At 53.4% G+C, this 69315-nt stretch overlaps 3 protein-coding genes across 4 annotated transcripts; 1 reads left to right on the forward strand and 2 right to left on the reverse strand.

Moving 5' to 3' along the window:
* Positions 1-12754: 12754 nt before the first annotated feature.
* On the forward strand, positions 12755-19812 carry VGF (VGF nerve growth factor inducible). Its single transcript, XM_088655997.1, has 2 exons — positions 12755-12886; positions 15727-19812. Exon 2 carries the CDS (start codon positions 15748-15750, stop codon positions 17467-17469), a length of 1722 nt encoding a protein of 573 aa, XP_088512123.1. The 5' UTR covers positions 12755-12886; positions 15727-15747; the 3' UTR covers positions 17470-19812.
* Positions 19813-27872: 8060 nt separating this feature from the next.
* AP1S1 (adaptor related protein complex 1 subunit sigma 1) lies at positions 27873-35550 on the reverse strand. Of its 2 annotated transcripts, none has more exons than XM_060281986.2 (5): positions 35446-35550; positions 32952-33130; positions 31382-31490; positions 29429-29566; positions 27873-28651 (listed from the first exon to the last, which is right to left on the reverse strand). In XM_060281986.2, exons 1-5 carry the CDS (start codon positions 35446-35448, stop codon positions 28604-28606), a joined length of 477 nt encoding a protein of 158 aa, XP_060137969.2. In that variant the 5' UTR covers positions 35449-35550; the 3' UTR covers positions 27873-28603. The 2 variants fall into 2 exon arrangements, with proteins under 2 accessions (XP_060137969.2, XP_060137968.2); XM_060281985.2 differs by having other exon boundaries at positions 29423-29566.
* A 1277-nt stretch (positions 35551-36827) lies between these two features.
* SERPINE1 (serpin family E member 1) lies at positions 36828-51131 on the reverse strand. Its single transcript, XM_035135414.3, has 9 exons — positions 51068-51131; positions 50339-50646; positions 46573-46806; positions 45581-45775; positions 44749-44947; positions 42692-42792; positions 40974-41060; positions 40116-40199; positions 36828-39180 (listed from the first exon to the last, which is right to left on the reverse strand). Exons 1-9 carry the CDS (start codon positions 51121-51123, stop codon positions 39143-39145), a joined length of 1302 nt encoding a protein of 433 aa, XP_034991305.2. The 5' UTR covers positions 51124-51131; the 3' UTR covers positions 36828-39142.
* Positions 51132-69315: the final 18184 nt, after the last annotated feature.

Below are 69315 nucleotides of genomic sequence, written 5' to 3' on the forward strand. Positions count from 1 at the left end.
TGCCACAGCCGCCCACTCGCCCACCGGGACACAACCACACACACACACACACACACACACACACACACACACACACACACACGGCCCGCGCTGGACCCCCCATCTCGGGCTATTTCCAGCTCCCTGTTTTGCCATCACGTGCCCCACCAGCTGGAAGGAGAGTGATGGGGAGGAGAAACGGCCAGGATGACTCTCCGTGCAGTGTGTGTGTGTGTGGGGGGGTCTTTTTGCCTTTCACCTTGACAAGGATGGAGAGGGGGGGAGGGAGGTGCTTCGCCGCTTTATTTCGAGGCATCCTCCTCACTCCTGGAATTTCTGCCACGGGAGAGGCAAGTTGGCAAGAGTTGCCCTTTCCGTGCGCATCAGCCTTTTCATACGACTCAGCCAACACTCTGGCCCCGGTGAAACTCACAAGGCCTGAAGCAGAGGGGGGGTAGGGGTAAGGGGAGGGAGAGAGCCACTCTCTCCCCCACGCCTGTCAATATATGGAGGTTCTATTGAGCTAGCAGGACTAAAAGCCCCGGACAGAGCTCTCCTCCTCCCCTTCCTCCATGGATCTGTCCCTTTTCAAGCCCCCTTCGCCCGATGGCAGTGAGCCAAACCCTGGCCCGCACGAAGCAGGCGCCTCCTTTGCCCCACCCTGAACCCGATTCCGCTCCGTCCCAGTGGGAAGCCTGCAGAATCCTAGAATGGTAGAGTTGGAAGGGATCCTCAAAGATCATCTAGCCCAGCCCCTCTGCCGTGCAGGAACCACCGCGAAACCGCAGCCTGTGTGGTTTGGGGGCTCTAACAAAGAGAGTGGGGGGGAACTCTCCCAGTCCACAACATCCCTGCTTCCTAATATATAAAATCCCCCACCCCGCCATAGCCTGCTCTTCCTGAGGGAGGCGCCTCCTCGTCAGTCAAGTCCGTTGCCTCTTACAGGAAGTTTCCCGGAGCCTTTCCCTCTCGCTCGCCCTTAGAAGGTGCCCCAGGGTCATTCTAGTCCAACCCGGGAAGAAGCTCCACTCATTCCCCCCAATTTCTTTTCACCAACCCCCCCCCCCAACGCCCCCTCCCTCACATCCCTTCCATTCCCGCTCCTGCCAGAGGCCCCAGGAGCCCCTCTCTCCCCTTTCCTGCCCCATCCTCGCTCTCCTGAGCTGGGCAAAGGGCGAAGCCCCTCCACCGTGCCTCGGAGCTCCCCCTGGAGCCCAGGAGGGCGACGCGAGAGGGAAGCGCCAGCCGAGGGTGAGTCTCCCTCTCAGCCCCCCCCCCTGCGCTCTTTTCGCTGTTGGCAGCAGCAGGCACTCGCAACACGCGCAACACGCGCAGACACACACAACTAGCTCCGGCCTCCGGCAGCTGCCTCCCCCCTCCTCCTCCCTACAAATCCCCCTGAGTCGAGGCAGTGGGGAGGGGGGAGTCGCCTCCCTCCTGCCCCTCCCACCCCAGAGCTATAAACTGTGCCTAATTAACCAGAAAGGATGTCTCATCATCATCACCACCGCCATCATCATCATCTCCTCCTCAATGGCTTGGCTCGGCTGCTGCCCGCCTGTGAGTCACAGGCTCAGCCTCCCACGGGGGGGGGGGGAGAGAGAGGCTCCAGAAGCAACAGCAACGCAAGAACATCAGGAGGGCCTGGCTGCTGCTGGATGAGGCCAAAGAGGGCCCATCTAGTCCATCATCCTGTCTTTACAGTGGCCAATGTGTGGTGCCCCAAAGGGAAAGCAGGAAGCAGAGCCAGAGCACAAGCCAACACTCCTCCTTCCTGCCATTTCCAGCAGCCGGTATTCAGAACCATTGCTGCCCCCAGCTGTGGAGGCAGAGCAGAGCCAGCCTGGCTAACAGCCATTGATAGCCTCCTCCTGCCACCCAGGCTGCTGGCCGTCCCTGCCTCCAGTGGGAGGGAGTTCCTCAGTTCAACCCCCACCTCAGGCATTGTTAAAGCAAGAGCATTAAAAGCCTCACACTGGGCTAAACTGGAGCCTCCTGGCCCAGCAATGCCTATCTCAGGAGCCAGCCCTGACCTGGAGCCAGCCTCCTGAGCCCACTTGCTCCACATGCTAGCTAGACAGTTCCTCCCACCGTGACAAAGACGTGTGCTGCCAATCAGTGCAGGCAGTACTGAACTGGGTGGACCATTGCTCTGCTCGACATACGTTGCAGGGGTTGCCCTAGATGACCCTTGTGGGCCCCTTCCAAATCCACAATTCTATGATTCTATACATGGTGGGTGTGGGAGGATCTGCAGCCAAATCACAGGCGGGACTCTGTGAGGTCATATCCTCTAAACGTTTGTGGCTGGAAGGGGAGCAATAGAAAACTTAATATTTTTTTCTGCCACCGCACTCTTTCCTCTGACCTACAGTGGGGTAGCATCTCTGCATTTTGAACTGGACTATGGACTTTTGTAACTTTTCAGGATTATTGCCTGCCTGCTTTTCATCACTGTCATTGTTGAAACATGGCAAGGCTTTTATTGTGAGCAAACCATATATTTTTCTTGTTTACTTTAACAGTCTGAGGGTGGTTTCTTTGTTAAGAGGGAAACATCAAGGGAGAACATAATCCAGCCTGCCTAAGGTATCCTTGGATATCGTGATTGGTTCCCAGAAGCTTGTACAACCTTGTCCTAAAAGTTCCCAGAGATGAGCTTTGCACAGATGGCGATATCACTCAGCTGAAATAGGTATTTGCATTCTCTCACAAAGTGAGAAAGAGGGAGGATAATAAATGAATAAAATATCCTCTCCTCAAAATCCACCCAACAGTGCGAAAGAGACCTCTTGGCCTTGAGAAGCCAGAGAGATGATGCCGGCCAGGTGCAGAAACACAAGAGGGCTGCCAGGTGGGTGGGAAGTCTCTGCCCTGGCAAGGCAACTCCCTTAGTTGCGCCTGGGAAAGAGTAGGAGGGTTTGCCCTGAACCCATGGCACTCCACACATCAAGAGGGCGTCCCCCACCACAGCTCTGAGGATGATGCAAACATCTGCACATGGCAAGCTGCAGTGGGGCAGGGGGTCCTGGTCCAGATCTGCCCCCTCAGTCATCTGTGGGTGGGAGAAGGGTTCCCAGATATGCAGCAGACCCACACGCCTCTCTTCCTCCCTCCCTGGCAACCTGGTGAGGCTCCAACTCTTTGTAGAGATGGATAAGAAGCAGGCACCTTCCCACCCTGCAAATTACCAGACCAAAATATTGCTGCAAGGCTGGGTCAGTGGGGTATATGCTTGTGAATCATGGACCACTTATCAACGCCATCTCCAACTCATCGAAAGATTCCATCAACCGTGTCTCCGAAAAATTTTACACATCACTTGGGAAGACAGGCAAACTAATATCAGTGTCCTGGAAGAAGCAAAGATCACCAGTGTTGAAGCAATGATTCTTCAACATCCACTTCGTTGGACTGGTCATGTTGTGCGGATGCCTGATGATCGTCTTCCAGCGACTACTCTATTCCGAACTTAAAAATGGAAAGCGTAATGCTGGTGGTCAACAAAAGAGGTTTAAAGACTTGTCTCAAGGCAAATCTTTAAAAATGTAGTATAAACACTGACAACTGGGAAACACTGGCCTGTGAGCGCTCCAGTTGGAGAACAGCCTTTACCAAAGGTGTCATGGGGTTTGAAGACACTCGAACTCAGGACGTATGGGAGAAACGTGCTAAGAGGAAGGCACGCTTGGCAAATCCACACCGTGATCAGCTCTCGCCCAGAAACCAAGTCCCCACTTTGGAAGGATGCGTGGATCCAGAATTGGCCTCCACAGTCACTTAGGGACTCATAGTTAAAACCGTGTTTATGGAAGACAATCTTACTGGGCTATGAGGGATCGCCAAAGAGAAAGAAAGAAGACTTGCACTCAGGATTCGGCTCTGCAACCTGTTTTGAATCAGTGGGGCAATCACCTGCAGCCTCTCTCTCTTGCCCCCACCCTCTGCTTATGCTGCACAGTAACAGAGAATCAGCCCCAAACCTGGGATCAGGGCAAGGGGGCATAAGCCCCAGCACCTCTCCTGCTATAAACTGGGCTGGGGGGCTGGGGGTTCTGCGGCACTGAATCACTGCTTGTGTCTCTGCCTTCTCTTTCCTCTCTGCTTAACAAATGGAGGAGCACCCAGGCCTCTGACTCATGACTTTGGATTTTTCACAGAGTGTTTAGTGCCATAAATAATCTTCACAGGAGTCTGTTATTCTTGATTGGTGCAAAAATCACAGCTTATTTGTTTACCCATTTTTATTTTTAAATTCCTGGGGAGGCTGGAAATCTGCTACCACCCCCATCGCCCAAGTCCGTCCACTCTGGGGACGGGCAGAAGAGGTCAAAGGTTCAGAGGGAGGCAGGCAGGCAGAGGCCACGATGTGTATGAGGGGGGGGATTCAGGGCAGCTGGGGGGTGAGTGGATGAGACACGGAGGGATGTGAGGGGAGGGCAAGCAGGGCCTCTGAGAGAGGGAGAGCTGTTTCTTAGAATTGTAGGGTTGGAAGGGAACCCTAAGGTCATTTTGCCCATTGCAGGGATCGCAAACAGGAAGAGAAGAGGGTGGAAGAGAAAGGGGGGCGAATGGATGAACAAATGGGGAGAAACAGGAAGGGCTTTTCCAGGCATGGGGGAGGCAGGCAAGAGAGTCCCCGGAGCAAAATAATGGAGAAGAAAAGGAGGCAGGTGTTCTTCAGCTGGGGCTGGGGGTGAGGCAGTCCCCACTTCACATCATGCCTGTTGAGGATTGATCTGCTAGCGAGTCACTGTATGATGTCATATCCTCTAAACTTTTGTGGCAAGAAGGGGAAGGATAGAAAACGTCTTCTTCCTCTCACACTCTTCTACTACTGTGATTGGGGGGGGGAGATTCCTGTGAGCTCTCCTCAAGGAACACACAGTTTTTGGACTATGTGCTTTCGTAATTGTTCAAGATTACTGCCTGCCTGATTTTCATCACTGGAGCTGTTGAATCCTGGCAAGACATATAGGTGAGTAAACTTTGTATTCTTATTGTTTACTTAAACAGTCTGAGAGTGTTAAGAGGGGATCAGAAGGGAGAAGACTGATCCAAATCTGCATTGCACATGTTTGGATATCTTAATTGTTCTAGGTCACACATTTTTGGAATTAATTTTGTATTTTGTAACTAAGAAGTACTGTACTTACTATTTTGATGTATTTGCTGTCTGCGTTGAATTGTAAGTAAACTTTTTTGTTTTTGCTGAAAGGTGCAGTTCATTCTTGGCAATGGGGACAAAGAGGGGCAGGTCAGCAGACCACAAATAAACAAGGATAAAAAAGTGTAGTTTCCTAATTCCTAGCTTCCAGTAAGCTTCAAAATCACATAAGTGTTTTTTTACTTTGCCAAAAGGCAAAGTTCACAGCTTGTTCACTCTCACCATTTCCCCACACACACGGGACAGGAGGTTTAAATTTTAATTTACAAATTTAAACCTCAGTCCATTTCCATCATGAAGGTTGCAGTGTTTTGGATTTCCAGCTTAGAGAAAAGGTGAGTAAGAGGCAAAGTGATAGAAGTTTGTAAAATTATGGACAGCATGAAGAAAGTGGAAAGAGAAAAATTTGCTCCCTTCCTCCTATCCCAAAGACTCGTGGGCATCCAGTGGAGCTGAACACTGGAAGATTCAGGGCAGAGAGCAGAAAGTCCTCCTTCATGCAGCGCAGAGCTAACCTGTGGAACTCCCTGCCACAGGAGGCAGTGGTGGCCCCCACCTGGATGGCTTCCAAAGAGAACTGGCCAAATTCACAGAGAAGGAGAGGGCGATCAGGGACTACTAGCTGTGAAGGTTCTGCTCTGCCTCACAGCTGGAGTCTGTGACGCTTCTGAATCCCAGTTGTTGGAAGCCACAGGAGGGGATAACTTTGCTCTTGTGCTCTAGTCCCCCTTGAGAGTTTCCCAGAAGAGACATGTGTTTGGCCACTGTGAGAACTGGATGCTGGACTAGATGGGCCCACTTTGGCCTGATCCAGCCGGGCTCTCCTTGAGTCCTTGTGCTCTTCTGTAACTTCATGGAAATACTGGCCCCGACTATGAAACCTAATTTAGCCCAATCGGGGAAGGGGCTCACCCACAGGGGGGCATTGAAGGGAAAGAGAGAGGCCATGGGGGGGGGAGCATTTCCGCCTCAAGTCTTACCTCCAAGCCCCTCAGCAGCCAAACTTCTCGGGAAGATTGTCTGGGTGTGTGGCCTTTGCAACCTCTGTAAGGGATCTGGGGGGGGGGGCACGGCCTGGAGTTTGCCTTTGCAAACCTGCCAGATTTTATTCCCCGGTGAATTGCTGGTGGGACCCCCCTTTGTCTGCCTTTGCACTTCTCTGGATTTTCACTTTGTGTGGATGTTTTTTTGGGGGGGGGGGCGCGCTGAGGTATTGCAGAGCAGTGGGCCGCATAGGAGGAAGGGGGTGTAGCTGACAGAGCAGCCAAAAGACCTGCCAGAAAGCGAGCGAAGTGGTCCTAAGCGGACCACTCATTTCCTCCCCCTCCCATCTGTCCACCCACCTCCTGGATCTGGCCAAGCATGAAATTGAATCCCGGAGCCTCTGCTGAATTGGGCTGCCCTCTGTTCCACAGGTCCAGCACCCCCACCCTATAATTTCTCTTAACCTGTGGCATTGGTGGGGGGGGGGCTCCTCTCTTTGGGCCAGCCCCTCTCCCCTCCTGTTGCAGTCGAGGAAGAGAGGCAGAGAGCCAGGGGGGAGCAGCCCTGCTTTACACCAGGCAGGCAGGCAGGCAGGCAGGGATCCAGCCCCTTTGATTCATTCACACAATCAGAGGCTCCTGCTGCAAGAGTGACTCACTCACCAGGCATCAATCTAAGCTCTGACAGCCCGGAAATCCGGCATTAGCCCCGGGAGGGAGCTGATAATTTACCAGGAGAAAGGATGGGAAATGGCCGAGGAGGAGGAGGAGGAGGAGGTAGGAGTGATTGTGTGAGTGAGTCAATGTGGGCACTGGAGGAGGTAGCCTATGGCATGAAAAGGGACCAAGGGTCACCAGTGGGAAAGCTGCTCCCATCCCCCCACCCTCTGAGCCCAGGCTCTGTTCCCTATTGCCCACCTGCAGGCGCACAGCTTCTAGACCTCACTGCTCACCCCAAGCCCATGCCCAGCCTCCTGCTTCTCACCTCACCCTTTATGGAATACTATCTGGGCAACTCAGGGGACCCAGGTGGCGCTGTGGGTTAAACCACTGAGCCTAGGGCTTGCTGATCAGAAGGTCAGCGGTTCGAATCCCTGTGACGGGGTGAGCTCGCGTTGCTCGGTCCCAGCTCCTGCCAACCTAGCAGTTCGAAAGCACGTCAAAATGCAAGTAGATAAACAGGAACCGCTACAGCTGGAAGGTAAAGGGCGTTTCCATGTGCTGCTCTGGTTTGCCAGAAGCGGCTTAGTCATGCTGGCCACATGACCTGGAAGCTATCCGCCAGCTCCCTCGGCCAATAATGCGAGATGAGCGTGCAACCCCAGAGTCGGTCACGACTGGACCTAATGGTCAGGGGTCCCTTTACCTTTCTGGGCAACTCAACCAACAAGGGACCCCTCCTCTGGTCTTCGCTGTCTTTCCAACCCTATTTCTCCTCCTTCTCTGGAGGAGAGCAAAGAAACATCTCCCTCCCCCCCCCAACGCAGGTAAGAAAAAGAGTGTGTAGTGGAAGGAAGAAACAGAGGGAAAGTTTCGATTGTTCCACAAAAGTTCAGAGGATAGGATATCCTGGAGTCCCCTGCCTGTGATCGGGCTGCAGGTCCTCCCAGAGAAGAAGAAGAAGAAGAAGAAGAAGAAGAAGAAGAAGAAGAAGAAGAAGAAGAAGAAGAAGAAGAAGAAGAAGAAGAAGAAGAAGAAGAAGAAGGAGGGAAGGGGGGGTCAGAGCTCAGTGGCAGAGCATCTGTTTGCCATGCAGAAGGTCTCAAACTCACACATTTCCACATAGGGCTGGAAGAGAAGGGTCCTGCTTGTGGGCCTCTCCACTTTGGTGCACCTGATAGAGGACGGGGTGCTGTGAACTTCTTCCACTCCTGTTGTTTGTGGTGGAACTGTCACATTTAAACGGGGCCACACAGGAACTAACAGTGGGATGGAACACTGGGGCAGACAAGTCACAACAGTTCCTAGAGTGTCCACTAACAGGAACTCACCTGGAGGGACACCTAAGTTCCTCCAGATATGCAGATAAGATGGATTAGCTGGGACTAAAGCCCCTAGCCAGCAGCCATTCTCTCTCTCAGCCTTTTCTCCTTCGATGGGAACACATCTCCAGAGAATCTCCAGTTAGAATGGTTCTCCCTCTTGGCCTGCAGCCAAGAGAGAGACCAAATGGAGCCTCACTTTACTAGGTAGACTCCAGATGTATATACTTGTAACTTTTCTACGCAAGCCTGCCTTTCTGAGATTATGCTGTTAACTCAGGATGAAACTGTAAGTAAACTCTATCTTATTTTATAAACACTATGTTGTGTATTTCTTTTAAGAGGGACAAAGGGGACTTTGCCAGGAAGTATAATATTGTACAGGTTTTAGCAAACGTGAACGCACACGCTTTGCTGCGCACAAAAGGGGAATGTCACTCTGCTGATATTGGAAGCTTGCTAACACAAGCTTGGATAGGATCTATCTAATAATATATCCTAATCCACATCCCTAACATTCCCACACTAACTGAATTTAACTTTGCGCAACACAGGGAGGTCCAGTCTTGCACACAGGAAGTGATGCAATAAGGGAAGGGACCCTGGCCCTTGGAAAAAACTCCAGGACTGCATTTCGGGGTGTGAGGCTCTTGTGCTGCTCTCTGACCTCACAGAAAGGCTGCCTGGAGAGATTGGATACCAAGGAGGGAGGGAGGGAGAAAAGGTTGTTGCCCTCAAATCCTGGTCAGCCACCATGGAAAGCAGGGGGGGGGTGTTGAGCTAGAGGGATTTTTGTTCCACTCCAGATAAAAGGCTGTTCCTATGAGGAGAGGGTTGCTGCAATATTTTATTATATGCTTGTGCGGCAGGAAGGATGTTGATCGCCTCAAATTGGAAAGAAGAAAAATTACCATCGGTACAAGAGTGGCAGGAGAAATTGATAGATTACTTGAAAATGGCAAAACTAATGGCAATAATAAGGAATGTACCTAGGCAAAAAATAATAGAGGAATGGAGGTATGTACAGGAATACCTGGAAAAAGAAAATATAGAGAACAACTTGGTGACATGCTTAGAATAGAGATATAAGAGGAGAGGAGAAATGATAATACAAAAAAAGGAGGAAGTTAGAAACAAGAAGATATAGAAGTACGGTAAGGGATAATAACTATATAAAGTAAAGCGTATTGTAAATAGTAGGAAGTAACCATTTTTTCTCTCTCCTTTTTTCATTTTTTCCCCTTTTTCTTCTTTTTTCTTTTCTTTTCTCTTTCCCTCCTCCCCCCCTTTTTCTTCTCCCCTTTATCCGTCTCTTTTCCTTTTTCATCTCTCTTTTTCCTTTTTTCTATGCCAAGGAGATTGGGAACTACTATATGGATGATTCTCTTATATTTTGCTTAGTATGTATCCAGTAGGTATCCTTGGCCTTTATTTGTATCTTAATTTTGGATGAGTGACTGTATTGTATTTATGATTTGTTTGAGTTATTTTTGTATTTATGACTGATATGAGTTACTTTTCAATGTAGTTCTATTTTTTAAAAAAATCCCCTTTTTTGTAACATGTTTAAAGAGAAATAAAGTTTATTTAAAAATAAAAAATAAAAATAAAAAGATGAGAGGGTTGCTGCATTTGGGGGCTTTTCAGGCCGTTAAGAGGGGTCATGGCAGGAGTTTATGAAATTATGCATGGCATGGAGGAAGAAAAGTTTCCCTCCCTCTCCAATAACACCAGGATTTGTGGAAATCTGATGACGTTGAATGTTGGAAGCTTCAGGATAGAGAAGAGAAAGAGATAAGGTCTCCTTTTCACAGGAGACAGCGGCAACCAAGAACCTAGATGGCTTTAGAAGAGAATTGGATGGATTCATGGAGGAGGCAGAATTCCTTTTGAATCTCAGTTGCTGAAAGCCACAGGAAATGGGCCTTGGCCTGATCCAGCTGCAAGTTTGTCTTATGTTCTTACAGGATGGCAACGTATGGTCCTGATGTATGGATGGACTCTGGTTTCATAAATCTAGCCACATTGTGGGCTACTAGCGTTTCTCTCCAAGGAAGCCTTCACTCTGCAGGAACGAGCCTATGGATACTTTAGCAGCTTAAGACAAAATCACTCAACTGCAGAGTTGGAAGGGACCTCAGGGGTCATCTAGTCCAACCCCCTGCAAGGCAGGAATCTTTTGCTCAAACCCATGATCCTGAGATTAAGAGTCTTAAGCTCCACCAACTGAGCTATTCCAGCGATCTGCTTGCACTGAGGTTCTTCCTCCTCCTCAAGTTTCGAGTTGCATTTTCACAGTGCTGTACAACTAAGTGACTCACTGCTTGTCCGCCCCAGGGGGTGTAAGGGGAGCTGGGATATCATCACCTGAGTGCATCACCTGTTTGCTTTCCCACACACCTGCAATCCACCCCCACCTGGAACTCCTGGTTGTAAGGTCGCGCTCTGCACATGTTCAATGGCTGGCTCAAATGTCCACATCTCAGCTGAGCTGAAAATGGGGTGATGGCGTGTCTTCAGCTTTCAATCCAAATTGGAGCTGGCTTGAGGGGAGAAGGCATGATAATACAGGAACAGTTACAGGGCGAGTATGAATTGTGGCTAACGTCATGTCTATACGCCTTCAGAAACCAGCAGTAGGTGCGGGTGAGGGGGGGGCAGAGTCGATGGCAAGATGTACACGGCTGTTGTTTCAACCCTACATTTCAGGAGGGGGGAGGGAGAGAGAAATCTGCTGGCAAACCTTCTCCTTAGAGCTGAATGCTCAACAGCCACGTCTACCAACAATTTGGTCTGTGTTTAGTATCCAGAATATTTCCTATCTTCAGCGGCTTCCAATATTTGATGTCATTCGACAGCTTGCATGCAGACGGTTGCTCTGCTTTGAGGGTTTATCACGGCTGAAACCTAGAAGGTTGCCCAAAAATCTAGAAGCAGACACCTTTCACTTGTGTGTGTGTGGGGGGGGGGGTTGTGGTGGTGGGACAATGAGATGTTGCTGAGTCCCAAGTATTTGTGAATGTCCCTTTCAGCTTTAAATCTGGGCTGCTGAGGAGCCCCTGCATCTGGGGTGGGGTGGGGGCAGAGTTTGCTGAAATGGGGCAGGCAGACCCCCTGAGACCCTTTTGGTGTTGTGTGCATACAGGGGGGGGCTTCAGGGAGGGAGCCACCTTGCTCAACTGCAGCTAAGGAGGAGGGTGTCAATGACCTTCCCTTGGATGCTTGCCCACCCCCAGCACTGTGCAGCGTAGATCCCTCCACTGCAGCACCAGGAGGGTGGGCGGGTGGGCAAAATGAATCCCCTCATTCATTGCAGCAAAACACAAATGACAGTGTTGGGGGAGGGGGAAGGGGCTGAGAGAGAAGCAGCATCTTTGGAGGAATGTCAGAAAGCAGAGGGAAAGGTGGGGGGGGCACCTGTAAGCATCTCTCCCTGCCCTGAGCTTCCCTCTCCCCCCATATGGGGGCTGTTGCAGCAGCCGGAGCAGCAGCCACTGCAACGCCCACCCCAACCCCCACTCCCAGGATCGTGAAGGGGGCGTGAAGGACGCAGAGGACTGCAGAGCGCGCGGAGGGTGACTCATCGCCCCTGCCCTTCTCCCCACCTGCCACCCTCCCAGGATGGAAGCACCCGATGGCACGTACCCCACCCAAAAGTGTGGGGCGGGGAGGGGAGGGAGCTGATCGACCTGGGAACCAAGAGGAGGAGCCCCGTCCAGGGATGGAGGGCAGGATTAAAATGCGGCGCTTGGGGGGGGGGCTCTTTGTATGAATGGGCAAGTACCGCGGTGAGATGGGGACTGGAAGGAGAGAGGCGCGAGAGCGCGCATGTGGGAGGGAGCCGGTAGTAAAGCGCCCGGGCCGTCGGGAGACCGAGAGCCAGCCAGCCAGAGAGCATCTCCCCATCGAATCGCTCACAAGAGGCGGGGGTGCAAAAGGAGACTCGCCGGTTAAAGCGCAGAGGAGGAGGAGGAGGCGCGCCCCGGGTGCACACTAGCGCTCGCGCTCGCTCGCACACCAAGGAGACGTGGACTCTCCGGGCGAGCGCCCGTCTGAACACACGCGCGGAGCACACGCGTCCTCCTGGCGCGCCCCACCTCACCTGGTTACCTGCGTGCGCGTCCACAGGCGCCTCCCGCGAAAGGCGCCCTCTGCGCACCGGCCCCGAGGAAATCAGGCGCGAGGCAAAGGGAGCGGGAGAGAGAGTGGTTCTCTCGGAGCGGCGCCTGGGAACAAAGGGGTCTTCTCCCGCCAACACGCGCCCACACCGGCCAGAGGCGGCGGGGAAGCCTCCCCCAGGTCCCTGGAGTCGAGGGTTCCTCCGTGTCTCCCCCAGGCCCCGTCTCCCAACCCGCCGGTCCATTCACGAATCCCTCTCTCCTCCTCCTGATTCTTCTTCAGTCATTCATTCACCCGACACTCCACTCTCTTCCCATTCATCCCCTTCATTCATTCCATTCGCTCACTCGCTCGCTGGACTTTTTTTCTTTTCTTCCTCCACCCCCCCTGGTCTGCGCAGGCGCGGGGCTCCCCTCCAATCGTGCTCGAATTTTATGAATGAACATTGACGTCAATGGGGCCCCCCACGTGGGCCTGGCTAGAAGTACAAAAGCGGCCGCCCAGCCCAGCCGCTCTCCAAGGTGCTGAACGACAGCGCAGCCCAGGCGAGCGAGCGAGCGGCGCTGGGAAAAGGCAGAGCCAAGCGGGCGGACCGAGCGACTCAAGAGGGGTGGGGCGGACCCGAGACCCCGGCCGGCGCAGCTGCCACGGAGCCGGTAACACGTCCCCCTCCCTTGCAGAGTCATTACACAGGCGGCGGCGGGGGGGGGTCCTCTCCGAGAGAGGGCGGAGGACAACCCCCGGCCCGCCTCGCCCATCCCTGGAAGGCTGGTCGGCGAGGGTGGGGGGCGCTGAAGGAAGCCCTGCTCGGTAGCGGTGGTTTAAGGCGAGGAGGCGGCCGGGGACGACACAGAGGCGGCGGCTGTGCGTCTCCAGGATGGGAACCGCCGGTTGGCGAGGAGGGCGTCTGCTTCCCCCCCCCGGCTTTGCAGAGCGACCAAGAAGGGTTGGCCCGAGATGCGGGGTTCAGGGTGGTCCCCTTGGAGCGGTTCCCGAAGTGGGGCGGGCGCCTTTCTCTAGCGACGATGGGGAGCCGGTAGTAGAGGGGGAGAGAGAAATGGAGGGGGGGGCGGGCGGACTCGGCCGCTTCGAGATATGGCAGGTAGATGGACGGAGATGTGGGGTATGGGATTGTTAGGGGAAAATCTGGGTGCGAGGCTGCTCTGCCCTAACGGGGATTCTATCATTTGAGGTTGGTGGGGGAGGGAAAACGCTTGTGGGGAGCCGGTGGAAAAGAATCGAGACCTCGAAAGGAATTGTGCAAACGTTAGAGAGGGAGAGGAATCTGGGGGTGTTGTTGGGAAGGATCTCTTGAAACTGGGGTGGGGCTAAGTTATGCAGAGGGGCTGAAATGGGGGGGGGGCTGTTACAACGGCAATGGAGCGGGGGTCAGCTTTCTAAAGGTGAATGGCTGTTGGGAAAGGGGGGGGGTAGCAGAGGGTCTCAGCCGGCAGAGGGAGGCGGCGGCGGCGCTGAGGCTGCCAGTCATCTTTTCCCCTGCATGTGTGGGCGGTGGGTGTGGGGACTGCAGAGAGGAGGGGGGGAGCGAGCGAGCGAGCGACGAGCCAGCAGGTCTCTCTCTCTCTCTCTCTCTCTCTCTCTCTCTCTCTCTCTCTGATGTGGGGAGGCGGCGGCACCGGGCGACGCTTTCGGTTCCCCACAAACAACCACCCGGTGACCCACAGCTCAGAGATAACCGAGGAAGCAAAGGTGGGCTTTGGTGGGGGGCGAGCGAGCAGAGGACTTCTTTGTTCTATTTAACTCTTATATGGTGGGGGGGGGAAGGGAAGAGAGACGAAGATCCCATCGGTCCCATATAAAGCCGAATAGCGGGTTGTAGGAAATAACTCCCCAATCAATGAGATGAGGATTGGGGGGGGGGGCGATTTCCCTGCTAGGAGCAGCTCTAGGAAAGCGGGTGGTGGGTGGGCGGCAGGGAAAGATTGATGGGGACCCCAGATCTAGGTGCAAGCGGACCCCGGCAGACTCTCCTCTTCCACAGCAAGATTCAGATGGGAGAGCTTCCTCGTCCCCCCCCCCCTCACAGGATGGGGGAAATCTAGGCTTGGTGGGAAAGGCAAAACTAGGGTAATAAAACTGCCAGTTCAAAATGCACTTCCGACAAACAGCAGCCCCCCCCCCCGCCCGCCGATTGAACACACCTAGGCTGAGAATGCTGGGATGTAGTCGGGTGCCAAGAAGACCGTCCTGGCGACTGAGGAGTGGGGGTGGCGGCCCCCTCCTGCCCCCCTCCCTCTGCGGCTGAACTTAGCTGAGCCTGATGCGCGGGCTCTTCCGTCTCGTGGCATCCCTTGGCAACCCCGACAGAGTTGGCAAAGTGTGCGGGGGGGGGGGAGAGATGCATGGCGTAGTGTTTTGTACGTGATCGCAAAGAGACGTTTTGTCGAAAGGAGCTGCCCGGGTGTGTGTGCGCGCGCGCACACCGCTGGCAGGCAGGCAGGCAGGCAACCCTACGAGGCGAGCAGGATCCCGGAATCCGGCGGCGATGCACGGAATTGTCAATGAGAGACCCATTACGAGCGTACAGTACAGGACGTGCCTCTTCGCCGCCACAGCCGCTCAGGCAGCGAGCTGGCAGGAGGCGCTTCGGGGGGAAACAAAACCCCACGATGCAGCCGGGTCTTAAGGAAATGGGAGTGGGGGAGATGTGGGGACGGGAGAGGGCCACGTTAACATGAGGGCTGGAGTGCTGCGCGTGGTGTGGGGCTGGGCAGAAACCGTTTTCCAAGGGAAAAGCGAGGGCTCAGCCTCAGCCCCACAGAATGGGAAGTTCTAATAAGAAAGAGGCTTGTTCCTTCGAGGAAGTGAGAACGGCTCACCAAAGGACCCCGCCACCCCCTCCTCGGTGGGATTTAGGGCTTTCACAGAGTGACAGAACTGTAGACTTGGAAGGGATCAAGAGAGTCACCTAGCCTGGCCAGCCCCCTTCAAAACTTGAGGGTCGAGGCACCTCCCCTCCCGCCAAGGTGAGGACGTTTTTGTTTTTCAAGTTCGTTAAGTTTGTGGGTCTCGCCAAAGGCCATGGCAAACTTCATGAGAGGCAACAGTGTTAACAACATAACACAGAACACCCATCCGGACAGCTCAGCTGGTTAGAGCCTGGTGCCGATAACGTCAAGGTGGCAGGTTCGATCCCTGCAGGGGGCGGCTGCCCATTCCTGCATTGCAGGGGGTTGGACTAGATGATCCTCAGGGTCCCTTCCAACTCTAGGATTCCATGGTACGTGGGGTTTTTGCTCTTCCACAAGACCACTCAATCTGTGTGCATGAATCATAGACTTGTAAAGGGACCTGAGGGTCATCTAGTCCAACCCCTGCAATGCAGCGGTCTTTCGCCCTAGGGCTCGAACCCACGACCCTGAGATTGAGAGTCTCATGCTGTACAGAAAAGAGAGGGAGAGAGAGAGAATGGGGAAGGGGGTCTCCTCGACTTCATGCAGCTCTGACCTGGCCTTTGTCTGTCTCCCCTGCACAGCACCTCTCTCCGCGTGGCAGGATGCCGTGCCTTCACCACCTTCGCAGAGCTGCCTGGCTCCTCTCTCTCTGCCTCCTCCTGGCGCAGTCTCACCTCCGCGCTGCTGCGCTCCCCACTGGAAGGGGGCAGCAGGAGGAGGCCCGCCCAGGCGGCGGCGACAACGACCGCGAGCCTGAAAACTCGCCAGCCGGCAGGGGGATCCTGCCGGGACCCCTCGGCCCCGAAGACCAGAAGCGGGGCGGCCCCGACGAAGGCGACCTCTTCCAAGACGTGGACCCCAAGGCCTTGGCCGCGGTGCTCCTGCAAGCGCTCCAGGCCGAGGCCGGCAAGCCCAGCAACGGGCAGAACTTGAACCCGGAGCCCAACGCCAACGAGGAGCGGGTGCGCAGCGAGACCAAGAGCTCAGACGCGCAGGAGCAGCCGGAAAAGAAGGCGCCCCAGGGGCCGGGCTGGGAGGCTGGCGAAGACGGAGGCCGAAAGGAAGAGGAGCAGGAGCTGGAGGAACAGGGGGAGGCTGGGGAGAGAAGCTTCGGGCAGCAGGAGCTGGACGCCCTCAAGTCCATGCTGGAGGAGCTGCAGCGCTACAGCTCGACCGCCAAGAGGGCGGAGCCCCCCCAGGACCCGCCGGCCCCCCAGGAGCGGGACGACGTCCTCAAGGAGCTGGAGGAGTACGAGCGGCTGAGGGGGCACGTCAAGCGCAGCCAGGCGCCCCCGGGAGGAGAGCCCTGGGACGGGGCGCGCAAGCTGCGCCAACAGCAGCACCTGGAACACCAGCTCCTGCAGAGGCGCTACGAGGAGCTGGCCGAGAGCCGCCGCCAGGCGGAGGAGGCGCGGAGGGCGGCCGCTGAGGAGGAGCGCCTGGCGGACATGGCCTCCGACCTGCTGCTCCAGTACCTGCTGAAGGACGGCGAGGAGGAGGAGGACGGGCGCCAGGGGGCCACCGCGCAGGAGGAAGACGAGGACGACGAAGAGCAGCAGCAGCAGCAGCGGAGCGGGATCCGCCGCAAGGGCAGCGGGCTCCTCTTCGAGGATGAGGAGGGCAACGTGGCCGAGGACAAGCGCTCCAACGAGGCGCCCGTCGAGGAGGAGGACGACGACGACGACGACATCGACCCCAACACCATCGACCGCCTGATCGAGCTCTCCAGCAAACTGCACCTGCCCGCCGACGACGTCATCGACATCATCAACAACGTGGAGAAGAAGAAGAAGGAGGTCCCCGACGTGGCCCCCGCCGGAAGCAAGGCCAAAGGGCCCGGGGCCCCTCCGCCGCTGCTGCAGGCGCCGGCGCGCAACAAGCCCAAGAAGGCGCCGGCCTACGCCGTCTACCGCCCGGACCCGCGCCCTCCGCAGAAGCCCTACTACCCTCCGGCGGACTACAAGGCCTACCACCACCACCGCCTCCCCAAGCAGAACGAGGCGGCGTGGAACGAGGTGCTGAAAGGGGACGAGTACCCGGCGCCCAAATGGTACCCGGCCCGGCCCAGAGGAGGCGGCGGGAGCAGCAGCAGCAGCAGCAACTACGCGGGCAGCAACAAGATCTCCAACTACATCAACCCGCGGACTTTCCCGCCTCCGCCCTACGCGCGCTACCGCGGCTCCCTCCCCGGCCCGGTGGTGCCCCGGGAGGAGTACTACGACGACGGCCAGGCCCGCGAGGAGGACGGCGGCGGCGGCGAGGACGAGGAGCTGCAGAACTACCTCGAGACGATGCTGATGAAGCGCCCCAAGGCTTTCCAGTGAGAGCCGCTCTCGGGGGTCCCCTCCGCCCCTCTCCTCTCCCCCCCCCCCCGCCCAAAGAAACTTTGCCATCCACCGTGTTTCCGACATGAAATTCAGGTTCTTGCATGAGTCAGGAGAACAGAGTCTCCCCCACCGAGAGAAAGGTCCACGCGGAGGACGTCCGGTTGCGACCCCACCCTCCTCCTCCTCCTCCTCTCAGCCAGCTACCCTCCCCTCCACCTGTCCCAGCTGTACAAAAGAGCAGGCAGTAACCCTGTCAATGCAAACTTGTCAAGGACTCCCCCTCCCCACTCCTGGCCTCTCCTTCCGGGGGGGGGGCAGCCTCAAAGCAAGCATTCCAGGTGTAACACTGCAAATCCTAAGGGTTTTCAGTTGAAACCACCGGCTCTGTCTGGATCCCCCCTCCTGCCCCCTTTGGAAACAGCCCCCCACCCCCCAAAACCGCACAATTTCATGGGCATCGCCTGTATTTTTATTAGGAGGGCAAGTTTCATGTTGGGGGGCAGAACCTCAGATAGTTAAGTATTTTTATTGATTTACTTGATTCAGGTAGGGCAGCTGCCCCCCCCCAATGGCTATGCACATGCTCAGTTTTACAGCACACTCCAGAGAGGAGCCCCAGCAAAAAAATGGAGAGGGGAGAGGGAGAGGAATGAATAATTGTGGCCACATCTCCGGAGGTGTTTGTGATCATGAAGGCCACCAGGTGGCACTGAAAGGGGTGTCCCAAAGGATCCTGGCTCCCTGCCCCCTCCCCCCCACATCACCTGCTTTTGTCCCTTCATTAGGTTTGGCTGCCCTAGTCTAAATCATGACAGTTCCCAAGAGGACCTGATCCTGCACCCTGAGCAGGGCAGCAGGGAGTGGTTTACTCTAGCAAAAGCCTAGACCGGTGTTTTTCAAACTTGGGTCTCCAGCTGGTTTTGGACTACAACTCCCATCATCCCTAGCTAGGAAGGGATTGTGGAGACAGCTGTTTGGGAATCAGTGGCCTAGAGTGAGGCTCTGAGCACTGCTGGATACAGAGATAACACCCATTTTATCTGTAACAAGAAGAACAGCAGAATCCTAGAATCCTGTAGAGCTGGAAGGGACCCCAAGGGTCATCTAGCCCAACCCGCCCTTTAAAACACACACACACACGTTTTGGAAACCTAACGTAGCTGCTAAAAACCTTGCCCTTCTTTGCTCATCCAATGTTTATCCTACCAAAAGTGGAGAGGAAAGTCACAGGGTAAAAGACGCAACCCAGAGGCTGCACACAGAAGTGCCCACCCCACCCCAATTTCCTGGCTGGCTGCAACCCTGTTCAAAGAAAGGCGTTCAGGGCTGCTGAGAAGCCACAAACATTGAGGAATATTTGCCCTCAAATACTCTGAGGAGAGAGGGGGACTGATTCTCACGGACCTAAATTAACCCAGTTCGCTTGTGTTAAGTTTACAAACCCTCCCGCTCAAACCAAACTTTCCTCTGCTTAGTAGGCAGGGGAATCTAAAGAACCAGGATGGAAGCTCAATAAAATTTCAAGCCAATGTTTAAATGGAGCCACTTCAAAGCAGGCGGGGGGGGGGCAGACTTTTGGCTCCAGGATTAAGAAGCATAGTTCTGGCTGAGGTTTATACCGCCTTAAATCAGGAGGAAGAGGCAAAATTGCCACAAAATCCTCACTCCTCTCCCTCAAGCGCTGGGGGCCCAGAGGCTCGCTGCTGCTGCTGCTGCTGCCCCCTCTCCCCATTGAGTTCTGTCCAGAACGAAAAAGATTCCCTGGCTGAGGTGGAGGAGGACAGGGCAGCAGAAAGAGGCACAGAGAGGGTCCTGACCACAAACTGCCTTACCACAAACTCTTCCCACGCCCCGAGCCGTTCCTTCCAGCAACCCAGCACCCAAGCGTGGGGCACCTTGAGCTCCGCAGGCATCCCACACCCAGAAACAAGTTGCTGCCCCCCTGCAAAGTGGGGGGAGGGGGAGGCTTTGAGCATGCTGTATACCTACTTGTGTCAGTCCATGACCATCTAAAGCTGCACCTGAAAGGGTCCACCAGGGCGGGTTTTCGGAGAGCAAGCCGGGGGGAGGGGGAGGGTAGGATGGGTGGTGGGTGGCGGCGAGGGAAGCAGGCTGCACGCGTCCAAAAAAGAAAACCCTTCCGCCGGCATCAGTCCTAGAGTGTGCGAGTTTCTTCGCTTTGTGGCGTCCAGTCCTGTAAAAAATAATAATAATAAAAAGAGTTGTTTCGATGTCCTGATCCATTTTGTTGTACTTGAAATAAAACACCTTTGGCCTGTTGTAAATAGCATGTGGAATTCCTAGTTTTGCTATAAAATAAAAGCAACTATTTTATTACGAGTTACTCTCATTATTTGCAGATCTGGCGGGTCAGTGGTGGTGCAGGAGGGGGGGGCATGCCCCCCCTCCAAAGAGCACCCGGCCATATTTCTATGGTAGGTTAAGGTGCACCTTTCTGCACAGGTATCCGGTGTGTGTGTGTGTGTGTGTGTGTGTGCGTGCATGCAGGATGAGATTAAAAAGCTCCCTCCTGTTGCTGCCGCCGCCGTTCTCATTTGTTCCCGATGCAGCATAACTTACAGCCTAGAAATGATTATGCATTACACAGTTTCCTTGCATTGCACTGTATGTAACCCCCCCCCCCTGGGAGCACATGGGGAAGGCCTGGTTTGAAATCCCAATTGAGAACTACATTGACAATAACCTCTAGGGCTGGGTGATATCTGGTTTTCAACATTGCCATATATCATCAACTAACATCACGCCGTAATGATATATCACGATGTCTGAAATAAGGATGGAGCTATGTAGAGGCATTGACTGGCTTGACAGGTTCCCCCGCATTGTGATTTTTGCCAGCGCCTGCTCTTGTAATTCGCTGCCCCCTTGCATGGCGCAGGGGAGAGTTAAGCGGGGCTGAAGGAACCGAGAGAAACATTGGCTGGCTTCACAGGTTTGCACACACACACACACACACACACACATCATGATTTGCTCATACCAATGACAAACTTAGTTGGTCTCTAAGGTGCTACTGGAAGGAATTTTTTTTATCATGATTTGCGATACTTTTGCTGGGTCAACAATTATGAAACTGGTATCACAATATGGACTTCAAACCGGTTTTGGACAATTTGTCAATATATCACCCAGCCCTAAAAATTCCCCTCGTAACCTCCACACCCAGCAGAAGCATGAACTTATTCCAAGGGGCTGCAGGATCAGGCCAGTGGCCCATCTCGGTAGTGGCACCCGCCCTGTGGAACGCCCTCCCAGCAGATGTCAAGGCAATAAGTAACTATTTTACTTTTAGAAGACAACTGAAGGCGGCCCTGTTTAGGGAAGTTTTTAATGTTTCATGCTGTACTGTTTTTAATATTCGGTTGGAAGCCGCCCAGAGTGGCTGGGGAAACCCAGCCAGATGGGTGGGGTATAAATAATAAATTATTATTATTATTATTATTATTATTATTATTATTATTATTATTATTATTTCGTCCAGCATTCTGCTTGCACTGTGACTAACCAAGAAGTGCCAAAGCGACTCTTCCCCCCCCCTCCAGCAGTTTCCAGCAGCTGGCATTCGGAAGCATGCTATGCCATGTTGAAGTTTCTTCCTGCGCTGCCTTTCAGCCAGAAAAGTCCTCCAAGGCAGCTCACAAAGAAAAACACAAAGGAGGATTCAAGCCGGGGAGGCAGGCGGGGGTGGTTTGCAACTTTCCAAAATTTAAAACATTTTGTAAGGGTCTAAGATGCATTTGTGTTCCTGCCCCAAAGGCAAAGGCAGCCCCCAGAAAACTCTCTAAGAGCCCAGGAGCAGTTCCTGTTTCTTCTAAGGGTCTTGAGGAGGGCAAGGGCAGGGGGTAGGCGGAAGGGGTCAACAGGTCGTAGCTCCAGAATCAGCTTCTGAGCATGTACAGAGTTGCGGCTGAACCTACTGAAATATATTATGGCCCAGCCTTACCCGGTCCACTTCCTCAGCTCCATTAAGTGTTATCCTGAATTATAGGTATATATACACACAGGGGTTTTGTTGCAGGGATTGTAAGCAGCAAGGTTACAGACAAAAGAAATGCTGAATTCTCTCTGACCCTGTTTGCACACAAACACTCCCCAACACACACACCCCTATATACAGAACTGTCACTCAGGATAACACTCGCTGCTTCTGGCTGCTTCTTAGCCTGTTGTGAAAATCTGTGCAGAAATAAAGGGGCTCAAGGAAGTGCCGGGTTATTTTTTTGCTGCAAATGCTTTGGTTTTGGTTTTAGAATCATAGAATTATAGAGTTGGAAGAGACCACGAGGGCCATCCAGTCCAACCCCCTGCCAAGCAGGAAACACCATCAAAGCATTCCTGACAGATGGCTGTCAAGCCTCTGCTTAAAGACCTCCAAAGAAGGAGACTCCACCACACTCCTGGGTAGCAAATTCCACTGCCGAACAGCTCTTACTGTCAGGAAGTTCTTCCTAATGTTTAGGTGGAATCTTCTTTCTTGTAGTTTGAATCCATTGCTCCGTGTCCGCTTCTCTGGAGCAGCAGGAAACAATCTTTCTCCCTCCTCCATATGACATCCTTTCATATATTTGAACATGGCTATCATATGCTTAATGCCGTGGTTCTCGAAGGGCGAGTGGCAGGAGAGGATGGCAAGACTGGCGGACCATCAATATGATATTTTGGGAAAGATTCATGTCCTTGCGTGGCTGCATTCTTTCACACTTTCTGGAAGTCCCGTCTGTGATAAAGCAGTTGTGCCCTGTGTTATAAGTCGAGCACCGCCAGGAGTTCTTTCTTTTCGTTCTGTGAGGTACTGTATTTCTTATCAATAAAAAGTTCAGCGTGGCGCTAGCAAATTTTGATTGTGAAAGTGCGGCCCAGAGGAGAACTCCTGTTCTAAGGGGTCCAGGCGCCCGCGGGCGGCCACGCCCTCCCGGAAACAGCTGCGCTTTAAAGCGGGTGGGGAGGAGCAGCGTTGCACCTCGGGACCCTAAACTGAGTCACGGGATATTCTGAGCTGGAGATGAATCCCTGGATTCACACCTCGGGGCCGAGCGGGGGCGGGGGCGGGAGCCGAACCTCCACAACTTTCAGGACTGAGTCCTGGTGCCCTGTTACCCCCCCCCCCCAGGGCCCCCAGCAGATCAGATGGGAATCCCACACTATCCCGTTCCCCTAGGGTCGCCTCGCCCGCCCCTTTGCAGGGCCATAGCCCAGACCGGAGGCAGGCGGAGTTCGGAGGAGGCCAAAACGAAGCGGCTAGCCCCCACCCCCGTCCACCGCCTCCCGCCACTCACCCGTGCGGGAAACTCTCCGAAGGGCCGCCCCGTCGCAGCAGGGGGACAGAAAGGCGCCTCCACCCGGCGTGGGCCTCGCCTCTGGCCCCCGGGGACGCCCCCTTCCCGGCTGTCGACCCCACATGTCGCCCTGGAGGGGAGGGTCTCGCGGGACTTGCGGCGCGGGAATCGGGAGGGTCTCCTGGGCTGGGCAGGTGCCCAGTGGGGAGACCGGGAGTCTCAGCCCCACCAACACCACGTGGCGCTTTCCTCAGCTGGATCGGGTCCCAAGGAGTGGAGCGCTCTCCTTCCCGCATCCTTCATAGCCCTCTTCCTCCTGCTGCAGGCGGTGCCGCCCCCTGGACGAAGAGCGGGGGGTCCTTCTGCATCGTTGCAAGAGAAGCCCCCGACGGCGCCCCCGCTTTCTTGCTCCTTTCCTCGGGCTGCCCGGCGGGCGATTTGGGGGAGCGCGACCCCCCTGAGCGCCGAGCAGAGAGGGGGGCGCAACAAGGACCCGGCCAGAGCGAAATGAGAAAGGGCGCGGGTTGGAGCGTGTCACGGGGCCCAGATCCCGCAACTGGGGTGCGGCAGGGCAACAAGCCAAGTGGGGAGCAGGCGGAGGTGGGAGGAAGCCCCCCGCCTCACCCAAACGCGCGGCGTAGGAGGCCGCCTCCCCATTGCATAGAATCATAGAGTTGGAAGAGACCACAAAGGCCATCCAGTCCAACCCCCTGTCAAGCAGGAAACACCATCAAAGCATTATTGACATATGGCTGTCAAGACCTCCAAAGAAGGAGACTCCACCACACTTCTTGGCAGCAAATTTCACTGCCGAACAGCTCTGACTGTCAGGAAGTTATTCCTAATGTTGAGGTTGCATCCTCATCCTCACAACAACCCTGCCAGGTAGGCGACGCTAAGAGCTGGCGACTGGCCCAAGGCTCCCGGCGAGCTTCGAGTCCGAGTCCAAAACGCTATTATTATTATTATTATTATTATTATTATTATTATTATTATTATTATTTGTACCCAGCCCATCTGGCTGGGTTTCCCCAGCCACTCTGGGCGGCTTCCAACAGAAATTCAAAATACATTAAAATGTCACATATTAAAAAACTTCCCTTAACCGTTACGCCGCACGGGCTCTCCCCAACATAGCTTTGCGGTCACGGTGGGGGGGGGGGGTTGGGGGAGAAGGAGATGCAGGCCCCCCACCACGGAGTCAACAGCGTGCCAAGGAGGGTCGGACCAATTTGAGCTCGTCCGCCCCTTTGCCTCACAGGTCCAGGGGGAGCAGTAGCCCGCCCGACAAAGCGGACCACCCGTTCGGTGTCCAGGTTTTCCTGCAGAGGGAGCCGAGGAGAGCGAGGGGGGGTGGCCATCTGGGGCACAACGTGGGTCAGAACGCCCCACTCGAGATGGGGGAGAATCAGCCTCACAGGGTTGTTGTAAGGATAGAGGGGGCAGGGGGGCTTGCTCTCTGGGGGAAAGGCAGAAAGTCGACTAAGCATCTTCCTCTCTCCTGGTCCTCAGGAGCAAAATTCGGCCTCCGACACTGCGGAATTTGCGGGGAAGCGGAGAGCCAGGAGTTTGCCCACTCGCTTGCTGGCAACTTCTAACTTAAGCGAGCAGACACAGCAACCCCCGCTATCCTTATTTGCTGCGAACGAAAAAGCCAGGATTCAGGAAGCTTGTGGGTTATTTCACAACAACCGCGGTTGTTTTGTTGTTGTTGTTTAAATTGTGGAGCGTTATTCCCTTGTGCCTCTGTTGCATACCACGGGGCGGGGGGCTGATAGAAAACAGGGGGGGCAAGAAAGGGGGGGTCGGAAAAGGCACACACCCCAGTCCCGGTGGGAAGGCTCATTTTCCTCCTTTCCCCGAAAACCCAGAGAGGGAGGGTCTCAGGATGCTGGAAAAACGTGGATTTCACTTTCGAAAGGGGCCCGACGCGTTTCGCCCGATCTTTCTATTCGGGGGTTAATCAGAGCCGGGATGGGGAGCTACAGAAACGTTTCCATGGGAGATCAGCCTGCAGAGATCTTGGCTGTGTCTCCTCCCAGATACATTAATTAACTGGGGGATCCCGAGATTTATGCAGGCTGGGTCCTCCCCCCCCCTCGCCCTCATTTTAAACCCTTCAGAAGGCCTTTAGCAAATATTGGGCAAAACGCGTTGGGCTGACCCCTCCACCGAGAGTGCTAACTTGAATAAAAATATTGGGGGCGGGGACTAAGCCCCACCCGGCATAATCGATACAAGACGCCTTGAACACACACCATCTGAATGGCAATGCCCATCAACTTTGGGGGCGCCTGCCCACCTCAAATATTTTATTAGGGGGCTGAAGGGACCTTAGGCGTTGGCTCCTCTGTCTTTCACCCCGTTTGCTTTGGGGCTCAGTTTGGACCATCTCTCTTGTTTTTTTGCATCTCCTTCCCACTCTAGCCCCAAGGAGGCCCCAGAGGGCATTCACCCCCAGCCCACCCAAATTTCCTCCCCACCCCCAGCTTCCAGCAGCCACAGCAGGGTTGGTTTTCCAAGAAGCCTGGCCTGAGGTGGCTGTGAGAATGACGTCTCTCTTGCTAATACCAGGAGGCCAAGCCAGGCTGGGTTCCATAATACAGTGGCAATGATAATAATAATAATAATAATAATAATAATAATAATAATAATAATAATAATAATAATAATAATGCTGAGATTCCTGCATTGCAGGGGGTCAGACTGAATGACCCTCAAGGTCCCTTCCAACTTTACGATTCTGATTCTGAGATTCCTAGTACCCACATTGTCTCAGAGTCCCTCTGGGGTGCCCTTTCCTCCCTTGGAAGGTGTGCAGAACTCCAGGAGGAAGTTGGAAGGCGGCCATCCTTCTCCACTTCCTCTTCCAGCTCGGGTTTAATTCACCCAGATCCCCTGGAAAACCAAAGTGAGGTGCTCTAGCTTTCTGCTGGGGGGTGAGGTGGGGGGGTAGCGGTGTGAGAGGAAGGACTAGAGGCAGGGAGGGGCACCCACGACGCTTGTCCAAAAAATCCAATGTCATGAGCACCTCCTTCCCAAAGCCCAGTGCCTCACTTATCTGACACTGGGAAGACAGTGCAAGGGCCGGAGGGGGCATAAGATTTTCACACTCACGCCCCCCCCCCCCAGCATGACAAATGCGGTGTGCAGTCCAGGGGGTGAGTAGGGGAGTAATTTTGTGGCCCACTTGATCTGGGAGGTTGGACCGCCCTGACGTAGAGCAGGCTGCGGCCCACGGGGGTCATTTAAACGGCCCACAAGCCACCCCCGAACCAAGTCGCCTGCTTGGAGAGTCCCCGTGCGCTGCGCTAAACTGGCGCAGCGGGGACTCGCTTCCACGCCGCCGGAAATCGTGTCTGCGGAGCCGCGCTCTGGCCCACAGAGTGATCTCTGCGGGAGTGAACCAGCCCAGGTGAGGGAAACCTTGCCAACCCCTGACGTATAGGATGGGAGTTAGTAGCCGTCCTCTCCCCTCCCCGCCCAAATAGCAGCCACAACCCGCCCCCCATGGGTTGCCAGTTTGCTCCCAGGTGGGGATCAAGGGGATCACCACCCGCCTTAGGCCCCAAATACCTGAGAGACTGCCTCTTTCCTTGCAGGCCTTCAACTCCAGGTGTTACGATCAGGAGAGGATGGTCTCTTGGCAATTCCACTATCCTCAGATGGGGTGGGTCAAACTGCAACTCCCTAACACCTCCATTTTGGCGAACCTGGGCTTGGGCACCCAAGATGTCTGTGTTTTCAGGGCCCACCCTATTCCCGCGGCTGCAACCTGTTTTAGGCCTTTTTCAATTCCGAATTTTAGAATCGGGAGGTAATAAATTTTAAGGAGCTGTCAAGCTGGAATGTTGATCGGCAGAGGAGGTTCGACCGAGAGGATCAAGGGTCTGGAAACCGAGCCTTATGAGGAACGGTTGAAAGAGCTGGGTATGTTTAGCTTGGAAGAGAGACTATGAGAGGTGATATGGTAGCCATCTTCACATTTCTTAAAGGTTGTCACATGGAAGAGGGAGCAAACTTCTTTTCTTCTGCTCTAGAGGGCAAGACCTGGATCCACGGTTTCAAGTTGCAAGAAAGGAGATTCCGAATAAACAGTAGGAGGCTAAAAGCCATTGGACGGTGAAACAAACGCCCTTGGAATCTTAGACTTGTAGAGTCAAAAGGGACCCCGAGGGGTGCCACAGGGTTCTGTCTTGGGCCCAGTCTTCTTCAACATCTTTATCAATGACTTGGATGATGGGCTTGAGGGCATCCTGAGCAAGTTTGCAGACGACACCAAATTGGGAGCGGTGGCTAATACCCCAGAGGACAGGATCACACTTCAAAATGACCTTAACAGATTAGACAACTGGGCCAAAGCAAACAAGATGAATTTTAACAAGGAGAAATGAAAGGTATTACACTTGGGCAAAAAAAGAAAAAGAAAGGCACAAATACAGGATGGGTGACACCTGGCTTGAGAGCAGTACATGTGAAAAGGATCAAGGAGTCTTGGTAGACCACAGACTTGACATGAGTCAGCAGTGTGATGCAGCAGCTAAAAAAGCCAATGCAATTCTGGGCTGCATCAATAGGAGTATAGCATCTAGATCTAGGGAAGTAATAGTACCACTGTATTCTGCTCTGGTCAGACCTCACCTGGAGTACTGTGTCCAGTTCTGGGCACCACAGTTCAAGAAGGATACTGACAAGCTGGAACGTGTCCAGAAGAGGGCAACGAAAATGGTCAAAGGCCTGAAAACGGTTATTTCATCTTCTCTTTTCCAGGCTAGACATCCCCAGCCTGGAAAAGCAGTTGGGTGGTTTCCCTGCCAGGGATCCCTTCCCTGCGATTCCTGCATTTGCAGCGGGTTGGGCTAGATGTCCCTTGGGGTTCCCTTCCTACTCCGCAACTCTAAGAGCAATGCAGATGGACCCTGTTTACGCCTGGGCAGCCGCTCAGGTGCTCCTTCCGTGCGACGGCAAATGACTCGCGCCTCCGCTGGCCGTGCCAAGCGCCCTCCGGTCAGGACCCTCTGCTCCTTCCGCCCCCCCCCTTCTGAGCTGGGGCTAGAAGCATCTCAGTCTGTGCTGGAGGGGCAAGAACCACGGCCAGGCCACTGTCTTCCTCACACGCTTTATTCCAAAACAAGAGAAGACACTCGCACACACGCCTTGGGTCCGAAAAGATCATGCCTTATTGGAAAGAGGCTGGGGGGGGGGAGCTGAGGGGGGGGGAAATACAGGCACCCAAAGTTTAGGAGGCGGGGGCTGCTGGTCTTCCAAACGGCAGGCTCCTCCGAATCTCCGGCTACCTGTGTCCACGTGCCCCACATACATGTGGGGCGCTTGCCACCCCTACACACAAAAGAATGAGAAAGAGGGAGAGGGAGGGAAGGCGGCAGAGGCTTCTTCTCTGGAATCTGTCACATGCTGCCCGGGTGAGTCACAGGTCTGGGGGCGGCAGGAAGTGCCACATTGCTGGTGTGAAAAGATTGGGGGGTGCTTGGGGGGGGGCGGGCGGTAGGAGAAGTAGGAGAGTTTGGAGGGGCACAGAAAAAAGCCCAGAGAAAAGATGGGGAATGGAGATAATTCCACGCTGCTCTCTCTCTCTCTCTCTTTCTGCCCCCCAACAGGCTGGGGCAAAATGCCTCCTTGCACCCCCACCCCCCCCCACCCCGAGCTGGTGGTTCAGTATTTACATCGTGTGGTTTGCAGATTCCTTGGGCAGGAAGCCGGCTGCAGAGCTTGCGTGGCCACCCCAGGCTCTCACCCACACTGCGTGGGGGGCGAAGGGGCGCGAGGGGCAGTGGCGGGGGCAAGGGGGGGGGAGCCGGCTCGCGATCCCAAGTCTATGCCAAGCCCATCTCCTCCAAAACGCTCCGGGGCGACTCGTCCTCCTGCAGCAGGGAGAGAAGCAGAGGGGAGGGGGGTTCAGGGGAGGGGAACAGAAAGTGGTGGTGGGGGGAAAGCAGCCTGTCCCCCTCCCCAAAAGACCCCCAGACCAGAGGCTCAGCCCAACCGCTACCCCGACACTTGAGTCCGCACCCGGGGGAGGAGAGAACCCTAACAAACCCCACCAGTATGACTCAGTAAACTGCACTCTCCTCCGCAGGGAAGGCTTTCTGCACTTTCTCAGAGGTGCTCTTGAAGCCCCGTAGAGCAACTAAAGAGGCCTTCTTGCATTCTAAGGGTCTGGGAGGTTTGGGGGTTCCAGGTGCGTCAAAATCCACCATGCAGGGCTTTTTTTTTCTTCTTCAGGGGGGTGGCAGCGGCTAGGGGTGCCAAGGCCCAGGAGCTGCTGTGTCTCCCCCTCCTCCCCACCCCGAGGATTTGCACTCGGCACCAGCGGCAGGCGGCTGAGTCGCTCACACCCACTGCAGAGAGAGGGAGCGCTGGCTGCGGGTGACTCATTGCATGCACAAAGCAGCAGCCAGGAAGGCAGATTTCTTGGGGGGCTCCTCCAGCAGCAACACCCCCCCCCAAAAAAAAGCCTCTGCAGAAACAGACAGAAAACAAGCCATCGCCAGGGCGGCAGCAGCCGGTTGTTTTGCCCCACAGCTGGAGGGAAAAGCATAGTCTGCCCCTGGGGGAGAAGGGCCCCCCCCCAGTCCTTGCCTCCCACCACCCGCTGCGGCTGAGGCATGCAGGGGCCCCATGCAGGGGCCCACCTCTACCTCCTGCAAAAGGTCCGCCTGCTCAATGGCTTTGAGGACGCTTTTCTTGGAGGTGTCCTGGACCTCTCCCCCCATCAGGAACTCGTCCAGGATGAAGTAGGCCTTCTCGAAGTTGAAGATGATGTCCAGCTCACACACCTGTTGTTGGGGTGGGGTGGGGGGAGAGAAAGGGGGCATGAGAACCAAGCAGCCCCCCCCCAACACACCAACCCCCACCGCTCCCAGGATCCTGACCCTCCAATCTGGCTGCGTTTCCTGTGTTTGTTTGCATGGGGGGGGGGCGGGCGGCTCAGGCGCATTAGCAGGAATTAGCTGGGGCGGCTGCCAAGCCCTCGTTAAGCCCAATTAGCAGCCATGCTTAGCTGGATTCTGTGGGTCTAAGAGCAGGCTTAGGAGAAGGAGGCTGGAGGGAGGCTTTCTATGGGGCAGGGAAGTGGAGGGGGGGATTAAGGAATCAAAATGACTGCAAGAGTAATTAGCAGCGGGTTTTAGCCTCTGCCCTCCTGTCTCCCTGCAGTCGCAGCAGCAGCCGCAGGTCGGAAACTCCGCTGGTGGTGGGGGTGGGGAAGCAGGGGGCGGGGAGCCCAGAACCTCTTAGGACCCCCCCTCCCCCCGGTCTACCGGTGCCTAGGACAGGGGTCTCCCCAACTGCCTCAGCTTAAACAGAGCTGAATGTTTGAAAATTCAGGGCGGAGAAAAGAGAGGACTTCTGGTGCAGAGCGAAACTGCGGAACTCCCTGCCACTGGAGACAGCGATACGCAACAACCTGGTTGGCTTTAAAAGGGGACGAGACAAATTCATGGAGAAAGAGAGGGCCATCAATGGCCAATAACCACAATGGCTCCGCTCTGCCTCCACAATGGGAGAAAGCAATGCTTCTGGGAACGAGTTGCTGGAAAACACAGGAAGAGAGAGGGCTCTGGGGCTCAGATCCCGCTTATATTTAATGTTTGATGCAGTTTTTATCTTTTGTTGGGAGCTGCCCAGAGTGTCTGGGGCAAGCCAAAGACCCAATTCATTAAGTAATAAATTAATATTATTATGATTACTACTACTGGTTCCCCTACCTGGTTCATCATTAGGAGGACAAGATGCTGGGCTAAGATAGGGACCCCCTTTGCCCTGACCCAGCAGGGCTCTTTTCACGGCTCAGTTGGTAGAACGCCAGACTCTTGATCTCAGGGTCGTGGGTTCAAGCCCCAGGTGGGGCAAAAGATTCCTGCACTGCAGGGGGGCTGGACTGGATGATCCCTTCCAACTCTACGATCCTATTATTTTAAGCCCTAAACAGCCTTGGCCTTCATTATACCTGAAGGAGCGTCTCCACCCCCACCATTCTGCCCGGACACTGAGGTCCAGCGCCGAGGGCCTTCTGGCGCTTCCCTCCCTGCGAGAAGCCAAGTTACAGGGAACCAGGCAGAGGGCCTTCTCGGTGGTGGCGCCCGCCCTGTGGAATGCCCTCCCAACAGATGTCAAGGAAATAAACAACTATCTGACTTTTATCAGGCAGCTCTGTTTAGGGAAGTTTTTGATGTTTGATGTTTTACTGTATTTTTAGTATTTTGCTGGAAGCTGCTCAGAGTGTCTGGGGAATCCAGCCAAATGGGCTGGATATGTATGTATGTAGAAATAAATAAATAACAATAATTTATTATTATTATTATTATTATTATTATTATTATTATTATTATTATTCAAGGCATCTCTGCTCTAGGGTTCAGGACTGAAAGGAGAGTTGAGATAAAGCCCCCCCTCCTTACACATACAGAAGGGGGGGGGGTGCTGGTGCTTTTTACACCAACAAAGAAGCAGGAAAACAGCGCTCTGCAGTCACGGAATTCTAGAATTGGGACCCCCGAGGGTCATCTAGTCCAACCCCCTGCCATGCAAGAATCTCAACAGTCCTCCCACCACCTCCCCCGCCCCAGGCTAAGCCCCTCCGCCCAACTCACGCTGCCAAAGTACTTGTCCAGCAGCTCCACATATCGATGGATGAGCTCCAAAGTGATGAGTTCGTTGTCTTGGCCCTCGATGGCGCAGCAGAAATACAAGCTGGCATACCTGGGCAGGAGAAGGGGGGCGAGGGCAGAAAGGGGGGGTCAGCTGGGGGGGGCACCCTCCTTCCCACCTTGCCCCCTTGAAGAGTCTGTTAGCTGCCTCCCCCCCCTGCCCTCCTTGCCCTCCCTGGGGCAACCGGCCAGCCATTTTCAGGTGAGGGGGGGCAAAGCAGGGGCCAAGGCTGGCTGGAAGTGGGGTGTGCGGGGCGCAGGGCCCTTATTAACCCCTTGCGCGCCTGCAGAGGCCCATTTTGGGCACAGGGCAGCCAAGATGAGCTCAGGGTGCCCCCTGCAGGACAATGCTGTCCCTGCAGGCACCCATAGAAGGGGGGGGAGTGAGCAGGCCACAGCTGCCCGTCACCTGCGGTTCATCTGCCCACCCCACCCTCTGCCCCACAGCAGCAGTGATGGGGCAATTAGTCTCCTTGGGCAGAAGGCTTCTCCAACAGCACATGGTGACAGTATTCTTCAGCACAGCCCTGTTCAGAGCAGAGAAACCGTTGGCCACCAGAGGGCCATGTTCCCCTTCTCAGCAAGCCTCTGAGGGCCACACACTCCAGGGGACGGGGCCAGAGGTAAATGGGGGTGGAGCTGCTGCTGCTAAAAAAATATTTTACTATTGTACAGTGGGGTAGTTTCTGTTCAGGCTTCTCTCTCTGTGAAGCCAAGAAAGAGCTTGAGGGAATCAGCCGGGCAAAGAAACACAAAGAAGAGCTGGCAAGGGCCACACAGAAGGGAATGGGGGGCCACATGCAGCCTCTTGGTCTGGGGCTCCCCACTCCTGCCTGAGAGAAAGCAATTTGTGGATCTGGAGACTCCCTCCTTCCCCAGGGAGGGGGGCTGCTTATTCTCCGCCCCTGCCTCCCCCCACCCCAAGGAGAGAGAATGAGATTGCGCTTCCTGAACGGACAAGGACCAACTCAGGTCTGTGTCTGGGAGTGGGCAAAGCTTGGGGGGGACTTTTTAATCCACACCCCAGGGCACCTATGGGGAAAGTGAAAACGGGGGCACCCCCTTCAAGGTGGGGGCTGGGTGGGTGCCCAGAGAAAGTGACGCCCCTCTTGGGCCAAGGGATCTCCTGCAACAGGAGCAGGGCAGGGCCCTCTCGGTGTGGGCACCACACCCGCAACACACCCTTCCCCCGGCAGAGCAGCCCAGAGCCAGACAAAGGCTCCTCTGCTTCCTCCTGGCCTTTCCCAAGCAGCTGCCGCGTCTGTTTCCGGCCTCCGAACCTTGTCCTGGTGCTCTTGTGGCAAGATGGAACGGGACCCCCCAGGGGTCATCCAGCCCAACCCGCTGCCACGCAGGAGTCGCAGCCGAAGGGTACCTTATGACAGACCTCCACTGGAGGAGGAGAGGCCGCCACCTTCCAAGAATCGCAGTGTTGCAAGGGACCCCTGAGGGCCATCCAGCCCACCCACCCTGAGGCCACCGAGGTATGCAGGGGGTGGGGTTGGGGGGTCACCTTTTGTAGACCACCTTGAGGTCCCTCCACTCCAGGAAGCTGCACATCTTGGGCTTCCGCGCCAGGACCACCTGCATGAGCTCTCTCACCATCTTCTTCTTGTCCTTCTCTGAGGTGGCTAAGTACCACTTCTGAAGGCGCAGTTTGCCCTGGCGGCTGAAGAGGAGCATGAAGCGCATCTGGGGGGGGGAGAGGAGAGGGGGGAGGGTGGGGGAGGTCAGGGGGGCCTCCTGTGGCAGCAAGCAGCAACACCCCCCCAAAAAAATAAAACCCCAAGAAAATTATGTATCCTGCAAAGCACCAACTGGGTAGCTCTTCCCCTGCAAGCACAGAATGAGGCCCTTCCAAGATTTCTTTGGGGGGGGGGCACACAGACGCAGCCTGCCAAAAAGCAGCCCAAGGGAGATCTGTCCCCTCCAGAGGCAGAACAAAAATTCATTCATTTATTACATTTGCCCGCAGTCTTTCCTCCACAGATCTCAGGGTGTTTGTTTTTTTTTTTAAAAAAAAGGGTTGTGGGAGTTTGGGGGGGGGTCCTTGGTTTCTTCTTGTGTTTTTTTTTACTGTGCATTTTGTGGTTTTTATGTTGTAGTTTTATGCTTTATGCTGCGGACCGCCCTGAGATCTATGGCGGCATACAAAATTAGTAAACAATAAATAAAATGAGTAATAATATATATATATATATATATATATATATATATATATATATATACACACACACACACACACACACACACACACACACACACAATCCACAAAGACTGAGCCCCACAGATTCCCAGGTTCCCCCTCCTCTTCCTAAAGAACCCAGGAGTCCGGGCCCCACTTCCTTTCCAGACTCGTCTGACACCCCCTTCTGCCGGAGAGAAAAGGGCCGGCCCCCTTTCCATAGCCCCTCTGGCAATGGATCTCTTTCCTCTTCCTAGGATCTGGCCAACACCTCATCTCATTCAGCCTCCTGCTCTCAATGGGGCTGACCAGATGCCCCAGTTATGGGAAACCAGCAAGCAGCAGCTGAGCCCCACAGGAACCCTCTCCCCTCCTGGGGTTTCCTGAAACTGGTACCTACAGCCGTGGAGGCAGAGCAGGGGCAACCTGGCTAGTGGCCACGGCTAGCCCTCTCCTCCTCCAGGAATTTGCCGCATCCCCTTGGCTCCTGTGGCAGGGAGTTCCGCAGGGCAACTATGTGCTCTTGGTGCCAGCTGTGTGTGTCGGAGGGAAGGTGGGTTGAGCGCAGCTGAGCAATCCTCTCTGGGAGAGTCACCAACAAGCCTCAACAGGTGAACCAGAAGGTAGGAGCTCAGGTAGGAAGAGGAGGCCACTCCCGGCCCTCTTGAGCAGTGGGAGAGAGGGAGCAGGGGCTTTCCAACACCCACTAGGCGTCACTTCCCTCCGGCCCTGGAGGGAGCCATAGCCCAAAACGCCTGGAGGGCTTCCAGGCTGGCAAAGGCGGTGATCCTGAATCCACACATTTGTTTGGAAGAGGTCCCGAGGGTCATCTAGTCCAACCCGCTGCAATGCAGGAATCTTTTGCCCAACTTGGGACTTGAACCCACAACCCTGAGATCTAGAGTCTCCTGCTTTACTGAGCTACCCTTGCCTCTTTATCAGCGCCCCCCCCACTTGATAAAAAGCACCCCCTGAAAGCCTGCCCCACAAGTCCCGCCTTTGCACCCGTCTCTCCCCACCTCAGAGGCCTGGCCAGCCAATTCCGCTAATGGCCAAGGAGGAGGGAAGGGAAGGGAAGGAGCTGGCAAGCAAACCCTACGAGGTAGCAGGGACCCACGCCACGCCCGAAGGACTTCGCGGGGACGGGGCGGAGGAGCCAGCCGCGAAGCTGCCCCTCTGGGCGGGCCAGAGAGCCAGGGAGAGGCCGGCCCTCCCGCCCCACGGCGCTCCGGGTGGGGCAGCGCGAGGGAGGCGGGACGGCCCGGGGCTCCGGAAACCCCCCGACCCTCGGCTCAAAGACCCCTCCTGGGCGATGGGGAGCTCAGCGGACTCTCACCCAAGGGATCGACTGGTGGGGTGGGGTGGGGAGAGCAATCCAAAGCCTTGCTGGGGGTCACCCCGCGCTCGCCCTCCAGGGGCTCAGCGGAGACCCCTCCCGCCGGGGACCCCCATGTCCCGCGGGGGCCGCCGCCGAAGCGGATCTGTCGGGTCTTTCTTTGGGGGTGGGGAATATCTAATGCCCGCAAAGCCACCCGTGGCGCTCCTCTTCCCGCCGTCTGCACATGCTCAGAGGCGCCCTTGCTCCGGGAGGGGCGGGCGGGCGGAGGAGAGCAGGTCCCACTGCTCTGGGGGGTCGGTTGGGGAGGGAGGCGGGCGGCACCCAGCTCCCGGGGAAGGATCCAGCCCCACCGCAACCCCACCTTGCACCCAGGACCGGAAGTGGCTGTCCTGCCACGTGGGAGCCAGCCCCCCCTCCCTATGGGGCGCCGGATTGGGGGGGTCCTTCCCCGCCCTGCTGCTGCTGCCGCCCCCCCCCGCTCACCATGTCGGGCGTCCGTCCGTGGCGGGCCGTTCCGCGCGGCCCCTGCGGCCCTCCGGCTCCTCTTCCGCTGCCCGAACCTGCCCAGGTGCCTCCCGGCCGGGACCCGCCTCCCTCCCCCCCCCGCCCCGAGGCCGCGCCTGCGCACTGCGCCGCCCGCTTCCGGGACGGGAGGGGCGCCCTCTCGCTCCCGGTCGCCGCGGCAACGGGGCGGGGGCGGAGCCTGTCTCCCCGGGCGACGGGAGGGGCGGGGAACCCGGAGAGGAGGAGGGAGGGAGGGAGGGAGGGGCCTCCTCGAGTGACGTCATCGAGGAGGGATGCTTTGAGGGGAGGGGACGCAAGGAGGGAGGATTCCCTCCCCCAAAATAATACAGTGGTCCCTCGGTTTAAGTACACAGTTGGTTCCGGAAGTCTGTACTTAACCTGAAGCGAACTTTCCCATTGAAAGTAATGGAAAGTGGATTAATCCGTTTCAGACGGGTCTGCGGAGTACTTAAACTGAAAGTACTCAAACCGAAGCGTACTTAAACCGAGGTATGACTGTACAGTAATAATTAATTCTCCTCCTGTGGGTGGTGGGTGTTCTGGCCACGTGGGAAAGGGGGCGCAATATGCTAATTTATGAGCCCCCTACCCAAAGTCTGCTGTGGGCAGGATTCCTGTATTGCAGGGGGTTGGGCTAGATGACCCCTGGGGTCCCTTCCAGCTGCAGGTCACTTCAACCCCACTTATTCAACCCCCCTGACAAAGCTACCTTAAATCCATTTTTTCCTCTCCCCTCCCCCTAATTTCTTTTTGAGAAGAGCCGGTGGTGGAGTGGAGTGGTTACAGCGGAAGGGTCTCCCTCAGGAGGGGGTGGGGGGGTGGACTCTCCTTCCTTGGAGGTTTATCAGCAGAGGTTGGATGGCCGCCTGTCTTGGATGCTTCAGCTGAGATTCCTGCATTGCAGGGGGTTGGGCTAGATGACCCTCGGGGTCCCTGCCCATGATTCTGTTTCTCTGATCGCTGGACTAAGACCTGGGAGAGGCCAGGGTTCAAATCCCTGGGTGACCGGCCAGGACCTTTCTATGGGGTGGCAAGGGAAGTGGGGCTCGGACTGAAGCAGAAGGAAGAAGGTCTGCAAGAGGGAGCTTCGTAGGGCTGCCCTATATATAGTCGCTTTTAGGCAATAAACCAAGTCGCTGTTCCCTGGATGCCAGAGACTGCAGTCGGTTGAAAGCCAGCAACACCCCTGGTGGGTGGGAGGGAAGGGCGAAGTGGGGTGTCTGTGGGTGACCCCAGAAGCACCAACCTGTAGGTTTGGGAATGGGCTTGCCGGGGTGTAGGAGAAGCCAAGGATCAGGACCCGTTTCGCACAAGAGAAAATTCAGAACAGACACAGCTGCCAGGGTAGTCTTAGTGTTTTTATTTCCTATCAAAAGTAGAATGCAAAATACTCTCCCCGCAAACACACACGTATAGAAATATTTATATATACAAATATAAATCAGATTTCTGTACAGCTTCGACAAGAAAAGTGAAAAAATAACCTCCTCGAGGAATAGAATTAGATCTCTTTGTATAAATACTGGTTTTTTTAAGGCAGCACAAGGGGGCTGGGGAGGCAAGACCTCTAAGTGCAAGGCACAGAATAGCCGTGGGGCAATTGGTCAATGGAGGAAAAAATAGACGTCCTTCTCAAACACGTAGCACCCTGGGGAGCCTCTCGCAACAGATTGATGCTCCTGAGTCAGCTAAAACCAGTGGGCACCTGAAACTCAAGGTGACTCCCAAGCCCCAATTAAATATCTAAATGCTGGCACCTTTACTTCTTGGGGAGGGGGGCGCTCAGAATTGACTTGCTCCCAAAATACATCCAGTTTGCTTTCTTTCAGTGCCAACACAGCACAAAAACAGCTTTCCTTTGGGACGTCCTTCCCCACCTATGTGGGGGGTGTCCTCTACCTCCCCCCCTCCATTTGTACCAAGCTCAGCCTTCGAGGGCCCTTGCTGGGGGTCCCCAGCAGCCGCCCAGCTCAGCAGATCCGGAGGGGATTATCCACTTGGAGGGGAGCCAACGCCTCTGGGCCCAGAGAGCGGCGTCTGCTGGGCTCAGCAATCCCAGTGCCATTTTTACAATTAACTGGAAGCTGTCCTGGGAAATCACAAGGATGGGGGAATTCGGGCCAAAGAGCCATTAAGCAGAAGTGGGAGGGGGGGGCCCTCAGGCTGGCAAACGCTGCTGGCATGGTGCCATTTGCAGCAGCCTCTGCGCCCGTCCGGGTCACGGCAGGCTTGCCTTGGAGCTGGCAAATTTTCCGAAAGAGAGGCTTTGGTTTTTTGCTTGGAGAAGACCCCCGGGCTCTTGGGGTCTGGGCAAAAGGACTCTCAGGGGAGCTTCTATGTGCCACAGAGATTGCAGAATCCGTAGCATAGCAACCAGTGCTGGCATCTTGCAAGAAGGAAGGGCAATGAGCGATTCGCTCCACCATCCCCACAGGAGAGATGCTGCCCTTCCGGGGGGCGCACAAGAAGAGGAGGGAAAGGTTGCCCACAGCTCCCTCATCCTCATCACCCCAACAACATATTTCATTAAATGCAAACAGGAAGCCTCCCTGTTAAAACATAAAGGTAAAGGGGCCCCTGACCACCAGGTCCAGTTGTGTCCGACTCTGGGGTTGCGGCGCTCATCTCACTCTATAGGCCGAGGGAGCCAGCGTTTGTCCGCAGACAGCTTCCGGGTCATATGGCCAGCATGACAAAGCTGCTTCTGGAGAACCAGAGCAGCGCACGGAAACGCCGTTTACCTTCCCACCAGAGCGGTCCCTATTTATCTACTTGCACTTTGATGTGCTTTCGAACTGCTAGGTGGGCAGGAGCTGGGACTGAGCAACGGGAGCTCACCCCGTTGCAGGGATTCGAACCGCCGACCTTCTGATCAGCAAGACCTGGACTCTGTGGTTTAACCCACAGCGCCACCTGGGTCCCTCATCCTCATCACCCCAACAACATATTTCATTAAATGCAAACAGGAAGCCTCTCTGTTAAAACATACTTCACAACAAACGTCCATCTCGGCAGTGCAGAAGGAGAACGGACGTATTCAAAGTGCTTATCTGCACCACCCCACCCCACCCATCCACATCCAATGGGGGGGGGGACACACAACCCTCATCCCCCCCACTCCAAACACATACATACATGCATACGTAATAATAATAATAAAGAGGAGAAGGCAGATCCCTGCTCTACTCCGGCGTAAACATCACATGAAGCCCTGACTGGGCAGGGTTCTAGTCCAGTGTGAGGTAGGGGGCACACATCACCCGGGGATTTATTGGCATTGCCACAGCCCCACCCCAGCCAAGGGTGAGCAAGGGGTGCTTTGTTGCTCCCCCCCCCACCGCAAGGAAGACTCTGGCGGAGGCAGAAGCGGCTGTGCAGACATCGTTGTTTGAGCCTCATCTTTCCGAAGAGCGAGTCTCCCAGGGGGCAGAGGGGTCTTCAGGGGGGGGGGAAGGAGCCTCTTCCCAGCCGAAAGACCAAATGAGGCTTCTTCCCTGGGGGGGTGAGAGGGTGCTGGGCCTGGTGCTGCCACTCAGCAGCAGGGCGGACTCTCTTTGTGGGTGGGGGGGGGAGGAATGTAGAGGGAGAGGAACAGAAAAGGAGCAATAGCTTCTTCCAGCTCCTGAGAGATTCTGGCTGAACAAGGCGGGGGCACTCAGGGCTCCATCACTTGCCCCATGAACAGGATGGTGCCTGTAAAGGAGAGAAAGAGAAGCAGGGATGTGGTTAGGGTTAAGGCGCCAGGTTTCTAAATAGATCAAATTTCAAGGGGCTGTCTGGATGCACAAAATGTAGAGGGTTGGGCTAGATGAGCCCTGGGGTCCCCCTCCAGCTCCACAATCCTACGATTCTGTGCTGTCCACAGCAACAGGGCCTTGGAAAGATCTGGGTTCAGTTCCTGACATGAAGCTCCTGGCTAGGGTGCAGCCACTGCCTCTCAGCCTAATATGCCTCACAGGGTTGTTGGAATCCTAGAGTTGGAAGGGACCCCGAGGATCATCTAGTCCAACCCCCTGCAAGGAAGGAATGGGCAGCTGTCCCAGACGGGGGTTGAACCTGCAACCTCGGCAGGATCAGCACCACGCTCTAACCAACTGAGGTAAACAGGCTGAGGATCAAAAGGGAGAGGGGGGGGCCATGGATGCCGCCCTGAGCTCCTTGCAGGTAAAGGTGGGATATAAAATGCATTGATGACTAAATAATATAGGTGGGTTCAAAGGTCACTTGGAGGAAAAAAATAAAATAAGGCTCAGTGGTCCCAGAGGCAGCCACCAGGAGGCAGCCTTGCACCGTTCCCAAACGCAGTTGCAGGCCTTGCTCTGTTTACAGGGTTTGTCACACGGAAGGTGGAGGAAACTTGTTCTCTGCAGAACCAAAACCACAAATTGCAGGAAAGGAGATTTCGACTCAGGAGAAGCATCCTGAAGGTAAGAGTTGTTTTACAGTGGGACGGACTCCTTCAGAAGGTGGCGGGCTCTCCTTCCTTGGAGGCTTTTAAGCAGAGATTGGGTGGCCAGCAGAATCAGGGCTCCTTGAGCTGCAATTCCTGCCTTGCAGGGGGGGGGGTTGGGCTAGATGACCCTTGGGGGCCCCTTCCAACTCTATGATTCTGTGAAAAGCGCTCTTACCGGTTGGGTTGTGTCGCACGAGGAAGAGGAAGGGCCTGTCCATCACAAGCTCCAGGGGGGCCATCCGGGCATAGATGATGACAGCTGAGGAAAGGAAACAGGATTTTTATTGCATCTTTCTTTCTATTTCTCTTTGGTTTTCTTTCTGTTTGATATATATTGGTTTTTTATTATTCTGTTTAGTTTAGTTTGGATTTTATTGTATAATATGTCAATAATAAAATTGATATTATCAATATTTTATTATCAATTAATATAAGAAGATTTTTAGAAAGGGAGAGGAGTTTGAGGGCTGCATTGATGTGAGGAACCGGAGGCGGGACAGAGGGACAGCCCAGGAAATGAGCTGACTGTTTGGGGTCACCCCAGGAAAGGGATGCAGTGTGTGTGGGGGGGTTATCTGGATGAAACCTCCAAAGACCCCCTAAGCAATAGGGTCAGTGGTCTTCTGCTCTGCTTTTGGGGAAAGGGGAGAAGTTAACAAGGGCATTTTCTGCCCCGGCTATTTGGGATGATGCAGGCTCCATCTTTGGTCACCTGTTTCAGGTGTCTTTCGGATACAACCCCCACCCCCCTGGCTTTTCCTGGCCATTAAAGGTGGGCCCGGCCTGCTTGGCATTCCGTAACCTTGTCTTTTTGGTACTTCCCGATGTTATCTGACACACTGACAGCATTACTACATACCTGAATTTTATTGCTCGTTGGCTTTTAAATTAAGCATTTCAGAACATTTCTGAAGGGGAAGTCAGCTGATCAAAGCTCTGAAAAGCAGGTTCAAAACTCTCCCCCCCCCCAAAAAAAACAACAACTGCAGGAAAGGGAAGTGGGTCACCCTTTCCCAGCAATGGCGGCCCTCACCTGTGGCAGAGGAGGCCTCCGTCCCGCTCTCATTCACGTCGATCTTCACCTTCTGCAGGGCTTGAGCCACAAAGAGGGATTCTTGGTCTGCAAAGGGAGACAAGGCGGTGAGCAGGGAAAGGGGGCCGCAGAGGGGCAGGAGGGGGCAAGGTGGGCCGGCGTTGGAGAGCGAAGAGGGTGGGACCTCCTTTGTTGGAAGTTTTCAAACAGAGGTCAGATGGGCGCCTACAAGGGCTTCTTTCACTGCAATTCCGGCATCACATGTGGGGTTGGGCTCGATGGCCACTAGGGGACCCATCCAACTCTACAATTCTATGAATCATAGAATCATAGAGTTGGAAGAGACCACAAGGGCCATCCAGTCCAACCCCCTGCCAAGCAAGAAACACCATCAAAGCATTCTTGACAGATGGCTGTCAAGCCTCTGCTTAAAGACCTCCAAAGAAGGAGACTCCACCATACTCCTTGGTAGCAAATTCCACTGCCGAACAGCTCTTACTGTCAGGAAGTTCTTCCTGATGTTTAGGTGGATTCTTCTTTCTTGAAGTTTGAATCCATTGCTCCGTGTCCGCTTCTCTGGAGCAGCAGAAAACAACCTTTCTCCCTCCTCTATATGACATCCTTTTATATATTTGAACATGGCTATCATATCACCCCTTAACCTTCTCTTCTCCAGGCTGCTGTTGTTGTTGTTGTTTAGTCGTTTAGTCGTGTCCGACTCTTCGTGACCCCATGGACCATAGCACGCCAGGCACTCCTGTCTTGCACTGCCTCCCGTAGTTTGGTCAAACTCATGTTCGTAGCTTCGAGAACACTGTCCAACCATCTTGTCCTCTGTCGTCCCCTTCTCCTAGTGCCCTCAATCTTTCCCAACATCAGGGTCTTTTCCAAGGATTCTTCTCTTCTCATGAGGTGGCCAAAGTATTGGAGCCTCAGCTTCAGGATCTGTCCTTCCAGGGAGCACTCAGGGCTGATTTCCTTAAGAATGGATAGGTTTGATCTTCTAGCAGTCCATGGGACTCTCAAGAGTCTCCTCCAGCACCATAATTCAAAAGCATCAATTCTTCGGCTCATAAGGCATTGTTTCCAGGCCTTTGACCATTTTGGTCAAATCGTTTGCCAGGGATTCTGTTGCTGTGATTCCTGCGTTGCTGGTGCGGTTGGACTAGACAACCCTCAGAGAACCCTTTCAAACTCTGCAATTCTATGACAACTCCACAAAGCAAGCTGGGCATAAATATAGCCCCACCCCCACCCCCACTGCAAGAGTGCAATATATTTTTATTTGGAGCGTGGAAGGAGAATCGGGTGGCTGCTTCTGCAGCACACTCCTAAAAACCTTTCCACCCCAAAATGCGGTTAGACTTTCCTGTGTAGTCTGGGAGCAGGCTGTGGCCAGGCCAAGACCCTCGGCACATGCTCTACAGCACCTTCCTCTTTGCTATTACTTTAAGAAGAGCTTGCTGGATCAGGCCAGTGGCCTGCCTAGCCCAGCATCCTGCTCTCACAGGGGCCAACCAGCTTCCCAAAGGAGAGTTTCCCAGCACAAAAGCAGCAGCCCCCCCCCCCCCCGTGATTCCCAGCAGCCGGGATTCATAAGCATCGCTGCCTTAACTCTGAAACACGTTCACACATACTGCAGTTGGGGAGCTACAATCAGGCACCCTGGGGTGCAGACGACCAGAAGGGTCTTCACACAAGCGTCAGAAGGGACTGACCTGACAGGCTGCTGAAGTTGGCTTTTCTCGCGTCGAACATGTCCTTCATCCCCAGGGTCTCCAGGGGCCCGCGGAGGTCAGCTTCACTCTCCAAGGAGAATCTGCAGAAAAAGGGAGGTGAGAGGTGAGGGGTGTGTGTGTGTCACAGTCCAGGCAGCCACCAGCTCCACACCATGGCTGGGAGATGTGGCAGGATCTGCACCCAAATCAGAGCTTGCATGATTGCTAGATAGTCAGACAGGGGACTACAGAGTGTCATATTCTCTAAACTTCTGTGGTGGGAAGGGGGATAGTACAAAGTTAATATTGACTTCTCCCTGTCACTGGACACGCTTCTTCTTACCTACAACGGGGTAACGTGTCTGTATTGTAAGCTTTCCTCCAGAAAGCACACTCCATTTTGAACTGGGCTGTAGAGTTTTGTAACGTTTATGGATTCGTGCCTGTTTGATTTTCACCACTGTAACTGTTGAAACCTGGCAAGACTTTTAATGTGAGTAAACCTTACGTTTTTCTGGCTTACTTAAACAGTCTGGGAGTGATTTCCTTGTTAAGAGGGAAACATAAACGGGAGACGATAGTCCAAGTCTGCATCCTTGGATATCAAAATTGTTCCAGGAGGTTATATAAATTTCTGCCAAGAGCTTCTACAGATACAGTGGTGCCTTGCTTAACGAATGCCCTGCTTAACGAAATTTTCGCTTAACGAAAGGTTTTTTCTAGCAGAGGTTGCCTCGCTAGACGAATTCGTTTTCATCTAGCGAATCGCGGTTTCCCATAGGAATGCATTGAAATTCAATTAATGCGTTCCTATGGGCAAAAAAAAAAATTCAAAAAAAATTCAATGCATTCCTATGGGATTCGCTAGACGAATTTTTTCGTTATAAGAAAAGACCCATGGAACGAATTAAATTTGTCTAGCGAGGCACCACTGTAAGCTGTGCGTGGGTGGAGATTTTACTCTGCTGTAATAGATACTTGCGTTCTCACACAAAGTGAGGGAGAGGGAGGATACCATAATTTTTTCGCTCCATAAGACGCACAGAATCTCCCCTTACTTTTTAGGAGGAAAAGGTGCGTCTTATGGAGCAAATGTGTGGTCCCTGGAGCCGAATTGCCCAGGGGCAAAAAGAAGATTGTGCTTTTTTTTTTTTAGAAAGAGCTAAAGGCTAACAAGAGTGAAAGAAGGGTGTTGAAAAGAAGCTGCTCAGCAGCTGATTGCAAGAGATTGGGGAGGGAGATGAGGGACTCTAGCTCCCTTCCAGGACCCTTGCCCAGGCCTCTATTGTTGAATGTTCTGCAGAGGGAGGCTGTTTGTTTCCACAGCAACATGTGACTGGCTAATTGGATTATCTGGCTGATTAGATCAGGGGTCAGCAAACTTTTTCAGCAGGGTGCCGGTCCACTGTCCCTCAGACCTTGTGGGGGGCCGGACTATATTTTGAAAAAAATATATGAACGAATTCCTATGCCCCACAAATAACCCAGAGATGCATTTTAAATAAAAGCACACATTCTACTCATGTAAAAACATCAGGCAGGTCCCACAAATAACCCAGAGGTGCATTTTAAATAAAAGGACACATTCTACTAATGTAAAAACATACTGATTCCCGGACCATCCGTGGGCCAGATTTAGAAGGTGATTGAGCCGCATCCGGCCCCCAGGCCTTAGTTTGGGGACCCCTGGATTAGATTATCAGAAGCTGCAGAACTGTGAGTTGAACAGGATTTTTTCCCTTTGCAAAGTAAACTCAACAACTTTGAGCTGATCCTTTTAAAAATGGGGCTTTTCCTCTTTGCAAAAGAAGCTGCACAACTGCGAGCTGATTCCCCCCCCCAAAAAACAGGGCTTTCCCCCTTTCCTCCTCTGAAAACTAAGTGCGTCTTATGGCCAGGTGCGTTTTATGGAGCGAAAAATACAGTCATTCATAAAATATCCACCCTGCTCATCTAAATCCATCAAACAGGAAAGATGGGGGCCTGGCTTGGACCCAGGGGAGTCTTGGTTCCCCATTCCCTCCCACCCTCCTCAGGTGAAGTTTTGAGGCACCTACTTGGGTAGGACCAGAAGCCTCGTCACTGTCGTCATGTTCCTCTTCCATTCGGCCACCAGCTGAGAGTCGATGATGTTGGTCAGGGCAGAGAGCGGGGTGTCCAGATCGAAGGGGGCGGCAATGAGCATGCTGAGGGTCTCCCCCTGGTAGGGCAGCTCGATGACATCGTACTCCACACCTGTAGAGCTGTAGAATTCACCTGCAGAGGAAAGGACAGAAGGGCGTAAGAACAGCAGGAGAGACTGCTGGGTCAGGCCAAAGGGGGCCCACCTGGTCCAGCACCCTGTCCTCACGGTGGCCAGATACCCCTAAGAAATCTAGGGCTCTAGATAGACTGCATCTGGACCTGGAGGTTCCATAAGAGGAGCCCAGCTGCTGGATCAGTCCAGTGGCCTATCTAGTCCTGCCTCCCATTTTCTTCTCCTTCTCTTCCCTTGTTCTCTGAGCTTCTCTCATCTCCTCCTAGTTTGGGGCCTGTCTCCTCCCCAATCCCCGAAGACACAGCCTCAGCCTCTGGCTTATCTGCTAGTTGCCTGGCACTGCTCCTGCCGCCTTCCAACTCTTCCTCTCCTTGGGAGCGAACAGCTTCTTCCCTGGGAAGGAGCGGGGCCGGACTGCCCTCTCTAAACTCTGACAAGCAGCTCTCAGTTGCAGAGTCGGCTCCTTGCTTGCTTAGCTCAATTTCTGAGGCCGACTCTTCCGCTGTGCTCTGGGGGGCCACGTTCCTGACACACTGATGACCTCATTCTCCAGAAGGAGGAGGAGGAAGAACAAGAAGAAGACCCCTTCCCACCCCACCTCTCGGCAAGCCCCGCTTGACGCCGCTGCTCACCGTAGTTGAACTTTGCCGTCTGCTCCATCATGGGGACGGAGAGGGTGCTCCCGTCCAGCTTGTGGAAGAGGCGCTCCCTGGTGGCCGCCTCTGGGAAGGGCAGGTTCCAGAGGCCCTTGAAGTGGATGGCGTTCACCAGGACCAGGCGGGTCATGTGGTCCAAGGTCCCCTGGGGCAGGAAGTCCTGGATCATCCCTGGGGGAAAAGTCATGCATTCTATCAAATTTGCACACTGCCCTTCGCCCACAAACCTCAGGGCGGTTTGTAGCATAAAGACACAAGATGCATAATAAAAATAATAGAGGGATAGAGGGCATGGCATCCCTTGCAGACAGAGATTGTGCAGGGACAAATTTAATTGGAACATATTTATCGAAACCATAGAGACCCATGAATCAATATATACTGGAGGGAAACAATAAATTTATCCACATACTGTATATATAGTTCTGTAACTTTGATTATATATATTTTTGTTATTTTGTTTCCTCTGTTTTTTTACTTTTACTTTTCCTCTTTTCTTCCCTTCTTTACTTCAGCTCACTGCAATACTCTCAAACACTGTATGGAAAATAACCTTTTCTTTTCTTTTTTTAATTTTCTTTTTTAATTTTCAACTTTTACAAACATTTTAGTCGGGAAGAAAAATCTTTGCCAATCTAATTTACCTTTCCCTCGACTCTCCTCCCCCTCCCTTCTGTGGTTATTTATTTCATCTATTTTTATTACTGCATATCCCATTCAAATACATTTATAAATTTTCCCTCATCCTTCCCTTTATTATCTCTTACTGCACGTGTTTATATCAACCCCACTCATGTTTTAATTGGTTTACAATATGTCCTCAAATAATCAATAAATAACCCTTTCTGGCAAGTGGGCTGGATCCTGTGTCCCCCCCCCCATGTGCCTGCCTACCTGTCAATCATCGTGACTGCCAGGCGGCCCAGTTCCCCCCCCTTCCCTTGCAGTGCTGCCAAGGAGAGGCTCACCTTTCGTGTGGTCCTGCACCCAGCTGTTGATGATCCTGCACGCTTCCTCGCTCTCTGTGAAGTTCACCTGCTTGACCGTCTGGCGGAAGACCCGGTGGAAGTGTGGCATGAATCCTGGGCTGAGCTCCAGGTCCCTCTGCACAAAGAGGGCATCGGCCGTGTCCACGACATCTTTGTTCCTGGGGTCTGTCAGGGCCTTCTGCAACCAACGCAGGGCTCTGGGGATGCCCCACTCTGCAGGGAGGAAGCGGGATATCATTAGTCAGTGCTTCCCCCCTTTTCTCTCTCTCCATTTGTCCCACTTTTTCATAGTCATAGAATCATAAAATCGTAGAGTTGGAAGAGACCACAAGGGCCATCCAGTCCAACCCCCTGCCAAGTAGGAAACACCATCAAAGCATTCTTGACATATGCCTGTCAAGCCTCTGCTTAAAGACCTCCAAAGAAGGAGACCCCACCACACTTCTTGGCAGCAAATTCCACTGCCGAACTGCTCTTACTGTCAGGAAGTTCTTCCTAATGTTTAGGTGGAATCTTCTTTCTTGAAGTTTGAATCCATTGCTCCGTGTCCGCTTCTCTGGAGCAGCAGAAAACAACCTTTCACCCTCCTCTATATGACATCCTTTTATATATTTGAACATGGCTATCATATCACCCCTTAACCTTCTCTTCTCCAGGCTAAACATACCCAGTTACCCAAACCATCTACCCAAACCAGTGGATTCACATGACAAGGAGGGTGATCCTCGAAGGCATTCCTTGGCAGGGAGAGGCTGACGACTCAAATGTTATAACCGGTTCAAAAGGAACAGACCAAACAGGAAGGGAGGAGGAGTAGCATGATATGCAAAGGATTGTGCACACTTGTGAAGCAATCCATGTCTTGGAGCATGGAAGGCAGGTTGAGAGTACAGGGGTATAAATTTCAGGAGAGAAAAGCAACAGTGATATAGACCATCAAGCCAGAAGACTTGGGCGATGCCTTCCTGGCGACCCCAATATCTGTTGGGACTCCAGACTCTGCTAAGAATAGACAGTCCATAAATTCCCCAGTTGCTGGCTGGCCATTTCATTTCCCAGAAGGTGGAAGAAGCAACAAGGGGACCATCTATCTTGGACCTGGGCCTCACTCACCAACAGGGAAGAACTGATTGATGAAGTGGAAGTACCAGGAAACTTGGCAGGAAGTGATCATGTCTTTCTGGGCTTGAGGATAAGGAGGTAAGGGAAAGCTGAGTGTAGTCAGACACACACTCTGGACTTTAAGAAGGCTAATTTCGAAAAGCTGAAGGAGCTACTGGGTGAGATCCCGTGGTCAGAAATACTCAAAGAGAAGGGAGTCCAAGATAGATGGGAGTTTCAAAAAGGAGAAATGTTTAAGGCCCAAATGGCAACTGCAGACAATGCCAGCAACAAAGAAAAGTGGTGTAAGGAGCTTAGATGAAAGTTTACTACCCCACTTCTTTCTTTCTTTCTTTCTTTCTTTCTTTCTTTCTTTCTTTCTTTCTTTCTTTCTTTCTTTCTTTCTTTCTTTCTTTCTTTCTTTCTTTCCCCCCCTCTCTCCCCCCCCTCTTCTCCCCCAATTATGCTGTAGGCCAGGGGTTCCCAACAAAATTTTCTTGAGGACCCCTCATCGAGCCACTATTGTGACAAGGACCCCCATTAATTCCTAATCCTAAAATTAAAAAGTGAGAGCCAAATTAAGAGTCTTTTTATATTTTATATTTATACGTTTTTTTACAGTTACAACAGAGCACTCCATCAGTATACAGTTTGTTTTAATTTTCAGTTCTTAATGAGATGAACCACTTTTTAACCAACGGTCCATTTCTAACTACGCAAACTGTAGCTTCCGCGAAAAACAACGCTTTATTTACAAACACTACGGTTTTGCAAAGAGGCAGCGGCGACAGGGAGGAGGGAGGGGAATGGAGAAGACAGGGTACCTGCGCAGTAGCGCACAAATGAAGCCAACGCGCGCCAAGCATCTTGGGGAGGTGAGCGTTAGTAGAATGTGTGCGCTGCCTCTTTGCAAAACAGTAGTGTTTGTAAAGCGCCACCTAACGGCATACAGCAGAACTACTGCCTCTATCTAATTCTAGTTTTGCGCTAGACTCTGCTCATGCAGGAAGCGGCCAAAACAAAAAATCTGTTATCATACGAAATATATTTAATATATTTTTTTATTCTAATAGCATCTTGAGGACCCCTCTGGCATAGCTCGCGGACCCCTGGGGGTCCCCGGACCACCTGTTGGGAACCACTGCTGTAGGCTATACAGCATAAAAGTCTCACATCGAATATACAGTGGTGCCTCGCTTAATAAATGCCCTGCTTAACGAAATGATTTTTCGAGCGGAGCTTGCCTCGCTAGACGAATGCATTTTACGGAAAATTCGTCTAGCGAATCACGGTTTCCCATAGGAATGCATTGAAATTCAATTAATGCGTTCCTATGAGCAAAAAAAATAAAAAAAATTCAATGCATTCCTATGGGATTCGCTAGACGAATTTTTCACTATAAGAAAAGACCCGTGGAACGAATTAATTTTGTCTAGCGAGGCACCACTGTAACTGATCCGTAGAAAGGACTTTATGATCTGGAAGGTGTCCAGAGGAGGGCAACAAAAATGGTCAAAGGCCTGGAAACGATGCCTTATGAGGAACGGCTTAGGGAGCTGGGTATGTTTAGCCTGGAGAAGAGAAGGTTAAGGGGTGATATGGAGTCCTGTGTCCATTTCTGGGCACCTCAGTTTAAAGAAGGAGATTGAGCAGCTGGAAGGTGTGAAGAGGAGGTTCGACCAAGTTGATCAAGGGTCTGGAAAGAGCCTGATGAGGAACGTTTGAAGGAGTTGGGTATGTTTAGCCTGGGAAAGAGGAGACTGAGAGGGGAGATAGGATAGCCATCTTCACTTATCTCAAGGGCTATCACATGGAAGATGGAACAGACCCCCTTGGGAGGTTGTGGATTCTCCTTCCTTGAAGGTTTCTAAGCAGAGGTTGGAAGGCCATCTGTCAGGGATGCTTTAGCTGAGATTCATGCATTGCATGCAAGGGGTTGGTCTATGACTCTACAATTCTATGATCTGAATGCATGAGTCGCCCCAGTTGCATAAGAGGTTGTTAAAAATAAAACCCCAACTAATTCCTCAACTAAAACAAAACAAAACAAAACATGAATGTTGACACACTGTATCACCAGCTTAACTAGCGAAGATTTGGGGTTTATTTTGGTACTTTGACCAGATAGCTGAGGGGAGAGCAGCCCATGACAGCCCCCCCCCGCCGCCCGCCCCCCCAGCTATCAATCTGGCTCTGCTTGGAAGAGGCAGGGAGCTCAAGGAGGCCAAGGAAAAGAGGCAAGGGGTTGGGGGGGGGTCAGCTCAGGGACCTCTAGAACAGCATCACAACCCAGCTTGGCCACCACTGGGGTGTCAGGGAAATTGCTGGGGTTGCTCCCCCCCCTATTTCTTGCCTGTGTTGGCTGGCTTGCCAGTGGTGGGGTCTGTCCTGTGGGGCTTCTCCTGCCCCATAAGGCGATGCATCCTGCACCAAGTGGACGTCTTGCAATGTGACAGAGGAGGATGGCAACGAGGCGAAACTTTGCCGCCACCCTCATGTTTCCCTTGTTGCAGCAAAGCCAGGACAAAGTGTTCCCCGCTCCCGCCCGCCGTCGGAGGCTTCCTGAGCCGCTGCGTCCCACGGCCCCCTCCAGCCGCATCTCAAGCGAGCGCCCCCCCCCCCCCAATCCAGGCTGCGGACTCACCGTCGAGGCTGAAAGCCATGCTGTCCTGGATCTGTCTCCGCGTCTCGCCGGCGGCGGCCATCTGCAGCATGGCCAGGACGGAGGCGACGCCGTAGGGAGAGAAGGCCACGTTGCGCTCGCCGGAGGCCGCGGCCACCTCGCGGAAGACGCGCACGCCGAAGTCGGTGGAGAGGCGCGACACGCGGGAGACACCCGGCCGGGCAGGGGGCGCCGCGGACGCCCAAGATAGGGCCACCAGCCCCGCCAGGGTCACAGCCCAGACCAGGCTCCGGGAGGCGGAGGGGGTCGTGCTCGACGGCTGAGGCATCCTAGGAAGGGGAGGAGAAGGCGGTGAGAGAGGAGACCCCCGACGAGAGGAAGGCGCACGGCTCGGCCGTCTGGGAAGAGGGACGCGAGGCTGGGGGACGGGGTAGGGCGACGCGGGGAGAGAGCCAGGCTTGGAGAGGGGACTCCCTTCCCCGGGGGCGCCTTCGTCCAGATGCGCAGTTCAAGGAGGCGGCGGGACAGCGCTTGGTCCCCCCCCCCCGCCCTAGGGCCGGTTTCGGGGCTCTGCCCGGTCCCGATTCCGCTCCGGAGGAAGCCTGAAGCCCCTGCAACGCGGGAGAGAAACCGCGGCGGGCAGGGACCCTGCTTGGACACGCGTCCGCCTCTCCCGACGTGCGTTGCAGGCAGCCCGCAGGACTGCCCAAGCGCCCAGTGAGCTAGCGAGCCGCTTCAATTCCATCCTACCTGCTTGTTTTCTCTCTCTGTCTCGCGGGAGCGACTCTTGCTCGGTGCTGCGGCATTTGTTGCCGGGGCTGCCTGCTGAGGGCTGCTTTTATGCGCTCCGCGCCCGCCCAGCCGCGGGCCAGGAAGCCGCGATGAAGTCACCGGTCGGCCCCGCCGCTTCCCTCCCTCGTCGCGATGAGCAACGCCCGCAAACAACTCCCGGCCGGCTCCCGCTGCCTCGCTGCGCCCTTGTCGCGGGAGGGAGTGGGGCGGCGGAGGGGCGCGGAGAGGCTGAGTCACGCCCCGGCAGCAGCGGAGCGCGGAGGAGGCTTGGCTGCCCCGATGCGGCTCCCCCTGCTGCTGCTGCTGCCCCCCAACCTCATCCCTGGCCCAGGCCCAGGAGTCTTCCAGAAGTGGGGAGAGAGAGAGAGAGAACCGCAGAATTGTAGAGATGGAGGGACCCTCAAGGGTCGTCTAGTCCGACCCCCTGCAATGCAGCAGGAATCTCAGCCAGAGAACCCTTGGCGTTGACGGGCTGCAGAACTCGATCTCCCTCCTCCTCCTCCTGTGGCTTCAGAAGTATTGCCACCTCCTACAAGATATAGCCATTGTGGCTCGTAGCCACTGACAACTCCCTCGTCCTCCATGAATTTGCCTAACCCTCTTTTAAAACCACCATGGTTGGTGGCCATCACTGCCTCCTGTGGGAGGGAGTTCCGCAGTTTAACCATTTCTTTTATCCATCCTGAATCGCCCAACATTCCGCTTCCTCGAATTGCCATGAATTCTAGTGCTATGAGGGGAGAAAAACTTTCTTCTATCCACCTTCTACGTGCCATGCATCATTTTATAAACTTTTATCGTGTCTCATATTACTCGTCTTTTCTCTAAACTACCCCCCCCAAAAAAACACTGCACCCTCACCCCCAAGAGGAATCGCTTCATCCCCTCCATCCTATCGGTTGCTCTTCTTTGAACCTTTTCCAACTCTGCAATATCCTTTTCTCAGTGAGGCGACCTGAACTGGACACACAGCACTCCAAAGAGGGCCACACACTGATTGGTATTTTCGCCTTCTGATACTGCCGGTTTCGTTGTCAATTCCTAAAGATCCTTAGCGTGGGAATCTGCCTTTTCCACAGCAGCCATACTCTGGGTCAGCATCTTCGGAGACCCCCAAGGTCTCCCTCCGCCGCCAGTTCAGACCCCACGAGAGCATAGTCAAGGGTCAGCAAACCTTTTCAGGAGGGGGCCGGTTCACTGTCCCTCAGACCTTGTGGGGGGCCAGACTATTTTTTGGGGGGGGGAGGGGAATGAGCGAATTTCTGTGCCCCACAAATAACCCAGAGATGCATTTCAAATAAAAGGGCACATTCTACTCACATGTAAAAACACGCGGATTCCTGGACTGTCCATGGGCTGGTTTGAGAAGGCGATTGGGCCGGATCCGGCCCCCGGGCCTTTGTTTGCCTACTCATTGCATAGGTGGAAGGAATGAAGATTCCTTGTCCCTCCGTGAACTGCATTTGCCATTTTCATTTGCCGTTTTGTCTCCCACTCACTCAGTTTGAAGAGGTCCTTTTGGAGCTCTTCACAATCTCTTAATATTTTTGGAAGCCACAAACAATTTAGCATCATCAGCAAACCTGGCCACTTCACTGCTCGAGCTTAAATCTGAAGCATTTTATCTATGATCAAGTTAAAATCACAGGTCCCAGTATGGATCGTAGAGCGACTCCACTTTCTACACCTCTCCGTTTGGAGAGTTGTCCATTTATTCCTACTCTCTGCTTCCTGCTGCTTAACTGGTTTAATGCTCCCTGGGATTTCCTTGAACACCCACAAACCTGTATTCATTTCTGTGGCATACTTTTCCCCCATTCAGCCTCTCAAGGAGCATGTTCTTGGGCTGCAGGCAGATCTATCAATACTGGTTTCTCTCTATTGCTCATCTTTCAGTTATTCACATTTGCACCTCAGTTTGTGGGTGGGGGTGTCTGCATGAAAATCCACCAGTATTTTAATTACAGGTAGGTAGCCGTGTTGGTCTGAGTCAAAACAAAATTTAAAAAATCCTTCAGTAGCACCTTAAAGACCAACTAAGTTTTTATTTTGGTATGACCTTTCGTGTGCATGTACACTTCATCAGATACCAGTATTTTAATGCCATTGTAGCCTAATATTCACATCCTTGCATGCAATTTCACTTCATACGCGCATTTTTGCAAAACCTGTTTCCGTCATCCAAAGCATTTTTCTCTTCTATTTCATATAGGCGCTTTTTGCCACGGTCCGTACATTTTTGTACTCCTTACGCGATTGGGAAACTGCATTGCGAAACCATGGAATTATAGAGTTGAAAGGGACCCATCCCGTCCGACTCCCTGCAATGCAGGAAACTCAGCTGAAACATCCATGACCGATGGCCACACAACCTCAGTCTACAAAAATGTTGAATAGACAACTCCCTTCTCTTCCAAAGAACGTTGTTGTTGTTGTTGTTGTTGTTGTTGTTGTTGTTGTTGTCCCGCTGTATCAGGAAACAATGGAGGATTGTTCCTTTGAGGGTGAAGTCAAACTTTTGGGAGGTTGCAGAGCCTGCTGTGGCTGCAGAAACCGATACAGGAGAGACAGGTTTCGTTGCAGCCGGGGCAGAGGAAGGTGCCCAGTTGTGGCTGCTGCAGATTCTTCTCTCTGCTCCCCCCCCAAAAAAGCGGCCATTCCTCCTCTGGTCACTGCTGCGGATGCACAACCGAACGGTCTCCAGGCACTGCGGTCATTTGCAAGGGATTCCCACACGGCGGGGGTGGATGTCGCCAGCCTCCATGTCACGCTTGCAGACATCTTTGTCATGATGCAGAGTGGGTCTGCTAACTGGCCTGGTGCTGGAAGCTACTGGTCCCTTGGGGGATCCTGCCCTCTTCCATTCTGTGGACATGGCCAAGCCAGCGTAGGCGTCGCTGAGACAGGAGTGCGAACATGCTGGGAATGTGGGCTTGGAAGAGCACACATCTGTTGGAGACCCTGTCCTGCCATGTGATGCCCAAAATCTTCCCAACATGTGGAAGGCGTTGAGATATTGATATTGATATTGGGGGTGGAAGGAGATCAGCAGCCCCTCCTATGTATCAAGAGGCCATTGCTGAGCCTGCATGGGGAGGGGGGGCTGTGCCAACGAGGAGGCAGGTTTGGCCTCCCAGGAGTGCGCCACAGCAGTGGTCAACGCGTTCTTTGGAGGCCAGATCTACTGTCCCTTTGGATCCTGCCACCCGAGGCATTTGCCACACCTTGCCCCATGTTCGGAGGCACAGGTTTGCTCCCAAAGGCAGCTAGCCATCCAATCGGCCATAGTATCAGCCTGCGATGTGATGTGCTTCCTGGAGCTCACTGAACATTTGGCGAGGGGTCTGGGGCTGAGCGGGCGCATGGCCGTGATGCTAGCTGAGCTCTGGGGCCGGAAAGGCGAGGGCTTTGTCAGGAGAAGGGGGCAGCTTTAGCACCCTGGCCTGATCGCCTGCTAATTCAGGGGAATGGCTGCTAACTGCCCCTCGTGCACTTTTGGGGCCTTGACTCAGCATATTCCGCCTCGCTGCCAGGCAGCTGGGCCCCATGACGGAGGAGGCCACGTGCCAGGGCCATGCTGAGAGCTGCTGAGGAAGATTTTCCAGTGACTCCCTCCTCTGTGGTGGTGGTGGTGGTGGGGGAGGACAACACACAGATGAACCTGGTGTCCCCAAACACCCACAGGATGACCGCAGCTGTTCCTGAATGTCTGGGAATGCCCCACAGCAACCGCCACGCTCCCCCCCCACATGTCAGCCGAAGCTGCTCCTGGTATGGGGCAACAGCAGGAGGCCTGAACAGGAAGGTCAAGAGAGCAGAAAGAAAGTGGGGAATCCCTGGCCCTCTTTACGGGCCAAGGAGCCACATGTGTGACAGGGAGGAAGGAAGGGAGAGACGGGGGGGGGGGAGAGTACATAAGAGGACAGCGTAGTTGTTATTATTTATTTATTAAATTTGTATACTGACCTCCATCCGAAAATCTCAGGGTGGTTCACAGGACAAGTGTACAGAATAAAACCACAAAGTTCGTAACAGGAACTGGAAGAGGAACAAAACAATAACTAATAAAGTTATGCGTCACTTTCCCCCCGCAACGGCAATGCAACTTACAATATCGTAAGCAATATATATATATTTAATATACATTAAAACCAGCATTCTTTTTTTAAAAAAACAAACAAACCCTACATCAAAATAGTCCTGCGCTGCAGGGGGTTGGACTAGATGACCCTCAGGGTCCCTTCCAATTCTACGATTCTGTGATTCTATGATGCTGCCAGATGAGCCTCACTGGGGAAGCCACCACGGAAAAAGCCCCGTTGTTCTCATGCTGCCACCCTCCGGGCCTCCCATGGAAGGGGGGCACACAAAGAAGGGCCTCAGATAATGACCACAAGGTCTGGATCGGTCCCTATGGGGAGAGAGGTAGCCCTTGAGATATTGGGGTCCTGAGCCATTTCGGGCCTTCAGAAACCAGCCCTTTGAATTGGGCCCGGATACCAATTGGCAGCCAGTGCAGTTGGGCCAGGATTGCACACAAACACACCCAAGTCTGAATCCCTGGGCCCATCCTGTGCACACTGCACATGTCCAGAGTGCAGACTGAACCTTTGATGGACCCTGGCTTCAAGAAAGGTTTCTGAGCCCTGGAGGACAGCGTGGCCTCCGATTAAGTCAGGAGCACGTGGCCCTTGTCCTTGCAAGATGCACACATGTAGTGCCTTCCGTGTGCAAAGGTGCGTCGTGGTGTCAGAAGTGCAAAGGCAGGCAGGTCCCTGCCTCCAAGACCCTCACAACCTGAGTTTAGCAGCACCAGAATGGCTGTGCCATGTCACCGATTGCTCTGAAGGGCTGGGTCAGCTGCTTTGCATCCAGAAAGTCCCTGGACCAATCCCCAAATGGCATTTCCAGGTAGGAACTCTGGAAAGGCCCCGCTGCCAGCCGGTGTGGCCGTTGCTGAGCGAGGTGAATTCCACTGGGTCAGACTCCATGCAAGGCAGTGGCTTCGTCCTCTCTTTCATTCAACACGCCTGAGAGCCAGTGGTAGTGTACTGGTTAGAGTGTCGGGAAGTTGGAGACCTGGGTTCGAATCCCCCACTTGGCCATGAAGCTCACTGGGTGACCTTGGGGGGCAGGCACTGTCTTCCCTCAGCCTTGCCTACCCCACAGGAGGCGGGGAAGAACCATGCATGCCCCACCCTGAGTTCCCTGGAGGAGAAAGGCGGGACAGAAATGCAAATGATATTACTGCTGGCACCATTTGTCTCGAGAGGCAATGGAGTGCACCTCCAGGGGGCTGTGACTTCCCCAGGGCACAAGTCTGGGCAGTGGGTCTGGAGTTCCTGGGCTGCCCTGAGACAAGCCCCCCCCCTCTCGGCCTCCCAAATATATCCTGCAAGGCGGCAGAGGTTGTTTAGGATCAGAGTTTTCCTTCTCCTCCATGGGCTCCCTTCCCAGGGGGACGAGCCTCTCTTCTCTAAACAGCAGGCGCAGAAACCACCTTCTTGACTGCTGAACGGACCCCCTCTTGGTCTTGTCCGCTCAATCGGCCAGAGCCTGTCTTCACACACAGGGGAAACCCCTAAATCCGTGAGGGGTTTTGAGACCCACCAGCTCCTCTCACCTGGTTTAGCCGGCCTGTTCCTGGCCTGGGGCTGCTGCTGTCACATGCCGACAGCTTCTAGGGGTGTGTGGGGTGTTGGGGGAGAGGCAGTGCCTCTGGGAGGGGGGTATTTTGCCCACCTTGGGTCCCCCCCCGTCCCTGCATTCAGCTCTCAATTAATAATAAATAATAGATTTGACACAGATTTGCCTTCTGCCTAAACCTTGAATGTGGAGGGAGGAAACGAGGAGAGAGCTGCGTGTGAACTACGTGGGTTTGCAGCCCTCTGGTTCTGGTCCAGGGTGAGAGCTCTCTCTCTCTCTCTCTCTCTCTCTCTCTCTCTCTCTCTCTCTCTCTCTCTCTCTCTCTCTCTCTCTCTCTCTCTCTCTCTCTCTCTCTCTCTCTCTCTCTCTCTCTCTCTCTCTCTCTCTCTCTCTCTCTCTCGTGTGTGCGTTCCTCACCCCCGTGCGAAGGAAAACATGAATGAGAGGCTAACCCCAGATGGATGCTATTTCTGTCCTGGCTGCTCTCCACGCCTCTGAGGCCCAAAATATCTTGCCTCCCCTGCGAGGGGGGACACTCACCCTGCAAACATCCCAGCCGCTGGGACTCCTGGGTTCCCTTCCCAGCAGCGGGATTGGGAGGGAGAAGAGAGGAGAGAGTGTGATTTTTTTGTAGTCCACCCACTCAGCGGCTGGAGAGGACAGGACCCCCGGGTCCCCTCCTCCCCATAAGCTTCCTCCGCCGCTGCTTCGTGTGAGCGTCTGCCCTTGAGTCACGCACGCATGTGGCTGGAGGGGGCCGGCCAGGGGCCAAGTGAGTGGCCCTCGGGCAAGGACATTCCGAGCCGGCTGCTCAGACCGGCAGCCCAGCGGGACTCCGCTCCATAAAGGGCCAGGCTGGAGGTCTGGATCGCATCCCCACGCATCGCAGAGGAATGGGGTGGGCGGGTTACGCAACGGGGCGCTGGACGGGGGTCACTAGGACAGCAGCAACTTTCCATTGCCCCCATCTATCTCCCGCTCCCGTCCTGCGGTTGCTGAACAATAGGCTACTGGTTGGCCGCTCGCTCAGCGTTCCCAGGGACGGGAGGAGCAGGAGAGAGACGAAAACAGGGGAAGCTTCTGGGGCCTGGTCAGCAGATGCCCGGGAGAGGACCAGAACAGTGGGGCGTTGGGCTGCTGACAAGCGGAGGCCTTCCCTGGGCTGACCATGCCTCCAGACAGCCCCCCCCAACACCCTGTTGCTTCCCATTGTAGAATTGTAGTGATGGAAGGGAGGGACCCCAAGGGACATCTAGCCCAACCCGCTGCAATAACGCAGGGATCGCTGCTGCTTTTGGACACCCTCCTCACAGTGCCTGCAAACTTCATTTCCTTAAGCAGCTCCTCTCTGCCTTCCCTTAGGGTCTTCCCTTCCTTCCCAGCTCTGCTGAACAGAGCAGGAACCCCCAGACTCTGGAGGAAAGAGAAATAAACGAACGTAGCAGCAACATATAAGGCCCCGCTCCACCCTTGCTCCTTAAGAGGAGGCCTGCAGCCTGCAAACGTTGACTTCCAGGTGCCAGTCTTGTGACCCCCCCACCAAATGTGTGTTTCTTTCATGGGGGCTCCTTCACAGGGGCAGAGGAGGCTGCCCACTCCGCCTGGAGGCGCCAGGTTGGCCAAGGCTGTATTGAGCTGTGTCACAGGGCATTGGGGCTTGGGGGTCCCCAGGAGAGACCCTCCCTAGTCTAGGCCATTGGCCAAGGTTCTTGCTGCCTACAGTTGCTCAACCCTGGGTTTTTTTAGTTCAGAGAAAAAGCGAGGGAGAGGCAATGTGAGAGGGGGCAGGAAAACGTTCTCCTCCTCTCTCCCTCTCCTAACACTAAAACTCATGAACATGCAAGGAAGCTGAGTATTGGGAAGATTCGGGACAGATAAAAGGAAGTCCGTCCTTGGACTTGTAAAAGGCTACTGGGAAGTGATCCTTAATGCATTGGAAATGTTTTAAAATACTCCCCCCCCCCCGCAATCAGAGTCCTTTCTGTTGGGGATAATTCAGGCTGAAATTCCCAGGTGTCAAAAAATGTTATTTCTGTACTAGTGTCATTCAGCCCGTTTAGTAAACGGGCGCTAGCCGGGCGGGAACGGAGGGGAAGCCCTGGGACACGAATCTGGACGCAGAGACACTTGCACTTTATTATATAGGATGCTGCTACTGCAGCATGTGTTTTGTTAGCCCCCAAATGGAAAATGAACAAGGTCCCAACCAAAGAAGAATGGCAACCGAAACAGATGGAATATATACAGCTTGCAGATTTAACATATAGAAGAAGAAGAGAAGAAGAAGAACACATGTTTAAAATAGATTGGAAAATGTCTATTGAATATATGGGTGAAAATTGTGTACAGCTGAAAATGCTGGCAGCATTAAGATAAATTCAACGGTGTAAACAAGTTTTGATGGATGCAAGAATGGAATACCGAATGGTATAGTTTTTGTAAGATATGCAGGGATGTATGATATGTAAAATGAACCATGGAAAGAGAAGAAGGGAAGTCACTGATATCTTAAGGATGTAAAATGAGTATTTTAAATTGTAGAACAGAAAACTTAATAAAAACTATATACCAAAAAAAGGAAGTCCTTCTGCAGGCAGCGCATACCTAGTTGGTCTATGGAACTCCCTCCCACTGGAAGCAGGGATGGCCACCCACTGAGATGGCTTTAAAAGAAGGTCAGACAAATTCAGAGGAGAGGGCTATCGTTGGCTACTAGCCACAGGGGCTGTGCTGTGCCTCCACAGCGGGAGGAAGCAAAGCTTCTGGGTGTCAGTTGCTAGAAAACACAGGAGGGGAAAGTTGCTCTCATGCTCAGAGGATCCTGCCTGATGGCTTCCCATCTGGCTGGCCACTGTGAGAACAGGATGCTGGACTTAGAGGGGCCATTTGGCCTGATCCAACAAAACTCTGGTTATGTTCTCACATCCTTACATTGGGACCCTGACTATCATCTAGTAGTCCAGCGCCCTATGATGCAGGAATAGGCAGCTGCCCCATACAGGGATCGAACCGGCAACCTTGGTGTTATCAGTACTACACTCTAACCCAGGCATCCCCAAACTGCGGCCCTCCAGATGTTTTGGCCTACAACTCCCATGATCCCTAGCTAACAGGACTAGTGGTCGGGGAAGATGGGAATTGTAGTCCAAAACATCTGGAGGGCCGAAGTTTGGGGATGCCTGCTCTAACCAATGGAGCTACCCAGTGCTAGAAGTTTGCCAGCTTGTCGTTATCTGGACCCATCTCTCCCTCCCCCCCCACCACCGTTTTGATGTGTTATGGAAAATCTGGGCGGGCTCATGCCCGACGAGCTGGGTGGCAGAGCAGGCTCGCACCCAGATTTTCCATAACAGATGTTAGGGACCCCATTTGCCTATCTGCACCCTTCCATCCCCTCTCCTGTTCTCCAAGCCGTCTGAAAAATTACAAGGAGAGGCAACAGCTCTGAGTTCCTTCAGCACCCTGGAATGGAATTCCCTTTGCCCCAAACTCATTTAGGAGTCCTCAAACTGTAATTATTATTATTATTATTTAACTCTCCTGGGGGGCAAGCGTGTCTCCTTGTGTATTTCCAGAGAGTCATTTATGCGGGAACGACGACAACAGCGTCTCGTGATATTCCGGCACAGAAGCTTTCATGGGTGACTCTCCACTTTGTCAGATAAACCCCAAGACCTTATCCTGAGTTCCTGGCAGAGTTGGCAGGGGAAGGAATTGTAAACAGTGAAGTCAGAGGAGAATGAAGTCCGTAGACAATGGCAGCTGCGCAACAAACTGTGTGGACATTGCTCCTGCTATCACTGGCTTCCGGAGATAGATAGGCCCATTGGCACACGCAGCATGATAAAAAGAATAATCCCCCATTGCTTCAATTTGAGCTCTGGATTTCTAGGTGAATCCTGGGAGGCTGAAAACTCTCCCTGCTGGCTTTCGGATATTGCCATTTCTCATGTCAGGTTGGTGTTCTGCCTGGACACTGACCTCTTTTACTTTATTTATATTATTCGTTCTGCTTCTCTGAGGCTGAACGCAATTCCCCTTCGGGGAGAAGACCGAGGTAACGCAGAAGCAGAGTACTTTTGTCTTCTTTCTCAGAAAGCAAGACAGACTTATTCCATTGTCCAGTAGCACCTTAGAGACCAACTAAGTTTGTTCTTGGTATAAGCTTTTGTGTGCATGCAGCCATGCACGCTTCTTCAGATACCAATGTGCATGTACACAAAAGCTTATACCAAGAACAAACTTAGTTGGTCTCTAAGGTGCTACTGGACAATTTTATATATATATATATATATATATATATATATATATATATATATATATATATATATATATATAGACTGTGTCAGACCAACACGGCTACCTACCTGAATCTACACTTACTCCATGTGATTCTTCTTGCTGCAAACATAGCCTGAAGAGTATCCTCATGAACATGAAATTTATTACGGTCAAAGACCAGCTTGTGAAACACAAATGGAACTACAATCCCAAAAGCAAAACAAACATTTAAAACAATATACAACAATGGATTTTAAATTAAAAAATGTGGTAGGCATATAAACACATAAAAACTTTAAGATAGACTACCATAGAGAAATGACCCAGAGTCACCCGTGGATCCGAGTTTGGGAATTTTCTTAACAAATTAGTTTGAATCGGGGTGGTGGTCTGCGCCTACAGATCTGTGCGCAGAATCTGGTGACCTTCCGGGTCTTCTTGTGATCTTTGCCTAACAGGAGAAGATCAAATTTTTGCTTTACTGGGAGGTCAGCAAGCCTCACCAGCAGGGGGTCAATGGTTTCTCTACGTCATAAGGGACTTTTTAAAAGGATCCTTCCAAGACCAGCGAGGGCAGAGCCAACCTTCTGGCTAGTGTAAAAGCCCTTCTTGCGTTTTTGGATACAAGAAAAAAGAGGTATGCTGCCGGTGCAGCTATATCTCTCAATTTCTACAATTTTGTACCGGTACTCGGGGCACCTTAAGCAGTCCTGTTGTCTCTCAGTGTCTATAATTCTTTGAAAGAGTCTTAGCATCCCTCATCAACCTTTCTGCTAATGGAGAAGTGGGACTTCTTTTGTCACCCCCCCCCACCACTGAGCAACAAGTGAGGCTCCTCCATTGAGGCTCCTGCTTTACTTCCAAGGAGCGCAGGCCAGACAGCTGAGCTCACTTCGGCTAATCTTCCCCCCTTTGTCTTCTGTTTGGCTTCCGTGGGCCCCTCCCTTCCCTGGCTCCCTGCCATGTCTGCTGAAGAGCTGCCATCACCCCAAGCCAGCCGACTGGCAAATATTTATCGACTGGAGATGGAGGTGGGTGTGCCAGCCCCATATGCCGTGGGTGGGTGGGTGTCCAGGAGCTGAGCTAGGAAGGCCCTCTGCGGCTCCTGCAGGACTCAAGACCTTTAATTTCTAAGAAGATAGGTGCTGGAGCGTAACAGTAATAGAAATAGCATGCTCTAGGCAAGCTCTGCCCTGGAGAATTGCCTGTGGCTACCTGGTGCCAGTGGGGAAGCAATCTTGCCTAAAAGTTGGATGAGCCTCTCAGGAGCTGAGATCGGCAGCTGTGAGCTCCTAGCATCATAGAAATCTCAGAGTTGGAAGGGATCCCTGAGGGTCCTCTAGTCCAACCCCCTTCAATACAGGAATCTCAGATAGAGCATCCATGACAGTTGGCCATCCAACCTCCGTTTAAAAACCTCCAAGGAAGGAGAGTCCACCACCTCTTGTGGGAGTCTGCTCCACGGCTGAACAGTTCTTACTGTCAGAATTTTCCCCCGAATGTTTAGTCGCAATCTCCTTTCTTGCAGCTTGAAGCCATGGGTTTGAGTCCAGGTGCAGGAGAAAACAAGCACGCTCCCTCCTCCATGTGACAGCCCTTAAGCTACAGGTTTAGGGGGTGGTCTGACCCAGGAGAGGGCCTTCTCGGTGGCAGCCCCTGAGCTGCAGGGCTCCCCCCCCCGAGTGTGCCTGGCACCTTCATTGCACTGCTTCTTGCGAACGCTGAAGAAACATCATGGAAGTAAAACGATAAGAGAATATTATACTGAATTTGTTAAACTGTATGAAAATTAAATATATATACAGTGGTACCTCGGTTTATGAACACAATTGGTTCCGGAAGTCTGTTCATAAACTGAAGCATTCATAAACTGAAGCAAACTTTCCCATTGAAAGTAATGGAAAGTGGATTAATCCGTTCCAGATGGGTCTGCGGCGTTCGTAAACCGAAAATTCGTAAACTGAGGTGTTCATAAACCGAGGTTCCACTGTATATGTAGGGCGGGGGGGGGGAATGGCTTTTGGCACGTGAGGTGTACGTTGTCAGCACCCACCTTATTTTTACGGTTGCAAAATTGTTTTTGATGCCGTGCAGTACCCTTAGGGTGAAGGACGGGGTAATTAATAATGCTAATGCTATTACTAATTATTTTAGCTTCACGTCTTCCAGGAAGGACCTGTCTCTCTGGCTCCAGACACAACCCATTGCCCCCTGCCCCTCGGTGTCCCAGATCAATGCAGGAGTCCTGGGACACCCCCCCGCCTCCTCCCCACAGACATTTGCCCCATGAGCTGTCGTTGATTCATGGGTGCTCCTTGCGATCTCCTGCTCCAGGCAGACTCGACTCAGCCCTGCATCACCACCTTGCTCTGATAAAAGCTGTGCCCGGGAGGTGCAGGACAGGCCTGAACTGAGAGGTGCTGGGGCTCACAGCTTCCTGGACCCCACGGGTTCTGACACGGCAGGGATCCACCCACTTCCTTGCTATGGAGGGCCCACCCTGGCTACGAGTCCCGGGCTGTTATTAGCCTTCTTAAGCTGGGCAATGCATCTGGTTGGCCACTGTGAGGAGCGGATGCTGGCCTCAATGGGCCCCTTTTCTTGGGCCCTGACCCTCTTCCCAGCTCCCCCTCCCCTCAATAGGGCCAATCAATCACACACACACACGCCCCCCTCTCCAGGTTCTCCATAGTTGAGTCACTCCCAGCCGCCTTCGAGCTGCTGGGTTCGGTGGAGCCCAGAATTCCCCGCCGGCCTTTATCTGCCGCCTGAGCCTTCCTCCGTCCTTCCTGTCCCTGTCGCTGCATCTCTGAAAAGGCCTTTGGGTTTCCTTTCTTTCTCCAGATGTTTCCTGAGGGGGCTTCTCGTCCTCATCCCAGATGCTTGGAAAGCCCCGAGGGGGGTGCCCAAAGAATGACTGGGCTTTCTGGGAAAGTGGGTGTCAGGATGGAAGAAGAGAGAGAGAGAGAGAGAGAGAGAGAGAGAAGCTGCGATGGTTCCTTTGGTAGTTGGTGCATTGCAGGGGGTTGGACTAGATGCTCCTTGTGACCCCCTCCAACTCTAAGATTCTGTGAAGAGCCTGCTGGATCAGGGCAATGGCCCACTGAGTCCAACATCCCCTTCTTACCAGGTGAGAAGCACGGAAGCAGGACCCAAGCCCAAGAGGCCTCTGCCCTCCTGGTTGTTTCCAGCAACTGGGATTCAGAAGCATTGTTGCCTCTGACCATGGAGACAGAGCAAAATCCATCAATAGCTCTCCCCTCCTCCATGGAATTCCAAGTTGGTGGACATCCCGGCCTCTGGTCAGACCTCACCTGGAGTACTGTGTCCAGTTCTGGGCACCACAGTTCAAGAAGGATACTGACAAGCTGGAACGTGTCCAGAAGAGGGCAACCAAAATGGTCAAAGGCCAGGAAATGATGCCTTATGAGGAACGGCTTAGGAAGCTGGGTATGTTTAGCCTGGAGAAGAGAAAGTTGAGGGGTGATATGATAGCCATGTTCAAATACTGTATATGAAAGGATGTCATATGGAGGAAGGAGAAAGATTGTTTTCTGCTGCTCCAGAGAAGCGGACACAGAGCAATGGATTCAAATTTCAAGAAAGAAGATTCCACCTAAACATTAGGAAGAACTTCCTGACAGTAAGCGCTGTTCGACAGTGGAATTTGCTACCAAGGAGTGTGGTGGAGTCTCCTTCTTTGGAGGTCTTTAAGCAGAGGCTTGACAGCCATATGTCAGGAATGCTTTGATGGTGTTTCCTGCTTGGCAGGGGTTTGGACTGGATGGCCCTTGTGGTCTCTTCCAACTCTATGATTCTATGATTCCTGCGGCAGGGAGTTCCACAGTTTAACTTTGTGCTGCATAAAGAAGAACTTAGGCGGCCAGTGGGAGGGGGGCGGCAGCGTTCCCCCTGGCATAGCCTGACCTGTACCCCTTGAGCTGGTCTGTTGCTCCCAGAGATGTTCTGCTTCATCCTCAGAGTCTGAACTGCTCCCTGTCACAGGTTCCTCCTGCTCACGAAAGCCTGTTGCCCCTTCAGCATCCACTATCACCTCCTCCCCGCAATCTTCTCCCTCTGACCTCAGGGTCCCACCACCAATCCCAGGGCTCTGAGCCTTCCTCCTCCAAAAGAGCACTTGAGCGGCTCCTCTAGACTTCCAGCATCTTTAAGTGTTGCTGGAGGAGGTTGCCAATTCCTCCTCCCGCTTCTCTCCCCAGCGATGAATCAGAGAGGACCCACTCACCCCACTCGGGGCCCCAGAGGGAAGGGACGCCTGCCGGGCCCTCTCCCTCCCTCCCAGACACAGACTCATCCCCAGAGCCCCAGAGGCTTAGAGGTCTGGGTGAGATTTCTGGGAGGGAGGCTGGGCTATGAGCCCTTGCAGAGAGGAGTGGTGGGCGGGGCTGGCCGGCAGACAGATGCGGCGAGCTTGGCCACATGGAGAGACATGTGCCCGCCTGCACCCTGCGCCATGGAGGAAGGCCAGCCCTGTGTGTGTGTGTGTGTGAGAGAGAGAGAGAGAGAGAGGGAGAGGGAGAGGGAGAGGGAGAGGGAGAGGGAGAGAGAGAGTTTCTTTAGCTCGTCCTCCCCCCTGCACACACGTACACACAAGCGGCTACCATGCAGCCACAACTGGTTTCTGTGGGCTGACGGTTTTGGAAACTATTCCCCGGGCAAAGTTTTCCTTCGGATGACAGAGGTCCCAGCTTAGCACAAGCAGTTCAACGTGACAGATGGGTGGGGAGGAGAGGGGTGCGGACTCGGAGGCGCACCCAGGATCCCTTCTGGGTCGGGTCCCACAGAGGTCTCAGAGCAGCAGCCAAGCTGAGTCACTTCTGCCTCTTGTCTTGGAAGCTGGAAGAAGACGCAGAGTCGGCTCTTGAGGAATCCAAACATCGCGGAGAGGCGAGCTCACTGAGTGACAGGGCAGACGTTTTCTCACCAGCACCAAAACTCTTCACTGGCCAAAGTGTGTATATAGGGGGGGAGGGCTGCCAGGATCCTACCACCTGATAAAGAAAAAATCTGGGGTGCGGATTTACTCCGCTGCCCAGCTCGTTGGGGCGCCTCTCTCTCTGGTCAGCAAAGGAAGGGGTCTCCAGCCAAATTAAAGAAGCAAACAGCGGTCAGATTGATTTTTATTTGTTGCAGCAAGGATCAAACGCACAAAGAGTCGTGTTAGAATCATAAAATCATAGAATCATAGAGTTGGAAGAGACCACAAGGGCCACCCAGTCCAACCCCCTGCCAAGCAGGAAACATCATCAAAGGATTCTTGACATATGGCTGTCAAGCCTCTGCTTAAAGACCTCCAAAGAAGGAGACTCCACCACACTCCTTGGTAGCAAATTCCACTGCCGAACAGCTCTTACTGTCAGGAAGTTCTTCCTAATGTTTAGGTGGAATCTTCTTTCTTGAAGTTTGAATCCATTGCTCCATGTCCGCTTCTCTGGAGCAGCAGAAAACAACCTTTCTCCCTCCTCTATATGGCATCCTTTTATATATTTGAACATGGCTATCATATCACCCCTTAACCTTCTCTTCTCCAGGCTAAACATACCCAGCTCCCTAAGCCGTTCCTCATAAGGCATCGTTTCCAGGCGTTTGACCATTTTTGTTGCCCTCTTCTGGACACGTTCCAGCTTGTCAGTATCCTTCTTGAACTGTGGTGCCCAGAACTGGACACAGTACTCCAGGTGAGGTCTGACCAGAGCAGAATACAGTGGTACTATTACTTCCCTAGATCTAGATGCTATACTCCTATTGATGTGTTGTGGACAGGTCGGGTTGCGTGAACTTTTAAGACCTCTCCCCATTTCCCAGAATATATTTTCCAACAACATCCTCCATACATCAAAAATATGCCACAAAGTCGGAGTGTTTGGCAGGCAGAAGCATGAGCCCATCGCCCACCCCTTTCAATAGCCCCAGTTCCTGACACTTTTTAACTACCCTCTTCCCCAAAGAACAACCCCCCTGACTGCAGGGCTTTCCTGCCCTTCTCCTTTGAAAGTATCAGGATTCAATCCCACCATCTCGATGGGGTATGTGCTGCCCTTGATCGCATCCTGCCTCCTATTGTGTGGCTAAATTCACACCTTGTGGAGGGGCAAGGAGTATGTGACTTTATACTTAAGGGATTATGGCAATGGTGTCCAAACTTTTTTCAAAGAGGGCCAATTTTTGATGAAGTGAAGGGCCGCGAGGGCCAACCAGAGGGTCGACCAAAGTTATTAGTCTTTTTTTTTAGGATTGAAGTTCTTGAGGTTTTTTTAGGATTTTACCCCAGGAAATTAACTGCCACAGGGACAGGATTAAACCAACCACCAGGCCGGATTAGGCCCCAGAAACGGATTTTGGGCATGCCTGGATTATAGAGTCAGGGAGAGATAAGAAAGAAATCCATCAAACTGTTGAATTATGGCGATTATTTGATTCTATTTTGGATAGTCAGAGGAACCAGCGCGATTCATGGTGTTTTCCGTTAACAATGGTATCCGCTTATTGCTACAATTTTATAGACTGCTTATCTGAGCCTCTTTGCTGGGGTGTATTTATGGTGTTTGCGTAAACGGGCATTGTCCTGGCCTTAGTTCGAGGCTGTGGTGGGGATTTTGGATTTTGGGGGAGTTGTTTAACTGCCCCTCCCCAAATTCCTGGTTTTAACACACCAGTGGCTCTCTGGGGTTGGCGTGAGAGATGCACACTGTAGATTGAAACATTTGCAACAGGTAGGAAAAGCCTTCCCCATATATTTGGGTAACTGAAACACAGCTAGGTGTATCTTATCTCTGCATATTCCCTGGACACCACATTGGGCAAAGATTCCTGCAGCAGGGGGGCTGGACTAGATGACCCCGGGGTGTCCCTCCCAACTCTACAGTTCTATGATTTTCCAGATCCAAAGGAGATCCAAGGGGTCCCCCTCACCCTCTGCTCCTCTTCTCTAGCTAATGAACAAGGGCTCCAATCCACCAGGAAGTTCTCTGGGGCAAACCTCATAGGATCGTAGAGTTGGGAACGGTTCCCAGCGGTCATCTAGTCTGACCCTCCACAAGGCTGCCAGGGTGATGCAACAGCAACTCCTGGTACAGGCTAACACCCTCCTTTCACACCCTTCTGCTGCTGCCAGAGGAGCCCACCCCCCCCCAATAAAAGAACCTTTGGCTGGAGCTCTAAGTGGGCGCACTGTGTGTTTATGATTCCTCCAGAACTTGGTGATCTGCCTGAGCGTTCAGACAAGTAGTCTCCACAGCAGATTCACCTGCAGGCTCAAACACCCCCCTTTCTTTCCCCATTGCAGGGGGTTGTACTAGATGACCCTCAGGGTTCCCTTCCAAATCTACAATTACAGTCATACCTCGGTTTAAGTACGCCTCGGTTTGAGTATTTTCAGTTTAAGTACTCCGCGCACCTGTCTGGGACGGATTAATCCACTTTCCATTACTTTCAATGGGAAAGTTCGCTTCAGGTTAAGTACAGACTTCCCGAACCAATTACACTCATACCTCAGTTTAAGTACACCTCAGTTTGAGTATTTTCAGTTTAAGTACTCCGCGCACCTGTCTGGAACGGATTAATCCACTTTCCATTACTTTCAATGGGAAAGTTCACTTCAGGTTAAGTATTTGTTGTTGTTTAGTCGTTTAGTCGTGTCCGACTCTTCGTGACCCCATGGACCATAGCACGCCAGGCACTCCTGTCTTGCACTGCCTCCCGCAGTTTGGTCAAACTCATGTTGGTAGCTTCGAGAACACTGTCCAACCATCTTGTCCTCTGTCGTCCCCTTCTCCTAGTGCCCTCAATCTTTCCCAACATCAGGGTCTTTTCCAAGGATTCTTCTCTTCTCATGAGGTGGCCAAAGTATTGGAGCCTCAGCTTCACGATCTGTCCTTCCAGGGAGCACTCAGGGCTGATTTCCTTAAGAATGGATAGGTTTGATCTTCTAGCAGTCCATGGGACTCTCAAGAGTCTTCTCCAGCACCATAATTCAAAAGCATCAATTCTTCGACGATCAGCCTTCTTTATGGTCCAGCTCTCACTTCCATACATCACTACTGGGAAAACCATAGCTTTAACTATACGGACCTTTGTCGGCAAGGTGATGTCTCTGCTTTTTAAGATGCTGTCTAGGTTTGTCATTGCTTTTCTCCCAAGAAGCAGGCGTCTTTTAATTTCGTGACTGCTGTCACCATCTGCAGTGATCAAGGAGCCCAAGAAAGTAAAATCTCTCACTGCCTCCATTTCTTCCCCTTCTATTTGCCAGGAGGTGATGG

Source organism: Zootoca vivipara, chromosome 12, assembly GCF_965207765.1.
Source record: "Zootoca vivipara chromosome 12, rZooViv2.hap1.1, whole genome shotgun sequence".
NCBI classification, from domain to species: domain Eukaryota; kingdom Metazoa; phylum Chordata; class Lepidosauria; order Squamata; family Lacertidae; genus Zootoca; species Zootoca vivipara.

Coding starts and splice junctions, on each gene's coding strand:
- VGF (XM_088655997.1), top strand. CDS start 15,748: ATGCCGTGCCTTCACCACCTTCGCAGAGCTGCCTGGCTCCTCTCTCTC.
- AP1S1 (XM_060281985.2), bottom strand. Junction 29,567..31,381: donor TGGACAAGTACTTTGGCAGC/GTGAGTTGGGCG, acceptor CCCCAACAACAG/GTGTGTGAGCTGGACATCAT. Junction 28,652..29,422: donor ACCTTTTGCAGGAGGTAGAG/GTGGGCCCCTGC, acceptor TCCCTGCTGCAG/GAGGACGAGTCGCCCCGGAG.
- SERPINE1 (XM_035135414.3), bottom strand. CDS start 51,123: ATGCCGCAGCACCGAGCAAGAGTCGCTCCCGCGAGACAGAGAGAGAAA. Junction 44,948..45,580: donor GACGGCAAAGTTCAACTACG/GTGAGCAGCGGC, acceptor TTTCCTCTGCAG/GTGAATTCTACAGCTCTACA. Junction 39,181..40,115: donor CGTGCGACACAACCCAACCG/GTAAGAGCGCTT, acceptor TCTCCTTTACAG/GCACCATCCTGTTCATGGGG.